This window comes from Brassica rapa, chromosome A05 (assembly GCF_000309985.2).
Source record: "Brassica rapa cultivar Chiifu-401-42 chromosome A05, CAAS_Brap_v3.01, whole genome shotgun sequence".
Taxonomy (NCBI): domain Eukaryota; kingdom Viridiplantae; phylum Streptophyta; class Magnoliopsida; order Brassicales; family Brassicaceae; genus Brassica; species Brassica rapa.
In genome coordinates, this window is record NC_024799.2 from 16,074,279 (window position 1) to 16,145,114 (window position 70,836).

Below are 70,836 nucleotides of genomic sequence, written 5' to 3' on the forward strand. Positions count from 1 at the left end.
AAACTTCTCAATCTTCCCACAAACTCCTATCATGCTTCCATCAGCCACATATACCTTCGTTCTTCCTGTTGGTTGTAGCTTACAACCCAACAAATCCGCAATTCTCTTATCCATGAAATTATGTGTTGAACCTGAATCTATCAACACATATAAATTCTTCTTCTCATGAACTCCTCTGACTCTCATAGTTGTATAATCAGAGACACCTGAAACTGCATTCAGTGATATATGTGCTAAGTCACAAACTTCATTTTCATTCACGCCTTCATCAGACTTCCCTTCCTCTTCAATCCTCTCTTCCACCTCATCATACTCTAATAGAAACAACTGCGTCTTCTTGTGTTTCAGGTAATGATCAGGAGTGTACTTCTCATCACAATAGTAACATAACCCTTTAGCTCTCCTCTCACTCATCTCCGCACTAGTCAAGAACTTTCGCAATGGAGGGTTGTTATCCTTTGGCTTCAGCACTTTGTCTTTCTTATAAGGTAACAATCCTTTAGATTGATTACTACCATTAAAGTTTGACTTGTTCTGACTCCATTGATTACCCCCCAGTCTTCCTTGGATGAGCTTTCTTATACAAACATCCCAATACTAAGCATTGGCGAGTGTTCTGAGGTCTAAACATGCGCACATGCATCTGTGTTTCAAGCCTCAGTCCTGCCAAATAAGCGCTCAGTAAGTACTCCTCAGAAAGCTTCAATCTTGTTCTGATCAACTCAAACTTAGCATGATATTCATCTATCCCCTCCGTCTCTTTCAACTCCTTTAACTCTGCCATTGGATCGTTTAACACCTCCTCAAATCTTTCTTGCAACAATTCTGTATAGCCTCGCCAATCTCGCAATAATCTTCTACCATCATCTTCTTGCATTAGAGCTTGATGACAAGTTGCTGCAAGATCTTCAAAATGTAACGAAGCAATGCCAACCTTTGATTCCTCCGGTGTAAAATCGATATCGAAGAACTGCTCCGCTTTACCAAGCCACTCCTTCAACTTTTCTCCCTTGAATCTCGGAAAATCAAGTCTAGTCATTCGAGTTCTTCCCTTATAGTTCGTATGCATACCTTGCCTTCCACCGTGTTGATGCTCGTGCTGAATATCCGGTGTACCGGAATTTCTGAACGAAACACCATCGACATTCCGATTCTCACTCGTCGACACGTCTTGAGGATTTATATTGCTTGACATCAAACAGAATGCTTCTATCATCTCTAATATGTTGTGATCCGTCTTCTCGTTCTGAATCGCCATTTTCTCGTTCTGTAACGCGATCGCCTTCTCCAAAGCTTCAAATCGACTTTCGATCGCCTCCTCTGCCTCTCGCGCCACTGTTTCCTTCAAAAGAGCTTGTGCTCGTGTCTCCGCCATCGTTTCCAAGGATGCGATGGCTCTGATACCACTGTTAAAGGTAAAACTCGTCACCAATAGCTCGAATCAACGTTCAAGAATCAAAGTTCACTTGTAGAAGATCTCGAAAGAGAAGGATCTTCTGCAACAATGAATTATTGTATTGAAAGAGATAAGTCCAGATCTATAAAAGTGTTTACAAGATTTCTGAATAACTTCTACAACTCTCTGATTCAGTATTTAAACAACTCGTAACAGAATCTACAGCTTAAGCCCCTACAAACTCGCCACATGTTTATTCTTCTTCTTAAAGAGTTCATTGTAACAACCTCCAACGTCTACTCTCACTCAATCATCCTCCTCCACGTGTCTTCTAATCTCCTCTTCATTATTCATGTAACACAGGACCGGTACCAATATCTCTTTATCCCCCTTTTTCTCATGAGCTTTCTCTCTCATTGTCCTCTACTGCATGGCTATGGTGGTGGTTTTGGCGAGATTTTTGGCGGTGCTTGACCTGTAGCGTTCGACGAGTAAGCTTGCAATTTTGGAAGACGATGATAGATCTTGATATCGGTATCTGATATAGGTTGACTACGGTGACGGTTGATTTCGACCGTATCGGTACCAATATCTCTTTATCCCCATCTTTCTCGTGAGCTTTCTCTTTCATTGTCCTCTACTGCCATTTAGCTCTTTGGTTCTCTCAGGTTGTGGTTTACCAGTGAATCTTGTTTAAGTCTGTTGAGCTCTTTACTTTTCTCTTGGTCGTTTCACGGTGGTTTTGGCGGCACGTTTCCGGTAAGTATATGTTTTTCTAAGTGAGGTTAGGATATTCAAATAATTGGACCATTTTTTGGTCTGTCAGCTTTTGAATTATTTTCTTTCGGCTCATTTGAGTTTGGTTGGGCTTTTTATTTTAATTTTATACTTAAACTTAATTTTTTGTTCTCTTTAAAAAAATCATATGTGAAGCCTGTTAGAAAAAAATTTCTTACAATTTTAACTTATACTTTTAATTATATTCTCTCTGTTTTTTTAAATATATTTTTTGTGGTGTTACGCATATCAAAAACACATTAAATTTTAAAAATAAGTATACAAAATTTTTATTTTTTAAACTAATAGTAATACAGTAAATACAATTATTTTATAAAACAGTTTACAATTTGTTATTATTAACTCACATAAATTGCAGTGAAAACATAAAATTTCTATTTTCTAGAAATGAACTTTCTATAAATAAATGTTTATTTAGAACCGGATGGAATACTTCTAAAAATGTTTGAACTGTCAAAGCTCATGAAGCAACAACGGTTTGTTTTTGTCAGCAAGCAACAACAGGTTTATGTGTCAAATGCATGAGTTTAGTGAAATAATTTTTTATGTAATGGGTTATGGAAGAAATTTTTTGTTTTTATACTTTAGACGGCTAAATACATATAACCGGACTGTTAGTTTGACCCTCTTCTCACTAGTTGCATTTTATGTCAAATGTAATGTAATACTATAACTTTATAGTTTAAACTTTGAGAAATTGTTAGTATTGCCTTATTTTCCGTAGTTTTTTGTTTGCCAAATTATGGGCATGAACAGATCATAAAATGTGTGAGTTGATATTCCCCAGTTGTTGGAACTATTTTTTGAACATTATGAATAATGTATTCATATGTCAAAAGTAAAGTTTTATTTGAATGAGAAATAGAGGTCCAATGTGTGTAATTTGAGAAACTTATACAAAGTAGCAAATACACTTATTGGATATTTGAACTTGGATTTGAGTTTTGATATGTTAGTTGGACTTCATGTTCATTAACTTAAATCAAATATATGTTGATCTTTTATATTGATAAAATATAAAAAAAAAATCCATTTTAAAGTATATTATTTTGTTTGAGTTGATCAAAACAATAATAATTTTATTCTTTAATTTCTTGGTCAAGTTGTGGAATAAATTCACATAATAATGACAAGAATTAAAAACTCCATTAGTGCACCATGGAAGTTTCATTTTTGTGTTGAAAAATGAAACTTGTGCTTTTCATTATTTTTCTATATAAAGGCTTGTGAGCCATTTAGAAAAAAACACACACACCTACACATTCATACAATCAAGAAATATTTCTCCCACTCAGAATAGTTATGCTAGTATTTTTTTTATTTTGAGTCTGAGAGTACATCACAGAAATAGGTTCGATAGATTCTGTTTTTCGGTGATGGTAAACAGAAATGATGATGCAGTTGTATCCTGGGAATCTGAGCGCCATAAAACCGTCACACTACGGGGCGTTTAAAGATTTAAGGAAAGAGATTAACTATCTCGACTCTGCAATTCTTCTTTATTTTTATATTTTGGTATTGAAATTTTAGTTTATGTTTTTATTATTCTTTACAAATATCAGTTGTCCTATGGTACTAAAATAAGGTTCCTACACCAGTTACTTTTTCTTCCATTGGTGATCGAATTTGTGACATTGAAAACACTTCCTTTCAGTTTCAGTTGATTTGCAAGTACATTTGAATGAACTACCGAGGCCATATATTGCAAACACATTTTTTAAAAGTAAAGGTACCAAACTGATGTACAAAACTTTAAATGGGGAGTGAAAAGAGGTCAAAATCTAAAATATATTTTACTCATTTATAGCTCTCCCCTTCATGTGAGTGTTTTTATATACAATATTTGATGCTGCTCACCTCCCAAAACGCACCCACCTCTTCTGTCTTGGTAATGTAATTTGATTTCTTACGTATCGTTTTAATTGATTATATAGTTTTTTAGGTTTACGGCAGTTTCTTTAATCAATTAAACCTATCTTATGACATTTTTTTTTTGAAAAGCCATCACACATAATCAAAGAAACACGACACGGCAAAAGGAGCTTCCCTCCAAACTCACTTTTAAGTGTTTACTTTCACCGTCTCCGATGCTGCGTCTTACAATCACTTAATGTGTTCCCTATTTATACAGTCCTTATTGATTTAGATTCATTGTTTGTTGAGATTTATTGGATCCATGTCCAACTCTATATTATCCTATTAATACGATATTGTTTATTTTGGGCTTTAGGCAAATTTGCATAGTTTTACTTTTGATTTCCTTTTCAAAAAGTCTCGTACTAATTAGAGTTGGACATCTCTTTATATATTAAGACTTTTATTTGTCTAATTTCCAATGTGGGACTTTGTTTAATATTTCACATTTTCTGTTGATGTAAGATAATCAAGCTACACTAACTACTACAGCTCCATCTTGACTATACATCTTCATTTTCCCCCTCAAATTAAGGACCACACTCATCTCGTGTGTTTCTTTCCTTTGAGAATGCGCCTCCCACAACATCTCGGTCCTTTGAAAATGTCATCACAAGTTCTATGATCATCTTGACTGTTTCTGCTGAACCTCCCTTATTCTTTTTGAAGGGTATTTTGGTCTTCTTGCACATCTTCGCCAACCTAGCTCTGATACCAATATTGGGATTTATTCAATCCATGTCCAACTTTATATTATCCGATTAGTACGATATTGTCCACTTTTGGCTTTAAGCAAACCCGCATGGTTTTACTTTTGGTTTACTTCTCAAAATGTGTCGTACTAATTAGAGTTGGACATCTCTTTATACATTAGACTTTCCCTTGTCTAATTTCCAATGTGAGACTTTGTTTGTTCGATATTTCACATTGCCAAGATCATCATGATCTTTTCATCTGGGGCTATATATTAGACTGTGTAGTATTCTTCAAAACTAAAATTTTAGGTTGTTAACAGAAGTTATTCATCATAGACTTGTCGCAAGTTACCAACGTAAAAATTTGTTGTAAACTTGATGATGTTACGTTACACAACTTAACGACACTAGATAACAATTGTCATAATATAGTTGTTAAGTTACAGGTAATTTATGATGAAATCTTTTACAACAAATTAACAACGAATGAACGAATATAACATGGACGTCTCAAATTATACTAAGGCATGTTCAAAAAAGTAATATTAACTATATATTTAACAATGTAATGAAATAATTTTAAGAGTTAATAGTTTTATCTATATATATTAGAGGTTTCTCTTCTAATTATAAACTATACATTTAAGAATATATTACAAATTTGAAATTTTAAACTAAATTTATTTTGGAAATTTTTTTAATATTTTTTTACTTTTAAATTCGGGCCATGTTCGACTGCGCCACTAGCACATGCTATTAGACGGTACTGGAATATAAATTAGATGGTTGGTGAAAACATGTTTGTTATGTGTGTATGCTATAATGTTGATGTGCCAACACTTTAGTGCTGATTGAAAGGATCTGATGTCGATGATACAAGAACCATAATGTGCTCAACCTTTTCAACGGAATTGGAAGAGATATCAAGGCTGAAGAGTAAATTAGTAGATTTCTCTATTGTTTATCATCTTTATTTTGAAAACAAAATAACATATTCATTAGCTAAGATAACAAGAGCTTATCATAAAGATTTTTATTATAGTGGTTGCTCTATTTCAATTTGATTTACTAGATCACCTCGAAATTGAGTAATAGATGAATCGTTTGATGTTTTCAAAAATTGTTTTTGTATCAATCTCTAGTGCCTCCTTACTAGGAAGTTGGCTAAAAACCAACATTTAGTGTTGTAATGTTTGTGAGATGACAAACTAAGTCCCACATTGGAGAATTAGACAAGGAGTGTCTAATATATAAAGAGATGTCCAACTCTAATAGTACGAGGCCTTTTGGGATGGAAACCAAAAGTAAATCCATGCGGGCCTGCCTCTTAGGCCCAAAGTGGACAATATCGTATTAATCGGATAATATAGAGCTGGACATGGGATTTCACAATCCCAACAATTAGTATCAGAGCGCAGTTGACGAGAAATTTGCAAGAAAGACCGAAATACCCTTTGAATGATGAATGAGTGATGAATGGGTATCCTATGAGTTAGGAATGAGAGGTGTGTGGCAGAGATCAAGTCAAAATATTCTGGAAGTCAGTTGTGGGACACGAGATGAATGTGATCCTTAGTTTGAGGGGGAGAATGTGAGATGACAAACTAAGTCCCACATTGGAGAATTAGACAAGGAGTGTCTAATATATAAAGAGATGTCCAACTCTAATAGTACGAGGCCTTTTGGGATGAAAACCAAAAGTAAATCCATGCGGGCCTGCCTCTTAGGCCCAAAGTGGACAATATCGTATTAATCGGATAATATAGAATTGGACATGGGATTTCACAATCCCAACAATGTTTGCCCGAAAGTATTTTTACAATATAATCGAATTTTCATCTATGGTTATCAAGTATTTACACCAGTGAAAATCAGTTTAGCTACTTCGTAGAGAGACAAACAAAAGAGAGTGAGTAAGAAGATCCAACGGTCGGGAGCAGCCGACAAAGGGAGAAGAAGATGGGAGAAGAAGACAAGAGCAAATAACATGCATTGTTACTTTGTTAGCTACACTACTTCGTGGTTTCCTCTATATAAGATATGTGTGGACATAACATTATACAAATGTAAATAACAACTCGGTTGCTTATACCATACAACTGAGATCCTTTTTTCTAAAATCCATTTTTGTATTCTTCAAGCATGAAAAGTTATAAGTTTTCTTCACTTTTAGCTTTGAAAATGTTGTATTCGTATATTATGTTAACAGATCGAACGTTTGAGTAATGTGGACATTATCTTTGATACTAATCACTTTAATGAAAGTGTATTTTTTTCTTTAAAATATAAAATATTGAATCAATGCTATATATTATTGGTTGGAAAACTCATCTTTGTGTTGGTTCAAATTAAAAAAAAAAACGGATAGCAGTTCAATGACAAAAACAAATTACACAGTTGCAATTCTACCCAAAAAAAATCATTGGTTCGTGAATAATAACTTTATAAAAAGCAAAGCACAATAATTAACCTTGATTTTTGAAAGAAAGACTTATTTATATACCTTGGGTTTTGAAAAATTATCAGAGAAATACAATTTGTTTATTATAGAAATATAGAGTGATGTTAAAAGTTTGAAAGTTTTCAGAAATAATATACGGATGCAAGATGTATATACAGATTTCACACACATCCACGAAAAAACGGAAGAGAATCCGGTGGCGCCCTAATCACTTCATTATTATAATTTAAAAACTTATAATAAAGTAAAGCTTTGAGTATTTAATCTTACTACTAGTCTTCCCAAGACAACAGCAAACGAGAAGAAAGAGACAGAGAGAACAAAAGTGAGACTCAAAGTCCAACGTTGCCTTCATCAACCTCTAGCTCCTCTGCTGCCTAACTTACCACCACCGTTGCCGGTAAAGTTTTAATCTTCTTTCCCCCGGACAGAGAAGTTTCTCCATGGGAGAGAGTGTCAAGACCTCACTCTTAGCTCCACAGTTATTGTTCCTGGTGTTCTTGTTCTGCAGTGGTCTAGTGTAAATCCTAAGCAATCAGTAAGCAAAGCCTTTACACATGCTTCTTGTCTCCTCACGGTTCAACAGAAAAAGATAAGACAGCTTGCTTTTCTTTCTCATCCTCCATTACACCACAACCAACCAATTGACTCTCCAATCATTCCATTTCCAGAGATTCAATGGAGAAAGAACCAAACCATTTCACCCGTTTATTTCCTTTCAACCATTTTTACATCATAAAGCGGCCATCTTTCGATTGTTGCATCAAACAGTCGAACCTTCTCTTCTTGATCTTGTTCCTTTTTGGTTCATGGGTCTCCATGGCCCAACCCACTCTTTCTCTTTCATCAGACGGCCAAGCTCTTCTCTCTTTGAAGAGACAATCATTATCCTCTTCTTCATCAATCTTGTCTTCATGGGACCCACAAGACAAAACACCATGTTCATGGTATGGCATTACATGCTCTGCAGACAACAGAGTGATCTCTGTCTCCATCCCCGACACTTTCCTTAACCTGTCTTCAATCCCACCAGACCTCTCTTCTCTCTCCTCTCTTCAGTTCCTAAACCTCTCCTCCACAAACCTCTCTGGCCTAATCCCTCCTTCTTTTGGAAAACTCACCCACCTCAGGCTTCTTGACCTTTCTTCAAACGCTCTCTCAGGTCCAGTCCCATCAGAGCTTGGCCGCCTCTCTTCTCTCCAGTTCCTTATCTTGAATGCCAACAAGCTCTCTGGCTCAATACCTTCACAGATTTCAAATCTATTTTCTTTGCAAGTTCTTTGTCTTCAGGATAACCTGTTAAATGGTTCGATTCCTTCAAGTTTGGGTTCTCTGGTCTCTCTTCAGGAGTTCAGGCTTGGTGGTAACCCTAATCTAGGAGGCCCTATCCCTGCCCAGATAGGCCTCCTGAAAAACTTGACAACTCTAGGGTTAGCAGCCAGTGGTTTGACAGGTTCAATCCCTTCCACATTTGGGAACTTGGTAAATTTGCAAACTCTGGCTCTGTATGACACTGACGTCTCTGGTACTATCCCACCTCAGCTGGGTTTGTGCTCAGAGCTCAGGAACTTGTATTTGCACATGAACAAGCTCACTGGATCCATCCCAAAGGAGTTGGGTAAGCTCCAGAAGATCACCAGCTTGCTTCTATGGGGTAATTCTTTATCTGGGGCTATCCCACCTGAGATTTCCAACTCTTCTTCCCTCGTGGTGTTTGATGTTTCCGCCAACGATCTGTCCGGTGAGATTCCTGGAGATTTGGGGAAGCTTGTTTGGTTGGAGCAGCTTCAGTTGTCTGATAATATGTTCACTGGTCATATTCCTTGGGAAATAAGCAACTGCTCTAGCCTCATTGCTCTTCAGCTGGACAAGAACAAGTTATCAGGCTCTATACCCTCCCAAATTGGAAACCTCAAGTCTCTTGAGAGCTTTTTCTTGTGGGAGAACTCGGTTTCAGGAACAATCCCGTCTTCTTTCGGAAACTGTACGGACCTAGTGGCCCTCGACCTCTCTAGGAACAAGCTAACAGGGAGAATACCAGAAGAGCTCTTCAGTTTAAAGAGGCTCAGCAAGCTTCTCCTTCTAGGAAACTCCTTGTCCGGTGGACTACCAAAGAGCGTAGCAAAATGCCAGTCGCTTGTGAGGCTAAGACTGGGAGAGAACCAACTCTCAGGCCAGGTCCCTAAAGAGATTGGCGAGTTACAGAACCTGGTGTTTCTTGATCTCTACATGAACCATTTCTCTGGTGGGCTTCCTTACGAGATCTCCAACATCACTGTCCTTGAGCTCTTAGATGTGCACAACAACTACATCACCGGAGATATCCCTGCTCAGCTAGGAAACCTTGTGAATCTAGAGCAGCTTGACCTGAGCAGAAACAGCTTCACCGGATACATACCCCTGAGTTTCGGCAACTTCAGTTACCTAAACAAGCTGATCCTCAACAACAATCTCCTCACTGGTCAAATCCCTAAATCCATCAAGAATCTACAGAAGCTTACACTGCTTGATCTGAGCTTCAACAGCTTATCCGGTGAAATCCCACTAGAGCTCGGCCGAGTCACGACCTTGACTATAAACCTCGACTTGAGCTACAATGCCTTCACTGGAGACATCCCGGGAACCTTCTCAGGCCTCACACAGTTGCAATCACTCGACCTCTCACACAATATGCTTAACGGTGACATCAAAGTCCTCGGCTCCCTCACAAGCCTAGCTTCCCTCAACATCTCCTTCAACAACTTCTCAGGTCCATTCCCAGCTACACCCTTCTTCAAAACAATCTCAGCAACTTCTTACCTCCAAAACAAAAATCTCTGCCATACAATCGACGGCATCACGTGCTCATCACGCACAGGAAGAAGCAAATCCCCAAAGATGGTAGCTTTAGTCACCGTGATCCTGGCTTCCACCACCATCGCCCTTCTCGCAGCGTGGCTTCTCGTCTTACGCAACAACCACCGCTACAAAACTCAGAAACAAACAACAACGACGACGACGTCATCAACAGCAGAAGACTTGTCATACCCATGGACATTCATCCCGTTTCAGAAACTCGGCATCAGCGTCAACAACATCGTGAGCTCCTTAACGGACGAGAACGTGATCGGAAAAGGCTGTTCGGGAGTCGTTTACAGAGCGGAGATGCCCAACGGAGAGACCATAGCGGTGAAGAAGCTCTGGCGAACTAAAGACAACGACGACGAACCCACCACAAAGATGGAGATACAGATTCTGGGGAGCATCAGACACAGGAACATCGTGAAGCTGCTAGGTTACTGTTCGAACAAATCAGTGAAGCTGCTTCTGTACAACTACTTCCCCAACGGGAATCTCCAGCAGCTGCTTCAAGGGAACAGAAGCTTGGACTGGGAAACGCGTTACAAGATCGCCATTGGAACCGCTCAGGGTCTTGCTTATCTTCACCACGATTGCCTTCCCGCCATCCTGCACCGAGACGTCAAGTGCAATAACATCCTTCTTGATTCCAAGTTCGAAGCCATTCTCGCCGATTTCGGACTCGCCAAGGTGATGAATCACACCGCCATGTCTCAGGTCGCTGGCTCCTACGGCTACATCGCTCCAGGTATAAGGGGTCTCTATTTACAAAAGATATGGCGGGGGGTTGTTTGATAGTTTTGTTAAAGCTTAGGGGTTTTTGTGTAATATTATTGTGCAGAATATGGATACACGATGAACATAACAGAGAAGAGTGACGTGTATAGTTACGGCGTCGTTTTGCTTGAGATTCTGAGTGGACGGAGCGCCGTGGAGCCGCAGATTGGCGATGGGCTTCACATAGTGGAATGGGTGAAGAAGAAAATGGGAAGCTTCGAACCGGCGTTATCTGTCCTTGACGTGAAGCTGCAAGGTTTACCGGATCAGATAGTTCAGGAAATGCTTCAGACATTGGGGGTTGCCATGTTCTGTGTGAACTCGTCGCCTGTGGAGAGACCCACGATGAAGGAAGTTGTGGCTTTGTTGACGGAGGTTAAGTGTAGTCCCGAGGAGTGGGGGAAAACATCTCAGCCTCTTATAAAACCTTCTTCCTCTTTGTAACCAAACGGTCATTTGTTTCCTTTCTTGTTTTTTTTTTATTTTATTTAGGTCAAACTGGTTGAGAGTATGTTGGCGGGATTTGGTTTCTTGTACATGTTTAGAAGTATCAATGTACTAGTTTAAACTCGTGTTGTATGGATAATTGTTGGAGTTTGGAAACATTCAGCATGTTTATTTATTTCAGAGATTGGAGAGACTTGGTTTCAATAGAGTTAATATAAACTAGGTGGACCGCCTGCACATGCGTGCAAGCATGAATATTAAATTGATAATTACATATTTACAATTATATAATACTTATGTTACATGTATGTTGTTAATATGAAAGATTCGATCGATGTTACATATTGATATTTATATTATATTCATACGAACGAAGAATACATTAGAACGTTTAGATTAAAAAAATTAGTGTTGCGTATAAACAATATGAGTTATGGAAAATACAAAGTACATTAAGTCCATAAAGTAGAGAAACCAGACCTTAAGACAAGACTTCGAGTTCTGTCTAGATTAAAGTAAAATCCACACATCATATAAGATCATATTTCCCATGTCTTGAGCGCCAGATGATCATGAAGAGTGCTCTCGATTTTCTTAGTACCAACATCTTTCCAGTCTATTGAAAGCACTGTCCTAATAGATTCCACCTGTTGATTGTGCAAAACTGCAAAAGAGTCAATCAAAATGCCAAAAACATTGTAATCTCCGTGAAAAAAGAAAGACTAAATAGGAATATAGATAGATAGATACTCACAAATGATTTGCTCTAGCACTCTTCATATCCTCATCAGAATTCAAATATATCTCACGGAAGAATTTGTTCAAAGCAGCGTCTCCTTCAAGATTATATGGCAAGTGATGTTAAAAACAGATTATATGGCAAGTGATGTTAAATGTTTTTAGACTTACCTTAAATTTTTAGATCTAATTTAAATAAATAAAATTAAAAAAAATTGACCAATCAAATTATAACAATTTTTTGTAACTTCGCCTATGAGCGACACGTCACCAGAAATCACTAAAGTGACTTCTCATTTAATATATAGGGGAAAGTCTAAATGATATTAATTTTGATATTCTAAAGGGTTTGATCAATATTCATAAGAGACCCCAAAATAAAGAATATAGCCCTAGTAAATTGGAAGTCATGGAATGTGACAATTAGAGCCAAATTTTGATCTTTTTTGCCTTGCACTCGCGTGCGCGTGAAGATAAGGAGAGTGACACATTTTTATTGTAACCATTAGCTTACTATATTCATGTAATTGGAAACGCAATGTTTTTGTAAGTGTATTACACGATAGGGAACACTATACTATAATATATATGACATAGTATTAGCACCGCAAAAGCTAAAGAGACCATCAACCTAGGTATTTCTAGGGCGCGAAGGTAGATTCCAATTCAATAAGATAAACCTTATAGCAGCGGTGACCATAAAAGGTTTGAAAGTATTAGAATGTACTATACACAAGACATATATATGTTATCAGCTTCCGTTTGGGGCTTTGCGATTGTTGGCGTCTCGTCTTCCGTTTAGCAACAGATGCCCTTAATCGCATTCGCAAAATCTGACTTTCACACTCGTTTATCATAAGAGAAAGCAAGCAGGAAAAGGTGTTTCTGGAATTGCAGTTTCTTAGCAAAAGTGAAGATATGCGACGGTTTGGCTTTCAACGCGCATGAGAAGGGTAGTTTTGGAACTTCGGAGCATATCATGTAACATATCATACCCATCGGGTTGTTATGGTTACTAACTTAATATCTCTTGGGCTATATACATGAGCCCAAATTTCCCTTTTCTAAATGATATTTACCGTCAGATAACATTATACACCGTTCATGAATGTAAATTCAACCAAAATCTGTCATCGGATATAATACTTTTCATGCACGAATCATTTTTTTTTTACATCTTTATATTTTATGGTTTGAGGATTTAACAGTTTTTCAGTGTTCTAAAAATCAGTCTAGGCGTCACCTAGGCGCCCACTTAGTCGGCAAATCATATATGAGCAAAACTATTTTTTCAAACCAACTTTTTAAAATATCGGTCTAGGCGTTACAAAATTGGCCTATGTACCCGCCTAAACAATAATCTTCTATAATACGCCTAACCACAGCATAGTGATTTTTAGAACAATGTTTTTTTTTTGTCAACTGTTTCTTTCCATTAGCAAAGCCCAACTGGATATATTAGAAGAGAAGTTACAGACCCATTATTTTTCTTCGAGTGTTACACATAAGTCCATGCGTATTTAGTAAAGAGTCTTTGACACGCGTCTTCTTTTGCTTTTGCATGGAACGGCAATCAGATTAGGTTGACACGTGTCCTGAGCACACCGCGTGAGATGAAAATCTGAGACGCAACACCGCCAGCGAACCACCGTCTACCTGAGCTTTGTCTCCGGGTATGGTTTGAACTTCTCTATTTCCTATCTTTCGCTCAATCCGTCGCTTTAGTAAGAACCTCCATCAACGTTGGATAATAATTTTGGGAATACTCAGTTGATCTAACATAAGATTTTTACCAGACCACCTTCGATATAGGGAAGATGCTGACTTCATCTAAATCTCCATCAAAACCAGCCAAAATCAATCCAATATCACATCATCCTTTCTATATCCAGGATACTTTACTCATAAGCCAACTCACCGGCTTCAATCATAAGAGAGTAAAGATTGCTTTCTTTCAGAAAGGAGTGAGTGCAACCCGAGAGAGAAAAGGAGAATCTTCCTAAGCAAACATGATCATTATATTAAGTACTTTTGTTAAATAATAAATGATGAATGGCCAAGTCTAATGGCTGAAATTGATGAGTTTGTCGACTAAGTTTATTTCTTGCTCCATATTGTTTGTATCTCATACTAAGAACTTTCCAGCTGACCACCTTGCGAAAGGTGCTAGAGCTCGTGGTTTGTGCTTTTCCCATGTACATTCTGAAGTCTCAACTTAGCTAGTGCTAGACACCACTTGGTTGGCTTCTTCTTAGTAAAAATATGGCGCTTTTGTTGTCAAAAAAATAAAATAAATAAATGATGAATTTGCAAAACATGATCTTCCTTGTAGATACCAATACACTGTTTATTCTTATTTTTTTAGGAGTTATTTCTAGGTTCACCAACCAATAAAATTTCGTTTTTTTTATATTCGATATCTTTTAGAAAAAAAAATATATTGTCAAGTTATATTATGTTAAAAAAACAAATAAAAAAATAATAATAGTTACAAAAAAATTAAAAAAATATTTTAATGTCGTCACCAAAACACTAAACTCTAAATCCTAAATTTTAAACCTTTGGGTAAACCCTAAACCCTTGGATAAATCCTAAATTCTAAATCAAAAACACTAAACACTAAACCCTAAATTTTTGAGTGTTTTAGTGTTAAGTGTTTTTTATTTAGAGTTTATGATTTATCTAAGGGTTTAAGGTTTACCCAAGGGTTTAGGGTTTACCAAAGGTTTAGGATTTAGTGTTTTGCTGACGACGTTAAAAATAATTTTTAATTTTTTTTATAAGTACTACTATTTTTTTATTTATTCTTTTACCTTTTTATTTTAGTAGTATAATATAACAGACAATATTTTTGTTTCTTTTTTAGAAAAAATATTGAATTTGAAATAATAAAATTTTATTAGTTGGTGAACCTAAAAAGTTCACACTAAGGGGTGAATCCAAGAATAAGTTTGTGTTTCCTTGATAACGGCTGACAAGTATAACAAGATTTTCCAATGTTTCAAATAATTAGATATCAAGGATAGTTGACGTTGTCTAAATAAATTTCAGTCACCTTTGTATAGAGAAATCATGATTTGTCTATTGTCAGACAACATTATAAGTTGTTCATGAATGTAAATCTAACCAAAACCTCTCATCAGATATAATACTTTTCATGCAAAAATCATTTGTTTGACATCTCATAAGTTGATGTCATAGATGTCTAGATGTTAGATCTTCAAACACTAAAAATAGAATTAAACTCAAATAAGTTGATGGCATTGACTCATAGATGTTAGATCCTCAACCCCTAAAATATAAGATGTCAAACAAATGTCTCGTGCCTGAAAAATATTATATCCGATTATTGATGCACGATTCATACTAATTATCATAGTTTATATATATAAAAAAAACTCAAATAAATTGATGTCATAGAGGTCTAGATGTTAGATCCTCAAACGCTAAAAATATAAGATTTCAAACAAATGAGTCGTACATGAAAATTGAAAAGTATTATATCCGATGATAGATACACGATTTACAAAAAAAAAAAAAAAACTGTGTATATACTAATTAGCATAGTTTATATATAAAAAAGGAGAAAACAGTCATTTAAATACCAAACTTTGTCAAATTTGCTAAAAAAAATACAAACTTCTCATTAAACCAAATAAATCACAAACTTTCATTGACCAAGCCATAATAGATACATTTTCGGTCGACCTTTTTAACTGTTAAATCTCTGTTTACTGTTAACAGAAACTAAAATGACGTCGTCTTGAAATTAGAACAGAGAAATAAAAAGTCCCAAATCTAGTTCTCCGCAAATCTTTTTTTTTCCCTTATACGAAGAGACAGAATAAGCTTCCACTACGTTGAGGCAGAGCTAGAGAACCCGAGCCTCGAGCTCCACCGCCTGTTGTTTGTGATGAAATAAGGCCTACTGCAATTGAAGGTGATGATGGAGATGAGCGTGAACCTATACCTGGTGATGAAGTCGACAAGAAATGAACGAGACTAAAGAAGTGAAAAGGAATGAGGTCAACGAAGAAGAAGAAGAAGAAGAGAATGGGGACGTGGAGTAAGAAATGAAGAAGAAGCTTGTGAAGTTATATCATCACACTTTGAAGATGTTGCAGGCAATGATGGAGGAGATAATGTACGATGCATATGTTGCCTCTCTTTGTTGTTGTCTTTTATCTATTACTTGTAGTTTCTTTTCGTTGTGGATTGAGTCAATGTAGAACTTATGTTATAGTCACTTTGCTGTCGTTGGATTCTTTTTGTTTTGTGTAAACTTTATGTATGTTTTTGATTAGTGTCTAACTCTTCTTTCATAACATAAAGACAATTTAAAAAAAAAAACAAAAACAGGGGAAATGTTAGAGATACAAGAATTCAAGCACAAACACACCTCGATGGAAATCCTCATTTTGCATCTCGTTTGGCAACTGGAATCAAACTCATCTTCATCACTAGCTTTTAGTCTGTAAAAGTAACAAATGAGAAGAGTATAAGAAGAATAAGGCAAGAAGAAGAAGGTAAATCAAACACTCGCACATAAGAAAAGAATAGGTGAAATCAATTGGGATTAGGGAAGAGTATATCGATTTGGGGATTTTGTAAACTTTGTTTTGTTTTTAAAATAACAACGTTTAAGGCTCCGTGAACAGTAACAGAGATTTGACGATAAAAATAAGTTGACTAAACGTATATTTATTACGGCTAGGTCAATGAAAATTTGTGATTTATTTGGTTTAATGAGAAGTTGATATATTTTTTGGCAAATTTGACAAAGTTTGGTATTTAAATGACAGTTTTCTCTATAAAAAAGAACACGGTATTCTTAATTTTTTAGTATCAAAATTGTGTACACGGTTCATAGAGTTTGGGCCTATACGAGGATAAATAACTTGGGCCCAAGTTACAATGGGTATGTAGAAAAGAGCATCCAGTTTATCAAAGGAGGTAACATATAAGCACACCACACCACCTACAGAAGAAACCCTACTCTAAAACGGCGACAGCTTCCGTACTCACTCCTCTCCCTCAGGCACCTCTTCTCTTCGAGATCGCACAATGGTAATTAGAGCTCTACGTTTTCCTTTTCCCCTTTCTCAGTTAGTTCCCATCGATCTCGAACAGTGTTAGTTTTGCCGTTGAATGTTTCTCTCTTTCGATCTTCTGTCGGTGCTGGTTTTGATGTTTTGTCTTCTGTCAAGGCTGTTTTTGATGTTTTGTTTTCTGTTTGCTATTATTGTGTAGTCTCTGGTTGCAAACGAGGAGTTCCAGCACATTCTACGTGTGCTCAATACTAATGTGGATGGGAAGCAGAAGATCATGTTTGCCCTTACCTCCATCAAGGGTATTGGCAGGCGTTTGGCCAACATCGTCTGCAAGAAAGCTGATGTAGACATGAACAAGAGGTATGCTTTGTCTTACGAACCTTCAGAAAGTTAGAATGTTAACTAGTACTTCTTTGCATCGGACAGATTAGTGTATGCGTTTTGAATCATTTCTGCTTTGACTTATCAATGACACTAAGTTGTTTTAACTTTCTTTATATGAAATTGTTAGCCTAAACATTTACTTTTCTTATGGTTTGTCACTGTAACATGAGAACTGTAGAACTGTCAGGGATTTGTATGTTCAGCGAAAACTTGTGTAGTGTATTCTAATGGTCTTGTGCACATCCTTTGAATCGACCAGATTGTTCTGTGTGTTATAGGTCATGTCTGCTTTGACTAATTAATTATATGAATTATGTTTCCACTTTGATATCTTGATTGTCTTTAAATGAAAAATTTGCATTTCTTATGTTAGTTCTAACAATTTCTCCCATTGTTTGTTTGTCAGTTTAACATATTTGTATGTTGAGCGAAAAATTTCGTAGTATATCCTAATGGTGTTGAGCACATGCTGTTATGATCTCTGATTTCAGGGCTGGTGAGTTGTCTGCAGCTGAGATCGACAACCTCATGACCATTGTTGCCAACCCAAAACAGTACAAGATCCCAGACTGGTTCTTGAACAGACAGAAAGACTACAAGGACGGAAAGTACTCTCAAGTTGTCTCCAATGCCCTTGACATGAAGCTCAGGGATGATCTTGAACGTCTCAAGAAAATCAGGTAAAATCTCCCAATACTGATTCCTTCAGATTAACTTGTTAATACTGTGTGTTCTCTTATGGGGTTTATAAATTGAATGAGTTTGTATGTAACGTTGGCTTTGTGTTTAGGAACCACCGTGGGCTGAGACACTACTGGGGTCTCCGTGTCCGTGGTCAACACACCAAGACAACTGGTCGCAGAGGCAAGACTGTTGGTGTCTCTAAGAAGCGTTAAGCCAGTGATGGTAGCTCCAGCTGGATTCAATCTTTGATAAAGACCGCCTTTTAAGTTCTTTGAACAATTTTGCACAACTCTATTATGTGTTCGTTTATGAGAGACCTTCGCTACTGTTTTATTACATGAAGTAAGATAATATTTTGTTACTTGGGTCTTTTTATCACTTATCTTATTACATCTTTTTCTTAGCCTCTTCAGTTGGTTGTTTCTGTTCTGTTACTTGGTCTTTATATCACTTATCTTATTACATCGTTTTCTTAGCCTATTCAGTTGCTTGTTTCTGTTCTTCTATATAGGAAGAAGAACGGTGCCCAGATTTGATTAAAAAAAAAATCTCAATCATCTGTATTAAAAATCTTTTTGTTTGTTAATTGTGTGCTAGAGAAAACAGAGCTCAAAAACAAAGATGTATACTATGTGATGGTCGTGAACATTTACTACTAGTGCTAGGCTGTGCCTTCGTTGTCGTCAGAATCAGAAGCAGCTCCAAGTTTCTGTTGACGGGTCGTTGGAAGAGAATAGCTTCGTCGCTCTTTCCCACCTGGCTTAGAAGAGGCATTGCCGTACCAGATCATACCAAGTACTGCAATGATCATTCCAATGACCACGTGCAAGTTTAGACCTTCTCTACCAAAGAAGAAGAATCCCATTACGAGCACCAGGATCGTCTTCATGTGTCCCAGGACTTGGAACGATACCGCTGTGAATCTCCCGATGCAGATGAACTGACTTAGGTTGGTCCCAATCGCTATTGTGCACGATAGGGTTATAAACAGCTGCAGAATTCACAAGAAAATTGTTAGATTCCAAATGAGTTTATAACCATGTTGGCGCAGAATGATTTTGGCCTTAAGAGCATAGAGACACGGTTCTTAAGTTATCTGAGAAACAGCCATTGAATTTGCATGTATAGAATCTGCTAAACAAGAAAACTATCATAATCAGACTCTACACAAGATTGACATAATGATGCTATCATTCCTTTGTGAGGAGAGACAAGTTGAATCTAATGCCAATGAGACTAAGGGATGAAACTTATTGGCGCTTACCACAGAGACCAAGTTGTAGTCGTACATGTCAACTCTTTTTTCTGTGAGCCAATAATCAAGAAACGGACCAACAACCAGCAATGTTGCGGCTTGGGCTGGAGCGGTATGTCCCAAAAGGTTGAATGAGCTAAGCGAGTACTTGCGCTGAAGGTAATGTACATACTGCATTCATATATAAACGAACGCCAAGCTTAGTTTTGAGTCAAATAAAGAAACGATATGTAACTTTACAAAGAGAAAGAGCAAGAAGGAGAAGGCTTACGTATTGTTGCAGAGAAGTACTCCACACAGCAACAAAAGCGGCTAGGAAGCCTTTGCTATTCACACTAACGTCAGTGACAGTGCAAACACCAACACCCACAAGAACCAATCCTATGCTAAGCTTTGTGTCTCTGGAATAACGGATCTTATCTAACACCATTTCCAACAAGCAGGATACAGGAATCATGCTGAGCTTTGCAATCTGGCAAGCAACACAGAACATGAGCAAAATGAAAGATTAGACGTTGATGCAGAAGCATTTACTACCTGATAAAAACCGACAGAGTTCCACATAAGACTGACGTTCATTCCAACGATGGAGAAGTTTGCAAAGAGAATAAACCTCAGAAGCTCGGGAAAGGGAAGATGAGAGGGGTGAATGTAACCAAGACATCTGAGAACAATGGTCATGAGAGTTGTAAAAGCGAAATGTAAACCGGTTAAGGTTGTAGCTGCAAGGGAGTAGAGAGAGACATGAGAGGAATGAATAGATTAAATACATTAAAAAGGGGAGATGATAGATAGTTACCAAAGCTATAACCATAAGTGGCCATTAAAGCTTTATTGACAATGATGATACCAACAGAAGTGACGACATTGAACATCCAGGCAGCAGCATCTACTGCTACTTTCTTATCTGCTTTACTAACAGGTGCCATTTTTTAAATAAAACTTTCTCTCTTTCTCTCTTCCTCGAATCCGCAAATCTCTTGTTCAATCTCCCATCCTCCAGAGACTCACTTTCACTTTCCGCTAAGCTTTAAGATCATACAGAAAGCGCAGAATCAGAACGAAGCAAAAGCTTAAAACTTGCAGAGAGATAGTGCAAACCAAACCCATTTGGTTCGATCTCGATTCTGACGTGTTAATTAACAGTAGCTTCAATGATCAAAATCTCTAGAGAGATATCCTTAATTGGAAACGACCGATCCTTTCCCTCATCATCAAATCAAATCAAAGGAGACGACGCGAATTTAAGAGAGAATCTGAGAATACGGAGTGCAATTACCTCAAGTTTCAGGAGAGCAATCCGACATGAAAGAGGCAGACGTGATCGGAGTAGAGCACCGGAGCCGTCGACGGCAAGGGAGAGTGGCCAGTGATGGGCTACACAATTTTTTAATAAAGCAAAAAAAGAGTAATCGGGAAGGGGTTGGTTGTGAAGCGTAACGCTCGTGGAGCCAGACTAGTTAGTACCAGTCAGCTTCAGCAGCAACTAAATTTCCTTCTTTTAAATTTTAATGTTTTTTTTTGCGTGGACAACTTTACAACTGCGTATTGACTTCGTGAACTACACCGGAAAATCTTGATCCATGTGAACTACAAAAAATATTTCTTTACTAACACTGCGTGTTAACTTATCCGCTTTTTTATTATGCGTTTTTGGTACATAGATAATCTCTGCTCAGAGAAAACTCTCTTTCAGACTCTTTATATCTTCCAAATAACTTGCAAACGCTAGTCATTCTTCTGGTTTTGAAATCATCTTCACCAACTGAGAACAATCTGTTGCAAACGTAACCTGAAATTGTCGTAAATTTTCTCATGCATTCTATTGCCCGTAGTTGCGCTTTCATCTCTGCATGAAGAGGAGAGACGGTAGCCCGTACATTCCTTACACCCATCAAGCCCTCAAATCCTTCTAAAGTATTGTACCATCCTTGACCCGAAAAAATATCGTCCTCTTTCCAAGAACCATCCGTGAAACACCATTTTCCGAGAATTGACGGAAGAGTCATAGCCTCTACCTCTGGAATATTCTTTTGTTCGTTCAAAATTTATGTGTCAACCCAGAGTCTAGATTCCGTTTATGCTAGTTTAAGGGTATCCCTAGGATCCATATCAAGATTATTAAAGACTTTATTATTTATGCATTTCCAAATGTACCATAGTATCCATGCAAACTGATGGTCATTAATCTGTGGAATAACTCTCCAGAAGAGATGATCTATTTTTACAAAGAGAGAGATTGTTGAAAAAATAGCTGGATTTGTTGGATTTTTTAGAGAGCCCACACCTGAAGTGCGTGAGGACATTAAAAAAAATACATGGTTGATCGATTCCTCATCCGCTCCACATCTTGCACAACAAGTATCTCCTTGTATCTCTCGCGCTTGCAAATTCTTCTTAACTGCTATACATACTGTCACCAATTGCTTAGAAAATTTTTTGTTTTCGGTGAACACCGTCTTTTCCAACAAAATGCCTTCACAACATCAACTGCGGGCCCAAACAATATTGGTGGTTTTTCTTATCTGGGTATATCCTTTCAATCTGATATCAAGATTTAACCGTATATTTTCCATTGTTTGTGAAATGTCATCCCTCCTTATCTGCCATCCGAGTTCTATTCAGTGGTATACTTTCTATCAATTTCACATTCTGTGGATCCACCAAAGCCGGAAGCGCCTGCGAATTCCATCTTCACAAATGAAGATTAATAAGAGAATCCACTGTAAGGTATGGGTAAATATTGTGTTGATTTTTATTAGCCGGTCTCAGACGAGTGGTTGAGAGCCAAGGATCATTCCATACAGATATAGAAGATCATGTTCCCATCCTTTTGATTAGTTATTTGCTTACCAGAGATCTAGCAGATACGATACTCCGCCAGCCATATGACAGAGAATATGAACGAATCGGATCCAGGGGTGATGCATTCCTGTAATACCGACCTTTAAAAACTTGGAAAAATAAAGTGTTTGGCTTCCCTATCAGCCTCCATAGTTGTTTGCCAGGCATCACTGTATTGAAATCAGTGATATCTTTAAACCCTAAACCTCCATCGCCCTTACTAATACCTACTTTATCCCATGATTTCCAATGCATTCCTCATGTATTACCTCCACGACTCCACCAAAATTGTGCTACCGCACTCGTCAATTTTTTTGCAGTGGCCCTCGGTAGACGATAGCAAGAAATCACATGATTTGGCAATGCCGTAATCACTGATTTGATGATAACTTTCTTTCCTCCTTTCATAAAGAACTTAAAAGTCCAGCCATTGTGATATACCATGGATTTTACCCATTAGTAGCCATGGTATATAGGTGTTTTAAGATATATTTATTACTATATAGAGTCTATTTAGAGAGTTTACAGGTTCATGTACGTTCTGGAGAAATATGGTGATTTTGAAGCCTTTTGAGTGTAGAGCCGCATAGACGCGTCAGATGTTTAGCTATGTATGAAGACTTTCTCACCGTTATATTGAGCCCATATTTAGACACAAGATATAAATTTGAGTTAGCTTTTCAATGCCACCGGTTTCAGATCAATCAGCATCATGTAGCAGAAGTTATGCATGTTTTACTGAAGAGTGGCCGGTCTGCCTCGCGAGAGGAAGCTATCGAGGAGATGAAGGAACGTCGATCGACGGTGCACCCATAATGTCGATCGATGGTGATCCCAAAAAACAGGCCAAGACTGTTACGTGACCAATTTAGGTCCAGAAGTCACCACATATTACCAATATACCCTTGGACGACCTGAAACCTTATTTTTACTATTTTCTATGCCATTGTTGACGACTATGTTTCATATTCCAGAGAGAGAGAGCTTAGGAATGGAGAGAGAGATCTGTAAACCTTGAGAGAGAGAATATCTTGAACTCCCTTTGTTTCTTTACTCTATTCCGTTTTTATTTATCTATTGCAATATTATTCATACAATCATAGTCGTGTCTTTTATGAATATGTCTCAGTAATCTTATTGTTAGATTTAGGTTTCTCATAAGGTTGACTTATGTATTACTAACTTGAGCTGTTTCTAGGGTGTTTAAAATATAGTTCTTCTTCTACTTGTTTTTAATGCTAAGTTTAGGATTGATTACCCTTCAAACTAAAAATCTTAAGATTAATTGAGAACAAGCCATCTCTTTACTCAATACCTGAAATTAACTAGCATGATCTAACTGACTAGATACAAATGAGAGTTGATCTAGTAAATTAGAGAATATAAATCAAACCTGTCCGTAAAGCTTTCTGGAAGAAGCATCGATCGACGCAGCGATAGTTCTATCGATCGATATTTTGAAAGGTGTGTCGATCGATATTCTTAACGAATCATTGATCGACACTTTCTCGTGATTTACACACGAAAGTTGAAATCCGAGATCCAGATTAATATCAAGATCGATATTCTTAACGAATCTGAGTTTGAATTCAAGAACAATTAATATCAATAAACCCCTAAAAATCCAAACTAAGTTATTTACTTATCACACCTGAGAATATACCTGAATCTAGATATTCTCCCAACTGTTAACGACCTCAAAAAAAAAAACAATCGAGCAATAACCTTGCTCACCAATTCATTTACTGCTTTAAAACCTATAAACCTATTAGTCTAGCTTTAGTTGAAAGACTATAAATCTATTGTGAAATCCTAGAGTCTCTGTAGATTTGATCCCTAAGTAATACATATGAACCTCTTATTTGAGAGAATAATTCACTCTTTAGGGTCATTTGAGTGATATCACATTGACCCTATTATTTAGACGATCCTGCACAAAGACGAACACTTGTATCTTAGAACCCCCAAGACTTTCTGGCAAGCCTAGATAAGTCTTCATTCCTCCCAAATTCTGTATGCCCAAAATATCTCTTAATTCATGTCTGACAGATTCCTCAATCTTGTGCCCAAATTGAATCGAAGACTTATCAAAGTTTATGAGTTGACCTGAAATTACCTCATATTCTTCAAAATTCTGAAGATGGTTTGACACTCTTCCTTTTGAGCTTTACAAAAGAATAAACTATCATCCGCAAAAATGAAATGTGATATCGATGGGCATGCTCTGCCCACCTTTATTCCTGTTAATTGTTTTTCCCTCTCCGTGTTCTTAATATTTGATATTAAAGCCTCGGTACACATAATAAATAAATCGGGAGACAACGGATCCCCTTGCCGTAAACCCCTATGTGAAACAATGAGGTTCCGAGGTGGACTATTTAATAGGACCTGATATTAAACCGATGATATGCACCCCATCATTAGTTTAATCCAATGAAGATGAAAACCTGTCTTCTCTAGTTTAATCCATTGAAGATGAAAACCTGTCTTCATGTGAAGTGATACTAAATAGCTCTTCAAAATAGTCTACCGCAATTTTTTCTACTCCATTATCCTCTGTAATCCAATTTCCCACAGCATCATGTAGCCCTACTATCCTGTTACGGACCATTCGCTGCTTAGTTAAAGCGTGATAGACTTTTGTGTTATGATCCCCAGACGAATGCCACATATTCCTACTTTTCTGATGCTAGTAATCCTCTTCATCCTTATATACCTCTTGCAACTTCCTAGACACCTCTAGAATATCCTCCTGAAACCTAGTATTATTTGTTTGTACCTCTTCGAGAGCTTTCTGTAAGTATGATAACTTTTCTTTTCCATAAGGTGGATTATTTTCCCGCCATTTAGCAATTTCGTGGCGGTAATTACCAATTTTTGCCACTATACCATCTTATCTGCCTTCAGTATAATCTGACCATCCCATTGTAATGGATTCCACAAGGTCTTCTTATCCAACCCATATCTTATCAAATCTAAACTGCCCTTTTCTCCTGGGAACTTTATCTTCTAAGAAAGCCACCACTGGACGGTGATTCGATGCCAACATCCCTAGATATTCGGTATAAAAACATGGACATAGAGTGTGCCACTCCTCATTTGCTAATGCGTGATCTAGACGACATATGACCGTTACTGCCCCTTTTCCTTTTCCTCTTCTCCCTTGCCCTGACATTTTGTTCCCCCTAGCTGGAACTCAAGCGAAACTCCCTCCACTTTGATCCAAAACGGAATCTCTGATGGGAAGTTTTTTGGCATCCGTGGTTGCCATCTCGCTAAAGAGAGCATCCAGTAGTCAAAATGATAAGGCTGCATCTCCAAGACTGTCTCAATGTCCTCCTCCTTCTCAAAGTGAAACTGAAACTTCCCCATTCCCAAGTCAGCAGCAGTCACCCTCTCCTCCATCTTCCAGATCTTCGGAAACATCACTAGAAGCGACTTGAGTTCTTGTTCTTCTGGGTTCATGCATCTCGCCACCAACGTCAAAGCGTAACTCTTGATCAAGTCCGAGTTGTCGAAGTTAGGGACTGAGATCTTCAGCCGTTTCCGTGCCACCTCGCCGTTCTTCATTTCTCCCTCCTTTCCTACTAGCTGACCCTGAGTCATTGTTAATAGAACCAGAAGCAAAGAGATAAAAATATTGAGAGAATGTAACAAGAAAGTTAGAAGTGTGAAAATGTCAAACATCGCCCTTTTCCTTTCATATCCAAGTCCAATATCAAAGAAAATATTCCCAAAGCCAAAATAATTAAGACTGTATCTGCTCTGAATGATTCGTAGAATCCTAAATCCTCTGATCATTATCACAATTAAGACCCTAATTTTCCAAAGTAATTCCGGTACCATATCCCTATTTCCAAATCTCTATCGAAATGATATTGTGAATTAATCTCCCAATCCTCTAGATTGATGAAGTAAAGTCTCAGTCTAAGAAAATTGAGACTCGTACCTTTCAGATCTCGTGATTGATACTCCGAGTTCCTCATCTCTTCGCGTGAAAATCTTGATCCATTGAAGCCCCCTCATTGCTCTGACCCCATCAACACCGTGTTCTCCTTCGAAAACCCTTGATTCCAAATCTTCTTTATGATTCCGCATCCCTCCAATCCTATCATAATGATAGAAATCCGATCGACTCCCGCAAACCCCCAGATCCCATTCGTAAATCAACATCAAACCCTAGAAACAGAAAGTCGCCGTCTCCATCGCCTCGTAATACATAAATTTTGAATGGATAATGTATTAGTCTTTTAAAAAAGAAGAAAATATTGTAGAAATAAATTTTCTTTTCATTTAGTTTCTATATTACATATAGCTACATCAAAAATTTATATAGTTCATAGCTACAACCAATCACCCCCATAGATATTCTTATATTATTTTTACTATGGGTGGACATAGATCGAATATCCAGATTATGGAGGTACTCTTAATCTGATCCGTTTTGTCTGAATAATTAATCATCCAATCTGATTCGATCCCTAGCCAAGTGGATACTAGGTGTTCTGAATATCTAATTTTTTTAAAAGTTTTTAACCAGATATCCGATTCAATATGTACATATAAAATAAAAAAAAATAAAATCTGCAAATAATATTTTTTACAAAAAAAATGATTTACTTTTAAAATTTTTAATAACCAATATAATAAATTTAATAAATAAAAATATTTTTGAAAAATTATATAAAACATAATATATATATTTCTTTAAATATAAGCATATATGCATGTTACGAAACATATAAGATATTTATTCCTAAAAATATTAATATTTGTGATTTGATTTGTTTTTATGGAGATTCCATATTAGTATTTGTTTTCCAACATAGAATTACATACATCCAAATTTTTCGGTTCGATTCAAAACTTATAATGAATTGAATCAATTTTTATGGATATTTTACCAGTCGTAACTATTACACCCTCTTTTCATATTTGGATGATTTCCATTTTCTTGCACAGTGTAGTTTTTGTATTATAGATGTTCAAATGGATTGTACAAAAGAAAAACACCAACTGTTTTCATTCAAATTGAGTTTTCATCTTTTGGTTGATGTTCATAGTGAAAATATACTCTGACCTACAGACATTAGAAAGCATAAGGTGTTAGCCTTCTCCATGCAATGCAAGACCACACGGTGTCATGGTGGAAATTGGCTTTGTCATAGACGAAGATTGCAAGATTAAGCTATTACATCTGGATGTGTCTTAAATCTCATTGCACCGGTAAAAGTCTAACATTTGTTGGATTGGAATCGAGATAAGTATTCCTAAAAAGATAAGAAAATCGAGTTTTGAGATTGTTATAAATATGAGTCCAAGGGACTGTCACGCCTCCAATCCTGAATAGGATTGTCGGGACGGCCATGGTTCGAGGAAACGTACCAGCCAGTCCTAGGACATCAAGGCAAGCGTTCCATGGTCGAGAAAGAAGGTTAAGAACATAAGGAAACTTAGACTTAACCTTATATAAGCTAAGAGACAGCTAGGACGAGTAAGACGGTAACTGGACGAGGTAGATGAGTAGCTCGACCAGCTCAACAAAGCTAGGTTTAGTTCACTCCAGCTCAGTCCCTACTAAGTCAGCTCCACTAGCTGGACTACTAGCTCACTCAGCTGAGGCAGCTGAGAGTCAGCTCATCTCAGCTAGACGTACTGTTCGGGTTTTAGGCCGATGGTCTGGGTCCGGGTCAGTGGCGGGATGTGAGGTCCGGCCATGAGGCCATGGGCTGTTGGGTCTTTGGACAAGGCCGTGGGCTAAGTCCAGAAGGCTTGGAGCGTGGGTTGGGCTTATGACCGACCCCAAACCCAATCAGAAAGGGCGAAGGGATGCAAGTGGCCGAGAGGGCACAACCCTTGGCCGATGGTGCCCATTCGCTAGCAAGTCGTGCCTGTTCGTCGGGCAAGACTTACCCCCTCGTTTTCTATAAGTATGGGGTCTCTCCTGTTGGTTTCATTATCCAATTCCAGAGTAAAATACTCAGAGAAAAACGTAGAGCGAGAGAGAGAGTTCCGGCCAAAAGAAAGCCGAGTGTAGTGGTGTTGTGTTCCGGCGACTCTGATCGTTTGGGAACTAACTCCGGTCAAGAATGGGAGATCAAGACAAGGAGAAGAGCATGGAGAACCCAGACGTGGTTCACAAGGTATGTGATGGTCCGTGGCTCCATCAGACCGAACGGACGGTACATGCGACCGCACCGCGGCTCTGCTCGGTTCCTAAGTCCCATCCGGCTCTCCTTATCATTTTCAATTCGTTCTCTTCTCTTCTCTCTGGTTAAACACGAAAGGTTGTGTTGGTTGAGTCCAAGGGACACGTCCCTAGGCTTTGGCCGAACATAACCAAACAGCTAGCCTAGACACGGGTCGGTTAAACGGTCGGTTCGATCGCACCAAGACTGGGCGGTTAGGAAGAACGGTTGGGAATGACCCAAAGAGCACGAGTTGTCAAGAGTCATGAGCTACCAAAGGTTGTGAGTTGCCAAAGGGTGTTAGTGACCAAAAGGTACGAGATACCAAAGGTTACGAACATCAAAAGGTACGAGGACCAAGAGGTATGAATGGCCAGAGGGTGCATGTTCCAAATGGTGTCTTTCGGGACAGGTTATGACCGATCCTTATGGATCAGCCTATGGCTTGTTTAAGTAAGACAAGGTCACGTTTTGTTTAATCCAAGGTAGAGTCGCAAGGTCTGACCGGTTGCTAAGCCTTCCGGATTAGGCTTGAGGCTTACTCGGCCGATTTGGATCCAGGTCTAAGGCCGGATCAGGTAAGGGAGTCCGTTGGGCCATCGAGCCGGACTTCATTGGCCGGTCGCACCTAGATTCTATCCGGTTAGACGGATTGGTCTTTGGGGAAGATCCGGATCTGTTCGTGTGTTCTGTTTATCTATTATGGACTATCTATCTGATTCTAAGTCAAGGGGTGGTTGGTTGAATGACTTAGGATACGGTAGATAGGTTCATACTTTTTATGATTATATTGACTGAGGTTTATCTAAGTTCTAGGGACCAAGCCAAGCATTGTAGAATCAATCCGTTCTATTCTCGGTTATGATTAATGCTTATCTGGTTATGGTTTCAGGAACTAAGGATGGTTCTAGTCAAGCCAAGGAGCCGTGAAGGCTCGGTCAGTGAGAGTCTGTGTAACGTGTGGGTAGATGATGCTAGGGACGAACTAGTGATTGTCTATGAAACTGTTAAGAAGTTGTGTATTGGATCTCATGTTTCTAAGTAATACAAAGTTAACACATTATTATTCCGCTGTGCAATCTATTCTTTGTTTATGAACCTCATATTCGAATATGACTTAGTGAATAAAATACTTAGAATGAATCAAACAAGCAAAGAAATTAATAAGTAAGCATTCGTATCCAGTTGGGTCGAGAGACCAGGAGCGGATCTTACAGGGACTGTAAAGTTATTCACTCATATAAAATATATATAAACTCTAAATGGGTATTTGCCTTAATCGATTTTGCTATCTTTGCTTTCTTCAAGTTTATTTTTTAACACTGGGTAACACATTACATCATTATATAATCTCCAAATCTATTAGATATTATGATCAACTACCTGTAACATATGCTATATTGATGTACAGTTCCACAAATAAGGATTTCACGATGAATCTCTCACGAAATATTTGGATCAACGGACGATTCTGCATGTACGACATCCCCGATGGCCAAATTATTTCTGCATCAAACGACAACAACGAACGGCTCTACCTACAGTACTCTGAAAATTTTGATAAGCTTCGCATCCTATAATCTGCAAGAAATTGCATGGTTTCGAACCTCATACCTGGATATAAAGGCCTTTAAACTTTAGGCTAGGCCTGGGCATTTCGGGTATCGGTTCGGTTCGGGTATTTTGGGTTTCGGGTAGTTCGGATAGGGGGTTAGAGGATCCATTTACTAGTTGACCTATTTTCGGTTCGGTTCAGTTCATATAGTTTCGGGTTTGGTTTGGTTCGAATAGTAAATGTAGGAACCAAAAAATACACGGAAAATTTTGGTTCTCATTTGGATCCGGTTCGGATTCGGATAGTTCGGGTAGTGTTGGGGTCAAAATTGGTCACGATGGAATCAATGTCTGAAAGTCCGTAAAAATCAGCATGAATGTTTTTTACGAAAAGTAATCTTCGTAAAGATATCTTACGAAGAGCCTTGCGGTAAAATCTTGTTCAAATCTCAATCGAACCACTAAATACCGATTGTCCGAAGGCAACTGACATGTATCCAAATCGGCCGCGGACAAGCTCGAGTATGGCAATCGGACCGCAGAAAAGCCAAGCTCGATCGATACACAGCGACCAAGTATGCACACAGCTCGGTCGCTACGTAGCGACCGAGCTCGAGCCAAGCTCTATCGCTACGTACGACCAAGCACGCGTACTGCTCGGTCGCTACATAGCGATCGAGCTTGGAACCAAGCTTGGTCACTACGTAGTGACCGAGCACATGCACGTTTCGATCGTTACGAAGCGATCGAGCTTTCTCAAAATGTCGATACGACGCGAATCCATGCATTCTCGTCTACTCTTTAATGCTATCTCCCGAAGACCGTAGCTGAACCATTTCATGTTTCTCGTCACTCGAAGTCATCGATCAAACTTTACGAAAAAAAACCGCGGAAAGTTTGTTTTTATCGAAGAAACCGTAATAAACGTTTCGAGTCAAAAGACGGCCCAAAGAGACCTAAGACGTGACTCGAAGCCCACTTACAATTTCTTAACCAACAGCCCATAATCCGTATGGCGGTTTATGCTTGGTTCGCAAGGAAAGATAAATGTCAAGTTTCCGCGGATAAATATGAAGTTTTCGAAGATAATTACGAAGATCGGGAAAAATGAAATATCTCTATTTTTAGGCTATGACGGCTTAAGGGCGGACGGGAAAAAGCATAAACCGACCTAGGAACGAGTATATAAGGAGTCCTAGGCGAGAGGGATGTGGAAAACTTTTTCACAGCAAATCTAGCACTTAAAGCAGTTTAGGCAACTTTCTGTTTTCGTTATTTCGAGCTGCGACTCAATTAGGTTTAGCCGTCTTAGGGTTGCTAGAACTAGGAATCTCGCCGACAGGCTTATACCTTGTTGTAAACGCTCATACGCAAATTCGGAATAAGACTTCTCTTTGCTCTCTTTTTACGATTTTTATACTTTTTCGTCGTTATCTCGTGTTCTGGTTACTTAGCGTGTGGTATTAGCAGATATCTGGGACCTCTGGGAAACTAGGGTTCTCCTACTTTTCTTATTTAAACGAAAATCGACAGTGCGAATTTCGGTTCCCATAGGTAGTTCAGATAATTTGGATAAAATATCGGTTATTAAGTGTAAAATATCAAATAATTAGGATGATTTAGATAAATTTTTTGGATAATTCAGATTACTTTGGATATTTCAGATACAACTATCCAGATAGTTTAAGATACTTTTGGGTAGTTCGAATACTTTATAATAATTTAGTTATCCTCAACTATTTTCAGATACTTTTAATAGAATTTTAAATTAAAAATATATATATTTAATATGTTATATGTATAAGATTAATATTTTATATATTCGGGTATCCGTTCGGTTCTCGGTTTGGTTCTGGTTTGGTTTGGTTATTTCAGATATAAAAATATATGAACCATTCGGATATTTGAAGGTATTGGTCCAGTTCCAGTTTCGGGTATTTCAGTTCGGTTTTGGTTCGGTTCTTCGGTTCCGGTTGTTTTGCCCAAGCTTAACTAGGGTGCCTCCACAAACTTTATTCATGTTTAGTTCGCATTTGTTCGCACCAAATACAAAAAAAAAAAGAACGTAGAGCTAGAGAACACTGTAGAAGACACTCAAACATGGCAAGCATTACATGATTGGAAACTACTAGCTTTTGTCGAGGAGAATCTAACCGGGTCACCCAACTGGTTTGCAATTTTGGCAAACAACGAAAGTCTAAGTGTCCGAATGGAGGAGCGGGACAAGTGCAGATCTCCTGCACATGCAGTTCTTCCGCACTGCATTCACCATTCATCATTTTCTGTTTACAAAAGCAGTTCAAGCAGGAGATCTGCATGCAGTTCAATATTTTTTGTCTTTTTGTGGAAAAAGGACATATCTCACCCGCCAACATTGGTGGTGTTGATCTGCTTTTTTTTTTTTTGTTTGGTCAATAAATAACTTTGTTACAACACGTAACTTTAAAAATATATTTATCTAGTTTTATGAATACAATATTTTTATTTTATTTTATTTACAACTTTAACAATACAAAATTATCATTCTCTACTTATTTTTTTTGTTATATAATTTTTTATTTTTATAAATAAAAAAATAAAAGAAGTATAAATATCTTATAAAATATTTACAGGTATTTTGGCCGATCCTGTAACATCTAAGATATTTGTTTAGATATCTAAGTGTCATTTTTATTGTTTAAATATATGATATATAGTTTTAAACTGATTTTGTCATTCATAAGTTATAATAAATTATTTGATCTGGTTTTCTCCTGCATGATCCACTTGATCTGCACTTGTTCCGTTTGATCTGCACTTGTCCTGCTTGATCTGCATGATCTGTTCTGCTTGAACTGCTTTTACCCTTTAAAGCCTAAGTTTTCAATATAATCCCTCCTCCATGATCAAAATTTAATGAATATGATTGATTGGCTGGCCTACTCCAAATGTTTAGATAGGAGAAAAAGAGTTGCAAGTTCCGACATTTCAACATCTCCAAAGTGATTTTTGAATTGATTCGGAAAAGTCATCATCATATAATAGAGAGCAGATTTAGTTATCAATCATCGAAAATTGCAGACTATACGATGTCTGGTCGGTTTCTAACATGATTTGTAGTATATCAAAACGGGTCCCACTCACGCGCCGCTTCTTTACTTATGAGTCTGACTCATCGCCAAAGCAAAAATCATCAAAAAAAGAAAATCTCTCTCTCTCTCTCTCTCTCTCTCTCCACGCTTACGCCGGCATACTCTCCGGGCATCTCAGATCCTCAAGTGAAACGTGAGTCTCCTCCCTTTTTCGCCATTTGATACATATTTTCACACTTTTGTTTGCCCTTCTTTTTGTTTTTTAACTATTTCCTTCCAAATATGAATTAGAGTGGCTGTAAATCTCGTTTTACTTCATACCATACCAGATTAGGAAGAAGAAGAAGAAACACTGGTTTTTGGATGTGTAAATGAGCATTATTCACAGATGTTATTTGCAGCAGAAGGTGGAGGCTTCTTCTCTTCATCAGCTTCTGGGTACAGCAACGGTTTAGCCCTTCTTCTACTAGGCCACAAGGATGAACCCAAACCTGTAATAGTATCCCCGTGGAGACATTATCATTTGGTAGTCGAAGAAACCGATACCAAGTTTCAATTAGATTCTTCTAAGAAATGGCTCTGCACTTCCCTTACATGCTTTGGTCGCAAATCTGATAGACCCGACAATCCTTCCCAACCACACGATTTCCCTTCTGACAAGAGGGATGGTGCCCAACAGAGTGTGGACTATGAATGTTGTAGTAATAGGTTTGCACTTAAGAGCAGCCTCAAGAAAAGATCATTTAGCGATGCTCTTCTTGCTGATGATGATGTGAGTAGAGATAATGGTGTGTTGAATCATGCTGACAGAAGGAAAGTCCAGTGGCCTGACACTTGTGGTATTGAGATTGCTGAGGTCAGAGAGTTTGAGCCTAGGTATGTGTGGATTCCTTTTTCTTCTGAAATTACTCTCCAATCTTTGTAGTACACTCTAGATCATGAATAAGCAGCAGTTCAATGGAATAAAGAAATATATTGAACTTGTTCATTCTTTGAATACATGCTACTCTTAGTTTTCCCTTATGTAGACTGGTGATGTTTATACACAACAGTTTTCTTTCTTCTTAAGAAGCTGTGTTGTACTTGTTATTATCATTCACGTTTTGTCTTTATTTTCTTTTCCACTTGTCATACCAAGTACCAACGTTGCTCCTCTTAAGGTTCTATTTTGCTCTGAATGAATATGCAGTGAAGTGGATGGATTGGATGATGAGTTGCATCATGGAAATAGAAAAAGCTGTATGTGCACAATCATGTGACCAGATCTTCGATCAAGAAGAAGCTAAAGGCATGTTTTCAGACACAAAAGGGCTTTCATTGGCACAGCTCATATTGTTGAATGTTGAGATAGATGCGCTCTGTTTCTGGCCAACTTCTTGTGCACCTTTGACATATATATATATATATGGCTAAAGAGATGCGTATAGTTTTGGATAAGAGGAACTTTTAGATGTGTACCTACCACTTGATGATTTGTCCAATTTGTGCTGTGTTATAGAGGTTATTCAATGTAACATCATCTGTCTATGGAACCCTCTGTCCTGTAATGATAAAAAAAAATCCACACAACAACTTTTGGAGTTGAAAATTCAACAAAAAAAAAGGATTTCAAGTGTTAATTCTTCAGTTTCCATGTTTTAGTTGCCAATGTATTCCAGTCATAATCATTTTGTTCAAGTGATAGTGTATAGTTACGTTCATGCGCATGGGATTATTTCCAAAGGTACCGGTAACCAAAATCCGTTTATAATAAAGCTGAGACTTGGCCATGTCTCATCCATACAGAGATTACCATAGACTATACACAACAGTTGCTTCAACTAAAGAAACCCATTAACGAAATAAAGATGTCAGTGGCTTCGCCGATTCAATGTATCAGGATTCTTAATCCTTCTTCTTCTACAACTTCGTCGTCTTTCTGATTCTCTACGAGTAAGCCATGTGTCTTTATGATTAGATGTTCTCAGGCCGAAGGCCCTCTGCTCCTCCTACTCTCCGGGAGCCTTCACTTCCGCAAAAACCTGTTCCTCCTCCTCTTCTTCTTCTCCACCGCTGTGGCTGTTGATGGTAAGAGTGTAGTTACGGTGGAGTTTCAGAGACAGAAGGCTAAAAGGCTTCAAGAATACTTTAAGCAGAAGAAGCTTGAAGCTGCTGCTCAAGGTCCCTTCTTTGGTTTCCAACCCAAAAACGAGATCTCCAATGGAAGGTACTTCCTCCTTTTACTTCATCTTATGATCTCATTTCTTGAATTTTGATTGCTTTGTTTGTCCCTATTTGCTCTGTGGATTTGCTAGTAACTCAAATAGATCAGATATTTAGATATATAGAGAGAAGAGTTTGATCATACTGGCTCTTTCTAGTGTTGATGTTTCTTTATTTGCAGCATAATATTGAAATTCAGACATATAACAGAGAGCTTAAAAGTTTGTTGTGTTGTGTCATGGTGGTCCTATTTTGTTCTGTGAATTTGCTAGATTAGATATAGAGCGAGATGAGTATGACCCATACAAGTTCTGAATGTATTCATTTCGTTACTAATGACCACACACAGAAACTAATGACCACACACAGAAACTGTGGTTGATTCAAGAATTAGTTGGCACTTCCTAGACATGAGATGTCTCTCTGTGTGTTTTGTTTGCAGGTGGGCTATGTTTGGTTTCGCAGTCGGGTTGCTTACAGATTACAAAGTATGCGACAGGCTCAGACCTTGTCGACAATGTTAAAATCCTTCTTTCCAATTTTGGCATTTTAGACTTGGAATAATAAAAGAGTGTTCTACTTATCCATAGACCCCTTTCTCGTCTCTCAGTCTTCATCTTGTTGTTCATTCTTCTTCCTCTATATGTATCTACAAACACAGGGCCATTTGTGTATTCAACCACTTTTTATCTTCAATTAGTATAATACTATCATCTATGTATCAGTTCTAAACATGCATACAAAATAAATTTTTTGAGGATCAAAATGAAAAAGAAGTCTCAGATCTTCTCAAGGAATCTGTGCAATCTTGAGAAGGATCTTGTGGAGAGACTGAGGCTTTGAGAAGAAAGGAGAATGATCACTTCCTTTCAGGGCTGTTCTCTTCTCCCTTTCCCGTATCTTTCTGCGGTCAGTGTTACCTTCTCCATCATTGGTCCAAGGGTTACAGGTAGGGATGTCAAATGGTTTAGTGACTATGGGTTAGCCAAGACCAAAACCAAATGGTCTTACCATATTAAGTCAGTAGCTGGACCACCAACTCATGAGATCAACCATACAAGCTACATTGGAGCCAGAAGCAACATAGGTTCACTCAAAGAAGGATATCTTTGCAACCATGAGGAATTTAACTTTGAAACTAGTTGCTACAGATTCTAAAAGCAAGCAGAGCACGCAGCGAATTGGTTTCATACCAAAAGGAGTAATGGTTTAGGAGATATGCCCGTTACAAGTCAGACTATCTACACTGCATCCGAACTGGTTCAAATTAAGGAAAGTAATTCTTTGCTTAAGGAGTGTGCAACTCAAACTCACGTGTGGAAACCAGGAGATTATTCATTATATCTAAGAGCAGTTGGAGAGTTTCTACCATGCACCAGTAGCCACAGGATCAAGACGAATCCCTTATTTGTCAACTTACCTTACATGGATGCATTCACACTTGGAGTTATTGAAGACCAACGGCTCTTTCCCCTTCTGTTCAGGCACGACTTAGAGACTATCCAGACATCAAGGAGATCCCAAGGATGCATTTCTTTCTGCCCAAACTCACAAGATACAAGGAGAGAAGAAAACTTCCATACATGAACAGATTCTGCACCAACTTAGTCCAACGGCTAGTTTTTCACTTATTATTTCTTTCCAAGTTATTCTTTTAGGCATTTGTGTTCTTTTCTATTTAAACTGAGCTAAGTCTCATTTGTAAATCACCCTTGCACGAAATTAATAAAGTATTATTCAGTTTACAAAGTTTGTCTTTGTTTTGTTCAATTAGTCTTTAGGTGGATTCCTTTAGATTTCTTGTCCGTTTTCTTGTCTCCTTAGTTTGTGGATTCATTCTAGGATACAAGTGTAGGTCTCTGTCTTTGTGTGGATTCACATAGGCGCAGGCTTCTGGTCTTATCAAAGGGATATTTCCGCAACCCTTTGTGGCGACAATCGACCCATTCAAGCTTGACAACTCTTGTTGCCTTGTGATCTAACCTTTGTTAGCTTAGGCTTGTATCATTTTTGGTATCAGAGCTTAAAGCTCCTATCCCCAGGTTGTGTTCATCCAACCTTTATCTCTTTTAATTTTGTTTTGCCTTTTGTTTTTCATTTAGTTTTGTTTTGCATAATCATATAAAACCTATAAAAAGTCATATTTGTTTGTGTTGCATCTTGTTTATCTTGTTTCTATTTCATAAAACCATAAAAATAAAATTGTTTGTCATTTGTTGCATTTAGTTCTTTATTTCTGTCAAAAAATATTAAAACCCCATAAAAAGTTGTGTTCTTCATTTGTTCTTCATCCTGTCGATTTAATTGTTTCTTAGATCCATATCTTAAAAAAACATAAAAGCTGTTAGAATTAAGTTAATATCCGAGTTTCCAAATTTTGGTGGAGTTTTTGAAAGTTTTCCTTCTTCTGGTCAACCCAAACTTATTCCTTTCCAAAAGATTTTTGTTTACTTGCAAACTTTATTAAAAAAAAAAAAAAGAGGAAATCAGAAATTGCCCATTTTGTTTAGTGTTTAGTATTTTTTTCTTCTTCTTTCCTTTAACTTTGCTAGTCACGTTTTCTTGTTTAATCACTTGATTCAGAATACTTTCATCATCTTCTTGAGATATTTAATCCTTAACTTGGTAGACATGGCGACTGAAGAAGAAGCTGATGAGTACAATATTTCTGAAGTTGATTGGGGTGAAGAACCGGGATACTCATGGGAAGATCAAAACTGTGGAGATGGCTCTGAAGAAGACTACCAGTGTAGAGAGTCAAGTGCTGAAGATGGATATGAGGAAGAACCATGTCGTGGGGAGCTTGATTCCAAGCCACAAGACCGCTACAAGAACCATACCATCAACAAGAGCTATTCTAAACCTTGGTTAAAATTTACTGATAAATTTTATGACTATAGTCCGACAGTTTTCACCAAAACACTTGTGTCTTGTTCAGGAAAAGAGAACTACTCCAGATGGGAGGAAGACATGGAAAATTATTTTTGGGAGTACAAAGTTCCTGAACATAAGAAGCTGTCCATAGCCTTAGACACCCTTGTAGGAGAAGCTTACCAATGGTGGCTTCAAGAGGAAGAATGTCGCATCTACTTCAAGGAACCAACCCCACACTGGGAATATGTCAAAGAGCTGATGTATGAGCATGTCGAGATGAGGAGATTACCCCCTAGAACCTGTCCTAAACGTTTTGTTAAACTGAAACCGAGACAACTACATGAGCGTGAGGTAACTTTAACTTCTCACTATAATTCATATGATCAGTTTCGTTTGTATAAGTTTTCAGGAAAAGGTGAAGACCCTAGAAACTATCTTCAGTGGGAAGAGGACATGGAAAGGTACTTCAAGTGCAACTCAATTCCAAAAGGAGAATACTTGTCCTATGGTCTAGGACAGCTCACTGAAAAGGCTCAACGGTATTGGAAAAGAGAAGAGAAGTATAGGGAACAATTTCAAGAGCCTCCTATACGCACTTGGGAGCAATTCATAGGGGTCATGAGGGATATATTTGCAACTTACATCCCTACACAACACGCTCAGAAGGTGTCTACAAAGAGAGTAGTACAACCCCAAGTCTTGCAGCCGGCAAACCAGAGGCAAAGCTCAAAACCAGTGCATACACCTCATGTAAAGCACAACCAAGGTGAGTACTCTAAATTTTTAAAACCACCTGAGGTTATTTGTTATAGGTGTCAAGGCCAAGGTCATCTTGCAAAAGATTGCCCCACAAAACGAGCTGTGAAGATGGCACTACGTGAAGCAAGAGAAACCAACTTGGAGGTAAGTGATTCCTTTACTAGAATAGATAAAAAGTTTGATGATCTTATCAACTTGATTAAAGCTGGATCTAATTCTGTTTCTAGTAATTCCATGACTGTCTTAACACACCTGTCTAGTGCCCAAAAGGTTAAAAACATTTCAGGTACTAACATGGAAATCAAGGAACAAGAACCCAACCTTGCTGCGCAAGCAAGTTCAACACTTGAAAATTCTCAAGTCCCAACTAATGACAAGGTGATTTCTGAACTTAATGTGATTAATCTTAACTATCAAAACACTGGGATGATGCACTTGTACTCTGTCCAGAATGTTTATGAAGGTCGAGGTAATGAGGAGACACGTCCAGAAGCTCAACAACAAGAGAATAATGAGCAATCTATCCTAGAGACCTCTACACCAGCTGATCATGCTTTAGAGGTAGCAAATACCGAAGCTGAATCAATGCAAGATAACCAGGTAAGTGAAGCTCTAAATATTACTCAATACTATTTTTTTGAATCCTCCACTTCAAGTATGAAACACTTGCTCTTGCCCATAAGTGATGATTCAGGTATAGGTACAATGGAGAAGCATCCAGAACCAAACTCACAACCTTACACCCAAGCAGTGGTCAATGGAGAAACCAAGTGTGAAATAGGAGATTTCAAAAAGGAGACCACGTTCTTGCCAAGGGAAAGCATAGACCTACCATGGAAAGGGGTCATAGCTTCCCTACTGATTAAAGAAGAACCACCATATGGACAATGCATCACAAAACTGTCCATATACCAAGGTAAGACCCTAACTTGCTCTATCTTGGTGCAGGTAAATTGGTTTTGAGGACAAAACCTTTTGAAGAGGGAGGGAATGATGAGGACCTCAAGTCAGTAGCTGGACCACCAACTCATGAGATCAACCATACAAGCTACATTGGAGCCAGCAGCAACATAGGTTCACTCAAAGAAGGATATCCGGACCCAAATGAATCCAAATTGATTCATTTCCAAAAATTTATAATAACCAAACATAGTTTAATTTTAAAATCCAAAACCCGATACCCGTAAAAAATGATCTTTATTGGAACGTATACTTGAATGTTAATGTCTAACTGATTATGTAACCAAATAAAAACAATTGTGTTAACCGGTTTAAATTCTTGTCATTAATGGAGCCATTTCATTTAAACACGTGATATTATTATGGTTAATACGTAAAATAAATAACATCGAATTGTTATGGTAAATATAATTAATAATGTAGTTTAGAAGAGTGAACAAGAATGTAAAAGATGTAATAAAATACTTAAATGAAAACAATAAATGAACTAGTTAAAATTAGTAAAATAAATAAAAATCTGTAAAAATCCACTTGAAAAGACAAGTATTATTTTGTACTTCAGTTTTATTTTGTACTTTGAAAGCGCGGGTATTGTTTCCTTTAATATAATATTATATGAAAATATGTATATTTGGGCTGTATTTATAGGAGATTATATTTCTTAATGTGTAATTTTAAATCGAGCACAACAATTGAGAAAATTATCAAAGTTTTTGACATAATGATAATAGGGGAAATTTTACTTATACACTTTTCTTGATACCACTTTTCATTTATACCACCACCACTCAAAGGACATTTTCATAAATACCACATTCATTAATGTGTAAAAGACTAAACTAACCTTACCTTATCTTCAATCTATCGTCTCCTTCTTCTCTACCGTCGTGATCCTTCTTCTCTCTCCGTTTGGATCCACCGTCTCTCTCCGTCGGATCCACCGTCCTTCTTTTCGAGATCCATCATATCTGTCCCCGTTGAGATCCTTCTTCTCTCTTCGTTGAGATCTGTCGTCATCTCCGTCGAGATCCGTACGTCGTCGTCTCCGTTGAGTTCCATCGTCACTCTCTCTCACGTATCTGGTGATAAGCAATTACGAGAATCACGATTCAAAACCTCAAAGATGTTGGCTCCTCTCCACGATTCACACTGGTATGTTTCTAATTTGTGTTTTTTTTTTGTTCGATTCAAGTAATATTTTGGATTTGTTCTTTCTGTTATAAAAAAAAAAGTCAACGAAGGTTGGTTTACAACAGGTCGATCTAAGAGAAAGAGTTTCGATAGTGAACATTGAGTTTTCAAAAAATTATAAACCTTTATAAATCTGGGTTCAAGTAATTTTAGGATTTTCTTTCCTCTGTTATTCAAAAAACAAATAAGATTGATTTAGACTTGTCATTTGAATAGTTCTGGTTAGGAGAAATATTTTCGGATAGTGAACATTGTATTTTAAAGAATTAGAACCTCTTATAAATCTGGGTTTTAAGATATTGTTGATAGTACAACTCCATGCTTTACAAAGTTTTATAAAGAAGTTTGTAAACAAGAGTTGATCATATATGTCTATAAAAAACATATAAATGTGTGAATTTGAGAAGTCTTGTCTTTTATTATCCTATATTCTTTGTAAGACTGTTACCAAAATACATGAACATTATGCTTGGATAAAGTATCTTTAGACCATGATTAAAAGTTAACATCATCTTTTTATTTCGTCTTGCAGTTAGATAGCAATGAATTTTGCACATCTTTGAGATTGCGTCCGAGGATTGATGAAGCTAGAACAGAACCACTAGACAATCTAAAAGTGATTATCCAATCGGTGTCTTGGTCAATAATGTGAAGCATTTTATAAAAGATTATAAATGTAGTTTTATAAGGGTTTATAAATTAGAAGTTTGTAGAGACTTATAAAACGTTGTTTATTCTTTATTACTTCTTATGGTTAATACAATGCTTGGATTTCCTGATGAATACAAACATTTGGTGACCCCAACACATCCTGATCTTGATGAAATAGATTTTAACAGTGCTGTACAATTAGTTCAACAAAGATATAAAATGAAGAAAATTTAATGGGAACAAGGATTTGTAGATATACTTTTTGCAACATATGATATAGGAAAATAACACATGAAAGAAGATAAAAATGAAGAAAAAAGAAAGCTGAAAAGCAAATAAGAGTTTGTAAATCATTTATAAAACGGTTTGTAAAGTTTATAAGCTATTTATAAAGGTTTATAAATTATTTGTAAGAGTATCTAAACCATTTATAAAGGTTTATAGAACAATTAATAAAGTCTATAAACCATTTTAACTGTTTATAAAAACATAATGAAATTATATAAACAATTTATAAGGGGTATGTATACAATTTATATGGTTTATAGGTTTAGGAATCAATTAGAAAGTCTCTTAAATAATTTATAAGAGTCTCGAATAATTAATGATGACTTATAAAAATCATTTATAAGAGTTTGTAAAATAATTTATAAGGGTTATAAGGATATATAAATACTTAATAAGAGTTTATAGATCATTTATAAAATTTTATTTAATTTTTTATGAATTTTATAAACCTATTATAAAGGCTGATAAAACAGTTTATAAAGTATATAAACTATTTATAAATGTTTATTACAAAAATTATAAAAGTTTATAAATAATTCATAAGGGGAATGTATATAATTTATAAGGTTTATATAGGTATATACATGTTTATAAATCAATTGGAGGTCTTTAAATCAATTATAAGAGTCTATAACCATTTAGAAAGGCTTATAAAACAATTTATAAAGTATATAAACTATATATAAATGTTTATTACAAAAATTATAAATGTTTATAAATAATTTATAAGGGGTATGTATATAATTATAAGGTTTATATATGCATATACATGTTTAGAAATCAATTGGAAGTCTTTAAATCAATTATAAGAGTCTATAACCATTTAGAAAGACTTATTAAACAATCTATAAGAGTTAATAAAATAATTTTAAAGTGTATGTAAATTATTTTCAAGGTTTATATAGGTATATACATGTTAAGAAATCAACCGGAGGTCTTTAAATCAATTATAAGAGTCTATAACCATTTAGAAAGTCTTATTAAACAAGGTGTTATAAAAGAAGTTCTTAAACAAGAGTTCATCGTATATATCTATAGAACAACATATAAACGTGTGAACATGAGAAGTCTTGTGTTGTGTTATCCTATATTCTTTGTAAGACTGTTACCAAAATACATGAACATTATGCTTGGATAAGGTATCTTTACACGATTAAAAGTTAACATTATCTTTTTATTTCGTCAGGCAGTTAGATAGCAATGAATTTTGCACATCTTCGTGATTCATCTGAGGATTTATGAAGCTGGAACAGATCCACTAGACAATCCAAAAGTGATTATCCAATCGGTGTCTTGGTCAATAATGTGAAGCATTTTATAAAAGATTATAAATGTAGTTTTATATGGGTTTATAAATTTGTAAATTAGAGATTTGGGAGACTTATAAAACTTGTTTATTATTTGTTACATCTTTTGGTTAATACAATGTTTGGATTCTCTAAGGAATACAAACATTTGGTGACCCCAACGCATTCAGATCTTAATGACATAAATTTTGACAGTGTTGTACAATTAGTTCAACAAGGATATAAAAAGAAGAAAAGTTAATGGGAACAAAATTTTGTGGATTTACTTTTTGCAGTATATTATGATATAAAGCAATAACACATGAAAGAAGATAAAAGTGAAGAGAAAAGAAATTTAAAGGGCAAATAAGAGTTTATAAATCATTTACAAAAGTTTATAAAACATTTTTGTAAGTTTATAAGCGATTTATAAATGTTTATAAATTATTTGTAAGAGTCTCTAAGATCTATGGTTCACTTTCTCAGATCAACCAATGGGGGTAGATCTATGATTATTGATGAATGTAAATAATTTATAAATTTAAAAACTATTTATAAAAGCAATTTATAAACTATTTATAAAAGTTTATAAAAAATGTTATGAAAGCATATATTCAATTTATAAGGGGTATTATAAGAGTTGTATAGGTTTATAAATCAATTAAAAGAGTCTATAACCATTTAGAAAGCTTTATAAAACAACTTATAATGGTTTGTATAATAGTTTATAACGGGTTATAAAGGTATATAAATAATTTATAAGGGTTTATAAAAATAATTTATAAAATTGATACACCATTATAAAATAATTTATAAGGGTATGTAATATTATTTGTAGGAGTCTATAAACCATTTATAAAGACATATAAGATTTGTAAGTCCGACAAAGGAGGTTTCTTCGTTCGTGGAGCTGAAGCGGTGGGGTCTGAAGCGGTGGAGCATTGTTTGCTGTCCGCATGTGCCTCAGAATCTGCCACGTATCATCATCTCTTTTTAAACATGCACGTGTTCTTTATTTTTATGAATTTAATCTTGTGTATCAAAGTGTTGGGCTTTAAGACGAAAGACTTGTGCCCATAATTTCAGCCCATGAGGCTTAAATGAAAAGAATGTTGACAAAAAAAAAAGATTTATAAGGGTTTATAAAAGATTTTAATGGGTTTTTAAGAGTTTGTATAGGGTTTAAAAAAAATATAAAGGTTTTATAAGACTTTATCAAAAGATTTATAAATAGTTTAGAGAGTCTTTTTAAGCTGTTAGAGAAATATCTATTCAGCCAAAAAACATATCAGAAGAATCAGGTTTGTGGTTTTTTGAAGTGTTACAACTTTTTATTTCATGAAATCAGGTGTAGAGTGTATGACAAATGAAGCATTGTTAAAAGATAGTTGCTTGTTACTAGTACTTAATCTGAAGGATGAATGCTTCTTGAGACATTAAGAAACATACATTCAGAAAGAAGTCGTTATAGTCTTCTTTGAGTGTGAATTCAGCTGAATCAAACCGCCAAGCAAGAGGAGTAGAAGGCATCATCATCATAGAGCCATGGCGGATTGGGGAGCACCAAGTTGATGAGCTCTTCAAGCAATCAGTAGACTTGGGATATTTTATTTTGATTTACAAGAATGTATAAATTGATTCATATAGGTTTATAAATAGATTTGTAATACTTTATAAAATATCTACTGCAGTCTATAAGTTAATTATAAATATTTATAAACTAATTTATAAAGCTTTGTAAATCATTTGAATCTAGCTCCAATAGAGTTTGTACTTGCAAAACTCAGTTTTTGTTAGTTGTTACTAACATGATCTGAGAATATCAAGGCTTCTCCATATCTCATTCTTCTATAAAAGAAACGATTGGAACCACACTCATTTACATGTCGAACTAATCTCTTCAACTATGCAACTCGTAAGAGGATATACAATTGGTTTAGTATAAGAAATGTCTGAAGAAGATGAAAGAGAAGGATGTATAAAGAAGCCAACTCTGAAATTTTTATAAATAGTTATAAATATTTAATTCTTTGATCATACAAACCACATTTTTGTTCAGAGTTCCTCTTGCTTCTTCAAACAGCTCACCAACCTCGTCGATCTTCAAAATTTGAGCGCAAGCCAATCACATGTTGTTCATACGCATCATCACTCACTTCCAAAAACAAGATTCAAAAATAATATGCTTTGGTAACTCAACAAACTCATGCTCCATCTCCACTGCTTCTATAGATATTATACACAAACAAGACATAAAAAATGAATCTCATATAGTACCAAACAGAACATTACACTACCAAAACACCAACCTTCCACCTCATATACTGCATATACTAAACTTTGCTAGTCAAACTACAAATGGTATCATTGTATTACCTCAAGAAAGTGAGGTACTTGATATGCATATCATCACACATATTCTCCACAGCATCCCTTAAATCCAAAAGCTCATACCACACCTTTGTAATTTCCTGCAACATTAACATATCAACCAAGAGAAGAAGAAATCATGGAATAATCTTAATCTTAAATTATTAATTTCTCATGATTTAAATATATGTTAAGTTCTATGTCTTTTGATTGCTAACAGATCAACAGTAAGATTCCAAAGGACCCAATTTATAAGGTCTTATAAATTTGAGATTTGAAAACTTCATGAGAAAAACTTCAAAACTTCGTCTTCCTTCCTAGAAATTGATCGAATTTGATATACCAACCTACAATTACAGAAAGAGACGAAAATCACCATCTATTATCCTCTTACCTTTGTTAGCGTTTCTTAGGTGTTGGGAGAGAGATCGTCTTGTTCGTTTGAGCTTGTAAATTCTGTTAGCTTCGTGGAGAACTCGTCATTGGCGTGAGATCCATCATCTAGGGATTGGAATTGGAAAGGATGAGTTCACCTGAGCAGGCGAAGACATGAGCTGAGGCGAATCGAAGATGTCAATATACGGCGGCGGACTCGTAAGAGGAGGCGCTTGATCACCAAAGGCTTAAGCTGCTCGACACGTTACGAGCTGCCGGAGCCATCAGATCTTCACCAGACGAGCATGACGATGCAGCCGATGAGAACAGCTATGGAGGTGGATATAACAATGGCGGATTGACGATTCTCGATGAGCATCAAGCTCAATTCGGCGGCGACGGACTCATAAGCGGAGGCGTTGGCCAGGTTGGAGACGATGATGGGTTCTCCATTTCTTTTGATTAGTTAGGGTACAATAGTCTTTTACCTATTAAAATTTTAATGGTAAAATTGAAAAGTGTAAAGTTGAAAAGTGGTATTAGGAAAGTGGTATTAGTGGCAATTCCCCATGATAATATATCAATCTACTTTAATAGTAGGGAAATTGCCACAAATAGCACATTCATAATACCACTTTTCATGTTTATACTAACCATTTTTACTCTCACTTTTAATGAAGAGTAAAAGACAATTATACCCTTAGGGTTAACTAATCTAGACTTAGGGTTTAGAGTTGAGGAGTGGGTAGGGTTTTTGGAATGTGAAATTTAAGATTCTAATAAATATATAAATAAATACTTAAAATATATAAAAAAATTTAAAAATAGTTTCAAACATTATTTTCGTTTTTCAAAAAGTAATTTGAAAAAAAAAAAAATTTGAAAAAAAATTTCAAAAAAAAAATATTTATAAAAAGTTCGAATTTGAAAAAGTATAATTCGAAAACATAAAAAAAATTTTATATTTTTATTTTATATTTTTTTTACTTTTTAATTTTTTTTTTAATTTTTTTAATTTTTTAATTTTTTAATTTTTAATTTTTTTTAATTTTAATTTTTTTTTTTATTTAAATAATGATTTATTATATATATAAATAACAAGGGCAGAAAAGGTTTTTGCCACTTAATGAAGAAGGTATTTTTGAAAATGTCTTCTTAGTAGTGGTAAAAATGAAAAGTGGTACCATAAAGGTGGTAAACATGTAATTTCTCCAACTTTCTTGTTATGGTTAATGTAATAATTATAGCATCGATAAATTCATTGCTTTGATAATAAATCATATTATATGTTTTAACCTTCGTTCAATCTCTAAAGTGATTATGTTTTTCCATTATGATTACTCTAGCCACATCATCAATCATTGTTATTCATTTTATGTTGCTTATGAGTTCAATATGAAGAAAAATAAGAGTTATGTATGGGTTAACTGACGTCATCAGTCTATTTATATGGAAGAGTTTTTGACTGGCATTAAAGTTTTGTTCCCTCAGATCTTTAACTGCCTATTTTTATCTGTCGTTTTTACAAGGTCTGTTATTTTTGTTTTCTAAAAAAAAATTAACAAAAAAGTACAACCTTTTTGGTTTTTTTGTTAAAAAACTTAAAGCTACATATGACCAAGGTTGGAGGAATGAAGAATGAGACCATATGCAATTGGTTGCAACCAATTATATAACTATAACAAAAAGGAGTATACTCCTTATGGATGAGAGAGAAGAAATATGTCATACAAGACTGAGAATACAAGATGTTGGCGAATCAGGTTTTGTTCATGCAATAAATGCTAAAGAAAAGAGGCTAGCATATCTACTAGTGAGGAACCAAGGTTAAATTTTACGATCAGAGAAATCAAAATCAATGAAAAATCTAGCATATCTAATCCTTTATCTCTCTTTATTTCCTACGATTCTTTTATTTTTTTTATTTTTTTGTGATTCTTCTTTCTTCTCTTGTTCTCTTTCTCTTTATTCTCTAAGATCCGTCGCAGGTGATATGTGTACCACCAATGATGAAACCATCATCAGCAACTCCACATATGGTGGAAACGACATGAACAACCGTTGAAAGTGACGGAGTGGCATCAATGGCGATTTCTTCCCTTTCGCGCTTCGGATCTGTTTGGAACGGCGACAGTGCAACCTTATTTGATAAAAAGTTTTGGGTTGTTCTTCGATCTAGGGTTTTTTTTTTGTTTTGGTTGATTTTTGATTTGGGAATGTTGAAGAGAATTATGAGTTATCTTTGATAGAGTTGTGTTCAAAGAAGATTCTTAGTTGCTTTGAATTTATGGTTCTTCTTGTTCTTCATCTTCAGATCTGTATTTAGTCTCAGCATTACTAACTTCAGTCGAACTCGGTACAACTAACTCAGTATTACTTAGTAGTACGCAGTATAACCAGTAGAACTCAGTTGAACTCGGTATAACTAACTCAGAAGTACTCAGCATTACGCAGTATAACCAATATAACTTAGTAAAACTCGGTATAACTTAGTAGAACTTGATATAACTACACTCAGTAGTACTCAGTAACACTTTGTATAACTAGTATAAAACTCAGTACAACTAAGTATAACTAAATCATGAAGTATAATTCAGTACAACTAAGTAAAACTATAACTAAGTATATATACATTGGAAGTTTGAAAATTTTGAAAATTTGAAAATTTGGAAATTTTTAATTTCGAAAGTTTCAAAATTTTAGGATTTTTTATTTGAAAATAATAATTTTGAAAACACAAAAGGGTAAATCAGACATTCAAGTTTTATTAAAGAGGAAGAGACCGAGGCGATTAAGGAAGGGCATATGAGATTGTCTCTTGAGATGTGGGGGCAGGGAAGATGATGGTCCTCCAGTATACCACAATCGCCTTGCATCAGCAGAAAAAGGTAGAAACGAGTTGTGAGAATGTTGTTTCCTCTTTTCTTTTCATTATGACAAGTGATTTCATTAAAATCTCCTATCATAAACCAAGGTCTAGTTCTAGTTGTCGAGAATTGGGTAAAACGTTCCCAAACTTGTTCTCTACGTACTAGTACATGGTCTCCATAAACAAACATCATAAAGACTTTTATTTAATGAATGACTACTTTAATGTCAATCATTCTATTATTTAAAAAAAAATATTAACTAGAAATTCATCCATAGGAAAAAGAGCCAAACCTCCACTGAAATCAAGTGGTTCAAATGTAAACAAATGATTAAATTCTAAGTAGGCCCGAATGTTTCGCAAATTAAACAGCAGATTTATGTTCTTTGTCTCAGAAATAAGCACAAGGACTTGCTTCTGATTCGTAATAAAATCTTTTTTTATGGTACTAGAATGTCTATATCGGTTCTTAGAATTTATATGAGTTAGTTAATATTGCTTACAGAAAAGGTTTGACGAGTGAACAATCCTCATCCTATAAGCTGAATATTTTATTTTACAAAAACTGTTTACCCAGAAACAGTAGTAACGTTATGAGAACCAAAGCATAATATTCAAATTTACAGCTCGTGATTTTAATAGAACGAGAGACACGTGCACTGTCTACCATCTCAAAGCCAAGAGGGCCCTGCTAAACTCAAGAACCTGAACATATTCGAAAAGGATATATAGATACAAACACATTCAAGTTTTATGCTGCGCATCGATCATATTGATGATTAATACTTAGTTTTCTTCTATTGTAAAGATATTGATTGCAGGAAACCAAAAATTATTGGAGAAAGCAGTAGGTCGAGCAGAGTTTAGAAAAAGGGAACAAAACTGCAAATCATTTGAAGCCAAAAAAAAGTTTAACAGAACAAAGATGAAAGACATACCAAAGACTCTTGACAGAAAACAAAAAACCAGATACAATCACAATCACTGAAACCCTATGAGAGCTTATAGGTGACTCTTTTCCTCCACCTATAAGCAGACTCCTCCGTAGCAGTATCAGAATCATAGTCTGAGTCAGAACCAGAACCAGAACCAATTTCCAAATTTAAAGGAAAAACATAACTTTCTGGCCTTTGAGGCTTTCCTCCACGTAAATCGTGTGTCGAAGCAACCAGTGAGTCCACAGAAAAGTCATCAGGCAGCTGTACTAGGAGAACAGGGTTGTTTCTGGATTCCAAACAGTGAAGAACCCTGTCAACCTCAGGGTGTGTGCTTTGTTTTGCGATGACAATTAAATTTACTGGATCATCACACATCGATGCTGCTAGAAAAAGGATTTCCCTAACCATTGTGAGAGGAGCTGAAGCATCACACTCTGCATATCAACAAAGATCTCGATTAAAGACATATAATAAGTAGAAACGAGAACAGTGTCACGAGGAATTAAGTGACTGAATCGGGCGTTGCACAACTCACGTTTGTTTTTGTCACAAAACTTCCGGATTGGCTGAACCTTATCGAAACCCATTCGAAGAAGAGCTTCTTTGATTGCTTCATGGATATCATCAATGTTGAAATCAATAGGGACTGGGTAGTCATCCGTGAGCCAGAAGACGTGTGTCCAATTACCTTGACAAAACGGACAAGGCATAAACGATTAAATCCGGTTAGTTAACTATGGCAGAAGGATCAGATGGCATCTAAATCTAAACAAACAATATCGGGTAGGAGATGGAGAGATCTTACCGGAGAAATATTCGCTCTTGCCTTCGGGCATGGTTACAAATTGGAGACTTTGTCGCTAAATTAGGGTTAGATCTGGCGTGTCTATGGATGTGAACGAGAGATCCTTTGTGCCTTTTGTAGCTAGATTTATCTCCCGTCCCTGGCATGTTTAAGGGTCTGTCATGGTTTAACCGTCCGATCTGTGCATTCTTTTTTCTGTTTGTATATTTTTTTTTTAATTTTATCGACTCATAAAAATACGTATGTAAATATTTGAATTAAAAACAAATTGCAATTAGATTACATAAATTACTAGGGGTTGCCCCCCCTCCCTACGGGTGGGTGAGTTTGCGCTAAAATTATTTTATATTAAAATACAATTTAGTTTATAAAATATTTGAATTTTATTTTATACTGAAAATAATAAATTTATTTATATTTTTAATTTTATTAAATTTTATTGATTTGAGTTGAAAAAACAACTAACATTTTTTTGTTAGAAAAAAAGCACAAAAATATTAGATTAAAATTTTAATGAAATTGCAATGATTTATACTTTTCTATTTGATATAGTTGAAGAAAATCTAAAGTAAGAATAAATAGTATTTTTTTAATTTCTAAGAGTATCAGATTTTAATATTATTAAAATAACTAACTTTCGAGATAATAAATTAATGCAACCACCTCCAAGTAAAATCCATTGAAAATCAAGTGTAATGTGATAAAATTATAAGAAGTAATATATAAATATTTCAATAATGTCATAAATAATAAATGGTATACATTATGTAACAATAATGACGTTTTATAATATATGTTTGTTTCAGTTTATATTAGATTTTCAATTTATAATCAAATTATCTTTAGTTTTTACTGGTTTACTAATTATGTTTTGTAAATTATTTAGCATTTGTTGAACTTTTTATGAAAACAATTATTGAAAATTTCGCTCATGCTATTTGAAGATATTATTATAAATTAATAGTATAAATTAATAAAGTATTACATTTCTATCAGAACTTTAGTTGAGTTTCATATCAAATAACTTAAATGTAGCTTAACCATTAATAATTTGGATATTAAGATGAACCAGACTGCATATAAATGTTTCAGAAAATTGTTTTTCTCTTCGAAGAGTAAACCTGAAGAAAGTAACTAAACTTTTTAATCTTTTCATTGGTGGCTGTATTGAAAGAGAGTGTATAATTCCTATCTAATCAAACATCTCTTTCCCATCATCTCCAACATTTTAGTTTTGATTTCCTTCTGAATGATGAAGGAGGAAAGAGTTCAGAGTGAAGCTTTCGAAATTGGAATCCGGAAAAGAGAAGCTTATAATATAGTGCTTGTTAATCCTCTGAAAGATGACATTAAACAAAACTATAGTAAAAAAAATTACAACTGAACCCAAAAACTGTGAGAAAGTGTAAGCACATAATTTCCTTTAAAAAAAAGTGTAAGCAAAGAAGAACTCACTTAGAACTTGTGCTTCTCTCTTATTATCCGCAAGCGGGTATATTTTTTTGAGCAGATAATGGAAAAGTGAACATAAGGTATATACAGATGGGACCATGAGACTCACGCAGGCCATTCATGGACCCATGCACGCACAAGAAACCAGTGCCGTGCGAAGAGTTTTAGGGGCATAAGGCAAGTTTTAAAAATAAATTTATTTACAATCGTAATGAAAACAATTTTCTAATATGATATATTATTTTCACCAAATACACAAGTCTAATACTGTAAAAGAATAAGTTTATAACGTAAATATATTATATTATGTCATATAGAAAAAAATACATGAATTCAAAAAGTGAGTTAATTAATTTTCGTAGAAATGTTTTTTTAAATAAGTCTAAACTACTATACTAGAAATTATCTTAAAATTTGGGGCCCTAAAAACAGTCATGTTAATCGGGGGCCTGAGGCGAATGCCTTTTTTAATACACTGTAGGCACGCCTCTGCAAGAAACATGATATTGTGCTCGAGACCATATATAAAACAAAGCCGTAAGATTCAAATACCCAATCGGATGGAGAATCAGACTTGGTGCAGGGTTACTACTATATTAATGTAATGTGATGTTTAAAATTAAACAAAATTATCACGAAAATGATTGTTGCCTGCTATATATTCGACACTGAGGATTGATCTAGTACATTAAGTACAAAGTTACATAAAAAAAATATTAAAGACTTAAGGTGAAGATGAAACATTACTATTTCAGATGCTTTAAAATCGTGGAAAGATGTAATTATGTTAACGCAAAAAATGATAATAGTATAAGTAAAGATGAAACTTTTTTTTTCTTCTTGTTGCTGCCTTCTCTAACGCTCCTTTTTTTTGTGTGGATGGAGACTTAGATTCATCATTAACAGAACCATGGTTCAAAGTCCCTGAGTTACTTATCGTCTCCTCCACTTCTCTCTTTACCAGACTAAATCTTCAAGAACACTCTGGAAACACCTAGCATCATCCTTACATCAGTTTCCCTTTATTTTTCTTTTGTGGTTGATTCTTTGTGAGTCATCGATTCTCTAATTTGCCTCTCAGTGCTCTTATATCGTCATGAGATACTATTTGAGAAAGAAGTGAACGTGGCCATTAGTTTCCATATTACTTTTTATGTAGTGGGATCATGGTTCCTTAAGTTGAGGATGTGTTGCTTCTTACCCACGTTTCATGTTTCACGTAGTTAGTTTATTTCTTTAGTTTTGTATTTAAGTATCAGTTGGGAAGAGAATGAAAGAAGAAGAGAAAATTATAGTAACCCTTGTTTTGTTTTATTAGTTTGTTTTCACAAACTCTCTTAGCTTTGAAGAGGGGCCTTAATTGGCATCAAAGCAACTTGGGTTCTTAGATATCAAAGGGGTGATTAGGTTCACTCCTAACATATCATCTGTGTCACAACACCTATGTCGTTTTTGGTGTTTCTTGATCTTGAAGTTGGGGCGATCTCTGACATATATTTCCCCTCTTGATGATGAACCATAGTTGTAAGCTCTTACATGTTCAGAGCAGACAACTTATCCACCACTTGCATTGGTAACTTCTCGTTTTGAACAGCATGTGCGCAAGCTTCCACCCATAACTTTCTTCAGTCCATTAACTTAGCTCCAATGGCGTTCTGATGCTCTGAACCCAAATATAATCGCTCCCGCAAGAAGACACATAATCATTCCTAGACACTCTAGAACCAAACTCCAAATCAGAAAACACAATCTTGTGACTCTTTGGTTTTCTGAGGAAGTCCGCCCCTAGGTCTTCTGGTGTAGTGCTCATGTCTTGTACATATCAAAATTACTTTTCACTATATTTCGTTAATTTGTAGAAGTGAAATAGAGTTTGCGTTGGTACTTGTTTTTAGGTGGCCGGAGCTTAGGTTGTAATATTTTTGGGAAAAGAGTTTCCTTTCATATATAGTCTGTAGTATTGAAGGGGCACTAACTTGAACCTCGTTGTTGGAATCTTAATAAAGTGGTGGAAAACGTTGGTTTCTTATCTAATATAATTCATAAATGATAAAAAAAAGAGTTTCCTTCCAGAGAACATAATACTGTTTAAAACCAAACACTCAAAAATACGGACACTACAAGAAAACACAAGTTTTACGAGGGCAGTTTTCCTCGCTAATTCGTCGTAAAAGCAGTATTACGACGAATTAGCGAGGAAACCCGTTTCGTCGTTATACGTTTGTCGTAACGCATATATCCTCGCTAATTCGTCGTAAGTTAGCGAGGAAATAATTTCGTCGTAAAAGCGAAGGAGGATATTTCGTCGTAAAGACCACGTAAAGATTCCTCGTAAGGACGTCGCTAATTTTCCTCGTAAAGACCACGTAAAGATTCCTCGTAAGGACGTCGCTAACATTCCTCGTAATTACCACGAAAACCTTTCCTCGTAAAACCCACGTAAATAAATACTCGTAAAATTAACGTAAATACCTTGAAAGCTTTCCACGTAAAGAAAACGTAAAAACCTTGATAGATTTCCAAACGTTTCCTCGTAAAAACCACGTTAAGCTTCCACGTAAAGAAGCCGCAAAATTAGCTACGAATTTACTTCGTTTCATTATTTTATAGAAATATAAAAAATTATAATTATAAATATAATTTAAATTATTTAAATTATTAATGAAATTAAAATTCTAAAAAAATCAAAACCAAAATATTTTATATATAAATAAGTTTTGAATTCATAATACAAGAACCGAAATTAAAAAGAACTTGGGTGGTCGTTAATTAATCGCCTCGTAGAATTCATCACTCCTCGCCTGAACATCAGCCTCGGCATGTGAGTCGTCGGTCGGTGACTGGCCTGGGATAGGATTTTCTTGTCGCATGGTCCTCAACAAAGTCGCCCATTCCGGATTTGTGGCCGCTACAACGTCCAAGAAGCCCTCGAGTCCACCCATACGAGATCGCAGCTGAGTAGACTCTCTACGCAGCTGAGTAGACTCTCTACGCAGCTCTTCGGACTCCCTACGCAGCTGAGAGACTTCATCATCCCGTCGCTGAACATAAGACGATGTCGCTCTCGGAACATCGTTGACGGAACCAATCCCCAACGTCCGTCCCTTTTTTTTAGGGACAACCTTAAAAACAAAAAATAAATTTTGTTAGTAAAAATTTAAAGTTAAATTAAATGAATATTTAAAAAAATTAAAATTTTAGAAAATTTACCTCCTCGTAAAGCTTATCCACTTCAGGTGTGGATAAGGTGACGGGTAATCCATCGGTGGACTGTTGGGTCAGCTGGGTCTGGCGTTCTTCAACCCGAGCAGCCAAATGGTTGTAGATTTGCTCGGACTTGCCATCTATAAATCGGCCCGCCTTGTTCTTGTGGGTCCTCTCGTAAAGTTGCATAAGAGACGGGAATTCTCCCGTCTCTTTGACCTAAAAAACATTTAAGAAAGTTGTTAATTAGAATATATATATAAAAATATACTAAAAATTTAATATAATTAAATTTTTAATTACCATTTCCAAACGGACACCAGCGTGGGGTTTTTGGCCCGTAGTGTGAAGCATCGGCTCGTTCCCGTGCTCATCGACTGTGTTACGGGAGTTAGAGCAAGACTGGGCGATTCTAATGGAATCAGGAAGACGCCAATATCGGATGAGGCCATCCCAGACATCCGTGGTGAGCTCAGCGGGTTTGCCACGCTCATACCCCTTCACGATCCAGTCACCCTTCCAGTTGGAGACCGTGTCCAACAAGCGAACTTTCGCCTTCGCTTCAAACTTCTTCCTCACCCTCTCAGTGATCCCGAAGGCCCAATTATATTTTTGCTGTTGGAAAAAATAATTTCTAATTAGTTTTTCAGAAAAAAAAATATATATAAATAATTAAAAAATTTAAAGATATATATTTAATTAATAGAACTTACAGCGTAAATTTTGAACCACGTCTTTCTGACGTAGTGGGGCGTCATTTTCCAGTTCGGATGTGCCATGGAGAAGTAACCTTTTATCGTGTCGGTTACGTCCGATGCAAGACATCCGTCAATCCCCCACCTGAAAAATACAAATTTAAAATATAAATTATTTTTTAAAGTTATAAAATAATTTAAAAAGAATAAAAAAATAATGAAACATACCATAAAGTTCCGTCCGGTCGGTCGGGGTCGATGACTGGTAAACCTTCTCTGCCTGGCAGACGGAGAATGTCCTCTACGGTGTACTGCGAGTAAGGAGCACTCGGAGGCACCATCAAATCGGGATGAATCTCGGCCGCGGGCATCGGAGGTGCCGGCATCGTAGGAGGCACAGGAGGAGGAGGCATCTGGGGAGGCACGTGAAGAACCGATGGTGCACTAGAAGAAGGAGATCCAATGACTCTCTGAGTGTACTGAGTCTCGGGGACAGTCTCCTGACCCGAAGAACCGGGAGCTGAAGAAGACGACGGGTCTAAACGACTACCCGGCTCTCCGAACATCTCTCTGTAATGGGCAGTAAGTCTACCTTTTCGAACCTGAGAAAAAAATTTAATTTTTTAAATTTTCGTAAACATATACTTCCCAACATTATCCACCTAATCAACACTAAATAAGATCCGTAAACCTATCTAAATTCCCTATACTAACCACCTAATCTATCCTAAACTAATCAAACTAGAGAGGAATTAGAGAGACTTACCATTGCTACGAATTAGGGAGGAAGTGGAGAGGAAGTGGAGAGGAAAGACGGAGCGAGCTCGCTCGGGATATATATAAGATTACTTGTCCTCGTAATTTCCTCGTAAACTTACGAGGAATTACAGAGGCCCGCGTTTTCAGTTACGACGAAATAGCGACGAAATACAAAGGCCCGCGTTTTCGTTAACGACGTTTTTACGACGAGTTAGGTTACGTGGAATTAACGAGTTAACCAGTTACGAGGAATTAGCGAGCCTATATTTTCTATAAATACCCACAACTTTCCTTCTCAAACCACACACAAACTCACAAAACACACCCTATCTCAAATCACACTCCTCACCAAAATACTTTTCAAATTAGAAATATTTGAAAAAAAAAGAAGAAAAGAAGATATTAGAATTTATGTGGGTGAGACTTAAGTCTCGCCACATATAATTCCAGTATCTTTCTTTTTTTTTTTTTACTAGTTTTTATACTATGAGGAAGTAGCTAGTCCCGCTTTTCACCAAATTAGAAATATTTGGAAAAAAAGAAAGAGAAGAAGATATTAGAATTTATGTGGGCGAGACTTAAGTATTATAATTGCTGGAAGTCTTGCTACATGTAAATCTGGTGTCTCTCTTCTTTTCCTTTTTTTTCTAGTTTTTAGTCTACGAGGTTTTTACGACGATTTTTGTTACGAGGTGTTTACGACGAAATCATCCTACGTGGAATTAAAGAGTGCCTCCTTCGTCATTTACTTTACGTGGTATTTACGTCTATTTACCTTACGAGGTCTTTACGACGATTCCGTCCTACGTGGAATTAACGGGTTTCGCTTTCTTTATTTTTTTTAGTTTCGTCGTTATTTCCACGTAAGCTAACGAGTTCTTTACGACGATTCTGTCCTACGTGGAATAAACGAGGATTACGTCGTACATTCGACGTCAACTTACGAGGAATTAACGAGTATTACGTTTAAATCCCTAAAATCCGAAACCCCAAACCCCAAAACCCCATATTCCTTATCTTCTACTTCATATATTCCAAACCCCATCTTTATTTTCATTCCAAACCACAATTCCCACAAACCCCAAACCCCAAAACCCCATAATACCTGATTCCGCAACCACTTAATGAAGTGCTGATCTTTCCTTTTGTCTACGTCACTTGTGGATATACCAGGAAATGTTTCTTCGACTTGAGAAACAAATAGGCTGTAAAATTAATCACATTTCATAGGAATGAATCTCTTGCAATTATATAATTAATTATATGTGTTTTGAAGTGTCCATATATGTTACCTTTCAAAATAACGCATCAATGGATCCTCGCAATTGAGTAGAATATAGGTGTGTGCACTATGAGCGTCTTGTTCACTCGACCACCAAACCTCTTTAGACTTCCCACCGAGTCGTCCAATCTGGCTAAAGATGTCTGGAACACCAGCAACTGCATATGTTGGCGCAACTCCACCATCATCATATCTTCTTGGAGCTCTTCTACGGGTACGTACTTTTGACGCAAAGTAGTACGATGTGAAGTGAGAAACTTCTTCCGTCAAACTTCCAGCAATTATAGAACCTTCAACTTTGGCGAGGTTCTTTGCTTTTCCCTTCAAATATTTCATGGCTCGCTCATACTGATACATCCATCCGTAATGTACAGGTCCACGAATCAATGCTTCATATGGGAGGTGGACAGCTAGATGCTCCATGACGTCAAAAAATCCAGGAGGAAATATCTTCTCCAAGTTGCACAATAAGATGGGAATGTTCTCCTGAAGCTGTTCTACAACTTCTTCTTTAAGAGTGCGTGTGCTCAGATCCCTGAAAAATGCTCCAATGCCTTTTATATTCCAAAAACAATTAAACACATTGTTAGTCGTATATTATTTTGCAAACTAGACCGTTATAAAATTATTGTGATATAAAACACTACAAACCTGCAAGTGCTTCATGTACGTTTGTTGGAAGTAGCTCCGCAAATGCAAAGGGCAGTAGTCGTTGCATAAAGACATGACAATCATGACTCTTCATCCCAGAGAACTTTTGACCCTTTTCAACACATCTAGAGAGATTTGAAACATACCCATCGGGGAACTTCACTTCTGATGCCACCCAGTTGAACAACACCGACTTTTTTTCTGAAGACAGTCTGAATATCGGAACGGGAACTTGTCCATTGCTTTTAATATGTAACTCGCTTCTTGAGCAAATATCCGGCAAGTCCAACCTCGATTTTATGTTGTCTTTTGTCTTCCCTGGGACATTCAATATTGTATTCATGATGTTCTCAAAGAAATTCTTCTCTATATGCATCACATCGAGGTTGTGGCGCAGAAGAAGATCCTTCCAATATGGCAACTCCCAAAATATACTCTTCTTGTGCCAGTTGTGATGAACACCGTAAGAATCAGGCATATTACGAGGGACATGCCAATTACCACCCCAACGAACTGTTTCGTTAGCTCCGTAGTAGTCGATTTGTGCTTCAATTTGTTCTCCAGTTAGATATGGTGGAGAAGTGTCTCTCACAACCCTTTTGTGCCTAAACAAATTCTTGTTTCTTCGGTAAGGATGGCCAATGGGAAGAAATCGACGATGACAATCAAACCAACTTGTCTTCCTACCATTCTTCAGTTGAAACGCATCTGTCGTTCCATTACAATATGGACAAGCTAATCTCCCATGTGTAGTCCATCCAGACAACATCCCATATGCAGGAAAGTCACTTATGGTCCACAAAAGCATAGCTCGCATCGTAAATTTCGTCTTTGTTGAACAATCATACGTCCTCACCCCTGTTGACCACAAATCCTTCAACTCTTTTATCAGTGGTTGTAGGAAAACATCCAGGGACCTTTTTGGATGGTTCGGACCAGGTATCAATATCGTCAAGAATAGCAACTCCCGTTGCATGCACATCTCCGGTGGCAGGTTGTATGGCGTAAGAAAGACTGGCCACAATGAATATTGTCTCCCGGACATTCCGAACGGACTAAATCCATCTGTGCATAATCCGAGATACACATTCCGGCTATTGCTAGCAAAATCCGGATGTACTTTGTTGAAATGTTTCCAGGCTCTTGCATCTGATGGATGAGTCATCTCACCATCCGTCTGAGTATGCTCGGCATGCCATCTCATCTTTGCAGCAGTCTGCTCTGATTGATACAATCTTTTCAATCTGTCTGTAATTGGTAGGTACCACATCCTTTGGTACGGTACCCTATTACGTCCCCGTCCTTGCGGCTTGAATCGTGGCTTCTTGCAGAATCGACATACTTCTAGCTTCTCATCATCTCCCCAATAGATCATGCAGTTGTCGATGCAGACATCTATCATCTCCGAAGGCAACCCAAGACTATAAACTAATTTCTGAATCTCATAATAAGAATCAGCAGACACATTGTCTTCCGGCAAATACTCTTTAAACAAGTCCGCCCATTCGTTCATGCAACTTTCAGGTAGATTGTGATCAGTTTTAATATTCATCATTCTAGCAGCCAACGACAATTTAGAGAGACCTTCTCTACAACCACTGTAAAGTGGTTGATTCGCCGCGTTTAACATTCCGTAAAACTTTTTTGCATCTATATTAGGTTCTTCATCTTCATCATGAGCTACGAATGCATCAGCTACCATATCATGAACCCTATCATAATCTACCATCTCCTCCTGATGGTAACTATGTTCATTATGCAAATGATGATTAACCGGTTCTTCCTGAAAATTGCTATTACTACTACTAGCTTCATTCTGATCATAATTATAACCTTTCCCATGTTGAAACCAGATATAGTAATTTGGCGTGAAACCTCTATTTATTAAATGCTTCCAAACATTTTCACGGTTTGCCAATTTCGAATTGTTGCATTTCCGACAAGGACAGAACATCTTACCACTTTCTTGGGCGAGCGGTGTTGAATCTGCTTGGTGCATAAATGTCTCCAGCCCCGCAAGGTATTCTTTCGTCACTCTCCCGTTAGCATCTCTATGCATATACATCCAATTCCGCAACTCGTAAATAGTCCCAGAGCCAGCCATTTTTTTTTCTTTCACGTTTTTTGTTGTTGGTGTGTTTAAAATGATGTTCCAACATCCATATTTATAGAAAATTTTGAATCTGGTAGTTGTAATTTTACTATGAAATTACGACGAAAATTAATTGTATGGCCAAAAAAAAACGTGAGCCACCTACCAAGTTGGTGGATTCAAAATTTCCTCGTTAAGTACACGTAAAATATTTCGTCGTAAAGCACTCGCGAAATTTACGTGGCTTTTACGAGGAAAAACTATTTCCTCGTAAAAGCCACGTTAATTTACATCGTCTTTACGACGAATATTTTTTGTCGTTAGCTTACGACGAAATAACGATGCTTTTCTTTTTCAACGTACTTTCCTCGCAAAATCAACGTTTCTTTACGAGGATTATTTTTCCTCGTTAATCTTCCTCGTTAAAATTACGTTTTCTTGTAGTGGGAAGCAGATTGCTGCATGAATATACTTTTATTATTTCAAGAAAATTTTAAAAGAAGAGACAATAGAGTAGTTGTAGGACCACTTTCTATCTGGATGGAGTACAATATTGCAGATTTAGCCACGACGTTACTTCTTTGTAGAGGAGCCACCTTCCTTAACTGAGGCATCATTTGAAGATAGTTCGGTGATGCCTCTGCTGTTAGCAGGAACAACATTGTCAACACCGTGCTAGTGTCAGGAAGAACTATGTGAACACCAGCTGGAGAAATCTGTGAAACCGGACCAGCTCCTCGCACATCATCGCCTGGGTTGTTGTATCCTTCCTGTAAAGAGCACAACAGTTAGATAACTTATCCGTGTATGGCAGACCCAACCTATAAAGTGAGATTGTTGTACAAACCTGGTTCTCAAAATTAGGAAGAGGTAGGGGCTGGTTGCTATCAAATATGTGTGAGATCTTGAAAGACTGATCTTTGCTAAGAAATTAAAATTTGTAAGATTGAGCTGGAATGTGAAGGTCCTCCCCACAATATCAGCAAGGCATTGTGGAAGCGCCATGTTCTGTAGGTCTTCCTGTCAGCGGCCTGTGCAACATAAAGGTGTAATTTAGAGTTTGTGTCACGAACTTTATATAATTCTTGAATAATATAAAGACCAAGCAGACGTATCTATACCTCCAACCAGTTTAGGATTAAAATTAGTCGCTACAACAATCAGTGGCTGGCCACAGCAGCCGCAAACAACTTACATGAAGTTGTAAATCTATCCCGTCAAAAACACTCACACATATGTTAGTGGTCATGCATTGTCAAGGATTTAGAAACGAACTGATTAAAAAAAAAACTATACAACCCCTTATTGTAGAAAGTTTGAAAAAAGAAATGGAAATAAAATGGTATGACCTGTAAATGTGTATGGTTGCCATGATTCATGAGACGTTTTTTTTTTTTTTTGCGTTTCTTCATTGTGTGTCGTCTTTAAACCCATATTTTCACCAACTATATATGCGAAGTTTTACCTGCTCGATGAATCAGAGTTTACTATGAACAAAAGAGTAATATGTGGTACATTTTCAGAAGTATACAGAATCAAAAGATAAAGTTTCATAGGTACATCAAAAATAGCAACCAGCAGAAACTCCTAGAGAATAAAAAAGAAAGAAAAACTCGGGAAAACTTTCAGTTTCGCTGAGAAACCACAACAGCCTGGAACATCGAAATCTCTAGCAAAATCAATAATATAAAAAATGAGAGAGAAGTAGCATGGTAACATCATAGACAGAGGCAATAGATAATGGGCAACAGATCATTTGAACCAAACAGCACAAAACAGAGTTTCGATCACAAAATACAACATCAAAAAATATAGGAATCAAGAATTAAGAAAAAAGAATGTCTCAGTTACTTTCCATCAAGCAGGACCAGATCCATACGAATCAAATCTCCACCTTTCTTGACATTGCGAGCTTCCCAGAAAGGCCAGAACCGAAGGGGCCTGCCCTGAGCTCAAAGAAATGGAGTTGTTGCTTAGCCGTTACAGGATTTTGTGACAGAGATTTAGAGTTTTGCGAGTAAAGGCAGACCAAATGGATAGACGCCATGCGTGAGCTTGAAGAAAAAGTAGAAGCATTGAAGTGAAAGTAGTGGGCATTGATTGAGGTTTCAATGCTGTAACGATTGCCATTTCTCAGTTTGCTCGCATCGGGAACGTAATCGAGACGGCCCAGAGTTCATGAGATATTAATGGAAAGAAACATCTTAGTTAGGCTTCATTTTTGGTTCAAATAAGAGATTGGGCCAACTTACCTCAACAGAAACATAAACAGCCCAAATCAAAGTCAAATAAACTAACGTACATGAATTATGATGGACACGTGTCCTTGTTTGCCCTCTCGTTCTTGATGATGTGGCACTCTAAGGAGAGAGCATAGTCTACTTTATTATTATAGATAGATAATATCCTAAACATTTTCATTCAACCTATTTTTTCGATGCATTTATTTACTAGTAATTCCAATTTTATCTTTATTTTAGCTCATTAATTAACATAACCAAATAAAACAATTTATTAATTAGAAATAAAACATAAAATTTAATTGTTTATTCTACCTTGTGTGAAAAAACTAGAACAACAAATCTAATCTATTAAAACATGAGTACAAAAATAAAAGGAGAATTAGGGGTTATGGACATGAAAAAAGGTAATTTACACTGTGGCGCTTTTACCTAACAGATGTATACACGCAGTTAATAATACATAATAATACTATACTATCCTTCTCCTTTAACCGGTTAACCTGCTGCAAAAAAAATAAAAAAATATTACTTTTACTCTTCCAAAGTAAATTGTGTCTCTCCTTCTTCCACACAACTTCTCCTTCTCTCTTTTGTCGACGGTTGTTTCTGGAAATCGGAAAGTCCCGGCCGCTTATCTGCTCCTAAGTATCGCATCTACCTCTGATTGCAATCAGTTTTTAGTCCCGTCGTCTTCCTTTCTACTCGGCTTCGGCTTTAACGGCATCGGTGGTTCTGTTTTCTGCGCGTTTTCGGCGGAGGGGAGTACCACAGCGGACATCTCCAACTTCACAGAGCAGCGGTTTCTTCGAATCTGTGACAACACAGTAAGTTATTTCCCTCTCTGCTTCCTGTATGTTTCTCATATTTTATTTTCGATCATCGCAAAATTAGGGTTTTTAATTGTTAAGTCTCTATCATCGTTCCTGTTGAAACCCATTGTTCCGGTAACGAAATTCCGTCTTCACAGATCGGACTTTGTCAAATTGATTTAGGGTTCGAGTTTTCCCGGGTTGTGTGAGGGTTTCTCAAATTTGAATTGTTTCACATATTAGGCGAACTATGTGGAGTAGTAATTTATTCCAAGATGTGTAGAATATTATTGCTAAGAGTTGGCCTACAATTACACATAGTATGAAATTTCAGGTTTGGATTCTATCTAGAATGAAATAGTATTCCTATACCATTCAACCATTTCATGCATGATAGTATCATTTTCCGTTCATGTTTGCTTTGTTTCACTTCGTGTTTGGGTGTGGTTCAGTGTGGCGTTGTTAAATTATGTTATGCTTGATTTGGGTTTATATCTCTGTGGTCCATAGTGCATGGTCTAGGAATATGGATTATTTTGTGGACTTGAGTATGCAACACATATATATGTTATGTTATCTGTATATTTCATTGGTAAGTGCTTTCGTGAGTGAAATAGTTAACGGTTCATACTATTCCATTTCATATTGAAAATTACTTTCACATGCTATGCTTTTCCATTCCGTTGCCTGTTCTTCTTCTGTATAACTCATTAGACATTTCTATATTGCATATGACCCTGTGAACACATATATATGTTACATCATCTATTTATTTCATTGGGATGTGTCATAGTGAGTAGCATTGTATATGGTTCATAATATTCCATTTCATATGGAAAAGTACTTTCACATGACATGCTTTTCCATTCGGTTGTCGTATCTTATTCTGTTTAAGTCATTAGTCATTTCTATATTGCACATGCCACTGTGAACCATTTTCACTCTTTGACTCTCTTGATTTTCATTCTTCAGGTTTGGTATGGACGAGTTAGAGCATCCAAGTAGATTGTTCGAGACAGGGTATGAACCCACCAGCAAGAAAAGGGTTAACAACTACTTCAATCTCCGTTGGATTGAAGTAATAAAGAGTGCATTAGAGGATGAGGATCTCACGATGTTGAATGCGTCACAGTTTGGCCAGGTACTGAAGATGGGGTCCCATACCTTATCGGTTATGTTTCTTCACTACCTTCTTTCACGACAGTTGATCACTGAGAAGGACTTCAAACTGTGGTGGCTTTTCGTGGGGAAACCAATTCGTTATGCTATTCAAGACTTTGCACTCGTAACTGGGCTCAATTGTGCCCAAATAGTGGACGCTCACCATCAGGCGAAGGGTAAAGGTGCGCGTGGTAAGGGAACCGGAAAATCCACATTATCGAGTGCTTCTCAAACAACATGGGATGTTCTGTTTGGAAGGGAGGATAAGCCCACCACCAGCTGGATAATTGACCGCCTTGTGAAGGGAAAGAAATACAAGGATCCGTTAATTCGTCTCCGCTTGGCCTTGTTGGTGCTGGTCGAAGGTATTTTGTGCCCCACATGTGGCACAACGAACATCAGACCTGAGGTTGTGCGGATGCTGGATAATCTGGATGAGTTCCTAAACTATCCATGGGGGCGTGAGTCATTTCTCTTGACTGTGCGCAGTACAAAATCTCGTCGTCCCAGTCAATATGTGTTACAGGACACAATGGCCATCGAAGGATTCTCGCATGTCATGGTTCTTGTTACAGTTGCTGCTTGTCCCTCGATACTACTTAAGCCCGGAGCAGTTACCCCCCTGGATGATGAGTCTAAAAGCAGTGAAGATATTGTTAACGAGTTGCTTGATAGGAAGTTCAGCGTGAACGTCGTCTCAGCCAAAGCTGTCGACCAAAAGGGCCAGGTATCATTTTCTAAGTGATCTCGACATTTTCTAGGAAGATATTGTTAACGATTCATTTGTTTTTTTCAAGGGATTTGTTGTTCTATATTGTGGAACATTTAGTGTAGTAATTTTGCAGAAGATTTATGGAATATCATTGCGTATTTGCGCTCTCTTTATGACATAGTATGATTTCCAAAATTGGTTTCCACTCCGAACGGCATAGTATGCATATAGTATTCCATTCACTTACCCATGTATGACAGTAGCAACTACTATTATGTGTTGATTTGATGTAATTTTTGGTCCGCAGTGATGCCATCTGATCTTGTTATTCATTGTTATGCTTGAACTTCGGTTTCAGTGACAAGTTTTTGAATTTTTTCAGGCTTTTGTGCGATCTCTTATTGGATCAGACGAAGCTGGTGAGGAGTTGTATCGTGGATTGGGAGACAACAAAGACGAAGCTGTTGATCACCTGGTTGCATTAGCTCGTGATGACTACCCATTTGAACACAACACATGGGCAGGTGGTGTGAAAGCAGATGATGTGAAGGCGAAGAAGGGCCATCTCTCCCAAGTGAGTCGAGTGACGAGCAGGAAATTGAAGAAACGGATAGGAAATATTGGCAGCAAGGAGGTGGTGACGATGTCGTCCACTCTGGAGAAGGAAGAGGCCAACCAAGTATGAGGCAGGGTGAGGCGCCTATTGGTGGTCGGCCTACTTCCGCTGGTGTTGGAGATTTGGTTAGACAAGCGGCTGAGGCGTTTGAAGCACAACTGTTACCTATGTTTGAGGGCTACATGGTCAGTATGAAAGATCACATTTCTAAAGAACTCAGCAAGCTGATGACCGAAGTAGCTTCCGCCAATTCTTCTATTGCCGCGGTGGAAACTTTTGTTAAGACTGAGTTGGCCACTCTGCGCAATGGAACCGCCGGAGTTGACATGTATAGTGGAGACCTGTTTAGTGGGTACAGCCCTGCGATGCGGTCACCCTCCCATGGACCTTCTTCTCCCTCCCGCCAGAGAAATAAGGGTACTGCTGAGACCAGAGTTGATGTAGAAGATTCGCCACAAATTGATGAACTTGATGGGAATGCAGCTATTGGGAAGGTAATTTATGACCATACTTGTAACAATTTACTATACTATATTACTTACACCTTATTACTATGTCATGCCGCAATTATTCCACACACAACTTACTTGGTTACCACATGGCGTTATCCTGGCTGCAGAAGTCATGCCTATCTGAGACGGCACCTGGTGATCCTAAAAGTGACCGTCTTGAGTCATTGATTGAGGTAATGTTAAAGTAACAAAATTTGCATCTCCATAATTTATGACTTACTCTGATTTGCTAAAGTACTTGGCTTGTATAATGTCGCTTAGCTTCTTTCTCTTGCTGTCTAATGTAGGAGACTGTTACTGGTGCTACGCCCACATCATCCTCCGGAGTGGATGTCTTCGTCGATGTTAGTGAGGTACGTCTACAACCAGATGAACTTTTAAATATTTATCTACTCTTATGTTAATGCAGTTCCATTTTATATTTGTATTTCCCTTTTAAGGAATGTATTTTCTTGACTGTACAACCATCTTCGTCCATTCCAGCGAGTGATGGAGGCAATGCGGTGGTTAGTGCATCAGCCGAAGCCGGAACGACCTTTCTCCAACCGGCTGTTTCTTCTTTGGTTACTTCGGAGGTTAGCTTTACCAATTCGGGTTTTCCTAGTTCAGCCATTGTTTATTCCACTAATTTTAGACTCATATTTGTTGGAACATACTTTCACCAGACCGAAAACCCTCAGGCACCGTCTACTCTTCTGTCATCACCGTTCTCGGCACCTCTGTCTGACACACCACCCCCTGCATCATCAGCTGTTGTTGAGGTAATAGTATACCATTGTAAATACATTTAATTTTTACTTCCCCATTTCAGACTCTTTCCATTCACATAGTTATTTATTTCTAGAATGTATATTCCATTTATGTTAATTACTATTCCATGGCGTCTAGTTGATGTTCCATTTATCTTACTTTCCATTCCGTTCACAGTCTCTTCATTCCATTTCATGTGCACTAGTATTTACCTTTGTACTGCAACTAACTGCTTCTCTCACTTGCTCTCATCTACTCACTGCCCCAGGTTCCATCAGATGTATCACACACAAACACAGAAGCAGCTCCCGGTTCCACTGTCGACGCCATCCCTACCGAATTGCCTGTCTCACCATCCAGCATTCATGAGGTGATGGCATTTAACTATTCCATTCAAATTAACTATGTGCTATAACTTGTCTCATTTGGTCACTCCCACAGGTTCGGACGGATGTATCAGACACAGTTAGGGGACCATCTGCTGCTTCCATTGTCGAAACAGTACCTACTCAATCGTTTACTATTGAACCCATGCTCCATGATGTAGAAGTAAAACTGAAATATTACATTCTACTTCCCACCTTCTAGTTCTAAGGTATTTACACTGTAGGATGATGTCGGAGGGTCGGTAGCGACCGAAGAGGATGAAATCCTCACTAAAAAGACACCGTCAAAGCAAAGAAAGGTCTACCTATCCTTATTCTATATTTTATTCCAAATCCTTATTCTATAATTTATTCCAAGTACGTATATAGTGGCTAACATACCTAATACTTTACTAGGCTGGTCGTGCGGTGAAGCTCACAACCGTTGTACCATCTCAGGCCTGCACACGGTATAGCAAACGGGAGCGTCGCAATCCAGACAGATACACGCCGTCTGAAGGACCCGAAAAGCAAGAACCTGGCAAACGTGCTCGTCGTGGTGAAAAGGAGAAGGAGAATGTGGTTGCATCCATTGCTGAGCCAAGTATTCCAATTAAGGAAACAACTTCTCTCATCGGGGGTTTTACACCATTCCTCCCACCTAATCCTGTTAAGCGAGCTACATTCCTCGAGGCTATGAAGGATGCCAAGTAAGTTGTGCATAGTCCCTCTCTCATATTTTACTTTGCTTTTTTACAACCAAACTACCTTGCTTCAAATCTTTAAGTTTACTGTGGTGTTTGTCTCTCAATGTTCAGGACACAATCAGCTGCCAAAGATTCTGCTTTCCAAGTTCACACCCTAATGCCTCTTTTTGACTCCAGCCGGGTTGCTTCTGAGAAGGTCTTCACTTACCGTTTACTATATGTTTACTTTGCCAATGTAATGTAAACTTCTAACGTTATCTATTGTTGGGGTCAAAAACGTTTACGACGGAATTACCACCCGAAAATCCTCAGAGATCGTATTTCCGAAAGAGTTAGTAAAAGAAGGGATGTAATTTTCGTAAAAATGACCTATACGAGGTTATTTTTACGAAGAAGTATTCTTTGGGATTCAAACCGAACGATCGTCCCGCTCGGTCGCTACGTAGCGACCGAGCTCGGGCCAAAGCTCGGTCGCTACGTAGCGACCGAGCTCAGCCAAGCTCGGTCGCTACGTAGCGACCGAGCGATCGTCCCGCTCGGTCGCTACGTAGCGACCGAGCTCGAGCCAAAGCTCGGTCGCTACGTAGCGACCGAGCGATCGTCCCGCTCGGTCGCTACGTAGCGACCGAGCTCAGCCAAGTTCGGTCGCTACGTAGCGACCGAGCGATCGTCCCGCTCGGTCGCTACGTAGCGACCGAGCTCAAGCCGAAGCTCGGTCGCTACGTAGCGACCGAGCACTCGTTTCGCTCGGTCGCTACATAGCGACCGGGCTCGAGCCAAAGTTCGGTCGCTGTGTAGCGATTGAACCTTTCCGAACATCGATACGACACCAGTCCTTGCATTCTCGTCAAACCTTCGAATGCTATCTCCCGAAGACCGTAGCAAGCTCAGTCCATGTTTCCCGCTATTCTAATTCATCGATCAAACTTCGCGGATTAGAAACCGCGGAAAACTCGTAGTAAACGTCTCGAGCCGGAAGACGGCCCAAAGGGACCTAAAACACGACTCGAGGCCCATCCTACGATTTTTCCTAACCAAAAGACCGTGAACCACATCATGGTTCACGCTTGGCCCACGAGGAAGGATAAATGTCAAGTTTCCGCGGATAAATACGGAAGTTTTGAAAATAATTGTGAAGATCGGGAAAAATGGAATATCTCCATTTTTATGCTATGACGGCTTAAGGGCAGAAGAGTAAAAGCGTAAACCGACCTTGGAGCTAGTATATAAGGAGTCCTAGGCGAGGAGCAAGAGGGGAGAACTTTTTCAGAGCAAACTTAGCACTTAGAGCGATTTAGGCAACTTTCCGTTTTTGTTATTTCGAGCTGCGACTCAATTAGGTTTAGCCGTCTTAGGGTTGCTAGAACTAGGAATCTCGCCGACAGCTCTCGAGCCCAGGCTTATACCTTGTTGTAACGCTCATACGCAGATTCGGAATAAGATCTACTTTGCTCTCTTTTCGATTTCTTATTTTTATCGTTGTTATTCTCGTGTTCTGATTGCTTGACGTGTGGTAATTAACAGATATCCGGGTCCTCTGGGAAACTAGGGTTTTCTTAGTTTCCTTGTTTAAACGGAAATCGACAGTGCGAATTTCGGTTCCCACAGTTTGGCGCTAGAAGGAGGGGGCCTTACGGATCAATCCAACCCGCAAAAGCCACACACAGTCAGACATGTCAACCAACGACGCGGATAACGTGCAAACTCCCCTTAACGGAGGCAGCGGCACCAATCTCCACACTCCGGTAGCGGACGTATCTGCGGCCAACGCGCAAGCCAACGCCGCGACTCTCGAAGAGTTTAAAAAGATGTTCGCCACCTATGAAAAAAGGTCGGAAGAACATGATAAGCTCGTGAATACCTTGACCAAACAGGTTGAAACCTTAACGGCAAGGACCCAAGCTATCCGTCCCCGCGGAACCACCAAAATCCGCGGGAAGAGGCTCGATTTCGCCACGCCACTCGATAGAGCAGGAGTCGCGCGGGAACGACCTTCCGGTCAAAACCCCAGCGAGAAGTCTCCCATCGAGAAGGGGAACTCTGAAAGTCTTCCGCTCCCTGCAAAGGACTCGGAGGATAACGAAGCCGAACACATTGACCTGGATCCTAGCGATGTCTCCAACGACACCGACGAGGATGTCGACAGACATCCAAGAAGGACCA

General features: G+C 37.3%; 7 protein-coding genes and 1 pseudogene across 9 annotated transcripts; 5 read left to right on the forward strand and 3 right to left on the reverse strand.

The window, feature by feature from the left end:
* Positions 1-7,458: 7,458 nt before the first annotated feature.
* Positions 7,459-11,510, forward strand: LOC103868853 (probable LRR receptor-like serine/threonine-protein kinase At1g34110). Its single transcript, XM_009146907.3, has 2 exons — positions 7,459-10,850; positions 10,944-11,510. The coding sequence occupies exons 1-2, from the start codon at positions 7,943-7,945 to the stop codon at positions 11,321-11,323; spliced, it is 3,288 nt and encodes a 1,095-aa protein (XP_009145155.1). The 5' UTR covers positions 7,459-7,942; the 3' UTR covers positions 11,324-11,510.
* Positions 11,511-16,909: 5,399 nt separating this feature from the next.
* On the forward strand, positions 16,910-18,645 carry LOC103868855 (40S ribosomal protein S18). Its single transcript, XM_009146909.3, has 4 exons — positions 16,910-17,131; positions 17,315-17,475; positions 17,991-18,179; positions 18,290-18,645. Exons 1-4 carry the CDS (start codon positions 17,129-17,131, stop codon positions 18,393-18,395), a joined length of 459 nt encoding a protein of 152 aa, XP_009145157.1. The 5' UTR covers positions 16,910-17,128; the 3' UTR covers positions 18,396-18,645.
* A 46-nt stretch (positions 18,646-18,691) lies between these two features.
* On the reverse strand, positions 18,692-21,583 carry LOC103868854 (UDP-rhamnose/UDP-galactose transporter 6). The gene is made up of 6 exons (XM_009146908.3): positions 20,718-21,583; positions 20,238-20,466; positions 19,976-20,160; positions 19,710-19,910; positions 19,448-19,609; positions 18,692-19,174 (listed from the first exon to the last, which is right to left on the reverse strand). The coding sequence occupies exons 2-6, from the start codon at positions 20,365-20,367 to the stop codon at positions 18,845-18,847; spliced, it is 1,008 nt and encodes a 335-aa protein (XP_009145156.2). The 5' UTR covers positions 20,368-20,466; positions 20,718-21,583; the 3' UTR covers positions 18,692-18,844.
* Positions 21,584-25,414: 3,831 nt separating this feature from the next.
* Positions 25,415-25,888, reverse strand: LOC103868884. The gene has a single exon (XM_009146941.1). It carries the CDS (start codon positions 25,886-25,888, stop codon positions 25,415-25,417), a length of 474 nt encoding a protein of 157 aa, XP_009145189.1.
* A 5,653-nt stretch (positions 25,889-31,541) lies between these two features.
* LOC103868856 lies at positions 31,542-35,993 on the forward strand. Of its 3 annotated transcripts, none has more exons than XM_009146911.3 (4): positions 31,542-33,288; positions 33,387-33,971; positions 34,285-35,301; positions 35,740-35,993. In XM_009146911.3, the coding sequence occupies exons 2-3, from the start codon at positions 33,484-33,486 to the stop codon at positions 34,352-34,354; spliced, it is 558 nt and encodes a 185-aa protein (XP_009145159.1). In that variant the 5' UTR covers positions 31,542-33,288; positions 33,387-33,483; the 3' UTR covers positions 34,355-35,301; positions 35,740-35,993. The 3 variants fall into 3 exon arrangements, with proteins under 3 accessions (XP_009145159.1, XP_009145158.1, XP_033147550.1); XM_009146910.3 differs by having other exon boundaries at positions 31,551-33,288; positions 33,425-33,971; XM_033291659.1 differs by lacking the exon at positions 31,542-33,288 and having other exon boundaries at positions 33,303-33,971.
* Positions 34,943-37,623, forward strand: LOC103868857 (annotated as a pseudogene).
* Positions 37,624-37,868: 245 nt separating this feature from the next.
* On the forward strand, positions 37,869-45,801 carry LOC117134074. The gene is made up of 2 exons (XM_033291652.1): positions 37,869-39,846; positions 39,879-45,801. Exons 1-2 carry the CDS (start codon positions 37,929-37,931, stop codon positions 40,115-40,117), a joined length of 2,157 nt encoding a protein of 718 aa, XP_033147543.1. The 5' UTR covers positions 37,869-37,928; the 3' UTR covers positions 40,118-45,801.
* Positions 45,802-49,735: 3,934 nt separating this feature from the next.
* LOC103868859 lies at positions 49,736-51,116 on the reverse strand. The gene is made up of 3 exons (XM_009146914.3): positions 50,664-51,116; positions 50,394-50,546; positions 49,736-50,292 (listed from the first exon to the last, which is right to left on the reverse strand). Exons 1-3 carry the CDS (start codon positions 50,692-50,694, stop codon positions 49,913-49,915), a joined length of 564 nt encoding a protein of 187 aa, XP_009145162.1. The 5' UTR covers positions 50,695-51,116; the 3' UTR covers positions 49,736-49,912.
* Between the last annotated feature and the right edge of the window lie 19,720 nt (positions 51,117-70,836).

What these genes read in the sequence shown, in the direction of transcription:
- LOC103868856 (XM_009146911.3), top strand. Translation starts at nt 33,484, where the DNA reads ATGTTATTTGCAGCAGAAGGTGGAGGCTTCTTCTCTTCATCAGCTTCT. An exon ending in GTCAGAGAGTTTGAGCCTAG is followed by an intron (nt 33,972 to 34,284) that starts GTATGTGTGGAT and finishes ATGAATATGCAG; the next exon opens with TGAAGTGGATGGATTGGATG.
- LOC103868859 (XM_009146914.3), bottom strand. Translation starts at nt 50,694, where the DNA reads ATGCCCGAAGGCAAGAGCGAATATTTCTCCG. An exon ending in CAAGAGCGAATATTTCTCCG is followed by an intron (nt 50,547 to 50,663) that starts GTAAGATCTCTC and finishes CGTTTTGTCAAG; the next exon opens with GTAATTGGACACACGTCTTC. An exon ending in GTTTTGTGACAAAAACAAAC is followed by an intron (nt 50,293 to 50,393) that starts GTGAGTTGTGCA and finishes GTTGATATGCAG; the next exon opens with AGTGTGATGCTTCAGCTCCT.
- LOC103868854 (XM_009146908.3), bottom strand. Translation starts at nt 20,367, where the DNA reads ATGGCACCTGTTAGTAAAGCAGATAAGAAAGTAGCAGTAGATGCTGCT. An exon ending in ACTCTGTCGGTTTTTATCAG is followed by an intron (nt 19,911 to 19,975) that starts GTAGTAAATGCT and finishes GTTGCTTGCCAG; the next exon opens with ATTGCAAAGCTCAGCATGAT. An exon ending in GTACTTCTCTGCAACAATAC is followed by an intron (nt 19,610 to 19,709) that starts GTAAGCCTTCTC and finishes ATATGAATGCAG; the next exon opens with TATGTACATTACCTTCAGCG.
- LOC103868884 (XM_009146941.1), bottom strand. Translation starts at nt 25,888, where the DNA reads ATGACTCAGGGTCAGCTAGTAGGAAAGGAGGGAGAAATGAAGAACGGC.
- LOC117134074 (XM_033291652.1), top strand. Translation starts at nt 37,929, where the DNA reads ATGGCGACTGAAGAAGAAGCTGATGAGTACAATATTTCTGAAGTTGAT. An exon ending in AAAACTGTCCATATACCAAG is followed by an intron (nt 39,847 to 39,878) that starts GTAAGACCCTAA and finishes ATCTTGGTGCAG; the next exon opens with GTAAATTGGTTTTGAGGACA.
- LOC103868853 (XM_009146907.3), top strand. Translation starts at nt 7,943, where the DNA reads ATGGAGAAAGAACCAAACCATTTCACCCGTTTATTTCCTTTCAACCAT. An exon ending in CTACGGCTACATCGCTCCAG is followed by an intron (nt 10,851 to 10,943) that starts GTATAAGGGGTC and finishes ATTATTGTGCAG; the next exon opens with AATATGGATACACGATGAAC.
- LOC103868855 (XM_009146909.3), top strand. An exon ending in GATGTAGACATGAACAAGAG is followed by an intron (nt 17,476 to 17,990) that starts GTATGCTTTGTC and finishes CTCTGATTTCAG; the next exon opens with GGCTGGTGAGTTGTCTGCAG. An exon ending in GAACGTCTCAAGAAAATCAG is followed by an intron (nt 18,180 to 18,289) that starts GTAAAATCTCCC and finishes CTTTGTGTTTAG; the next exon opens with GAACCACCGTGGGCTGAGAC.